The sequence below is a fragment of the Notamacropus eugenii genome, chromosome X, assembly GCF_028372415.1.
Source record: "Notamacropus eugenii isolate mMacEug1 chromosome X, mMacEug1.pri_v2, whole genome shotgun sequence".
Lineage (NCBI taxonomy): Eukaryota > Metazoa > Chordata > Mammalia > Diprotodontia > Macropodidae > Notamacropus > Notamacropus eugenii.
The window spans coordinates 29,605,938-29,678,026 of record NC_092879.1 but is presented as its reverse complement, the minus strand read 5'-3'; the positions used below and the strand labels follow the sequence as shown (position 1 = coordinate 29,678,026).

At 40.6% G+C, this 72,089-nt stretch overlaps 1 protein-coding gene across 1 annotated transcript; it reads left to right on the top strand.

Moving 5' to 3' along the window:
• The first annotated feature begins 38,707 nt into the window (after window positions 1–38,707).
• Window positions 38,708–71,828, top strand: IRS4 (insulin receptor substrate 4). The gene is made up of 2 exons (XM_072626877.1): window positions 38,708–42,466; window positions 71,145–71,828. The coding sequence occupies exons 1-2, from the start codon at window positions 38,815–38,817 to the stop codon at window positions 71,147–71,149; spliced, it is 3,657 nt and encodes a 1,218-aa protein (XP_072482978.1). The 5' UTR covers window positions 38,708–38,814; the 3' UTR covers window positions 71,150–71,828.
• Window positions 71,829–72,089: the final 261 nt, after the last annotated feature.

The window sequence follows — 72,089 nt, the reverse complement described above, 5'->3', positions numbered from 1 at the left end:
ATGGTAAACATTTGGCATAGTGGCAAAGTTAGTGAGGAAGACAATGAGTTCTGCCTCATATGGCCTGAATTTGAAGCTCTTCACAGTTGTTAATGGCTTTCATGAAATGTGACTTCCAGAACAAATTTAACTCAAGCAAATTTTGCTATGTGTCTACTAAGTGCAAAAGGAAATTATTCTGGAAGCTGCATGAATGGATGGATGGATGGATGGCTATTCATTACCATTCCCTAGGCTAGCCTGTGATAGCCCTGGGGATACACATATAAAAATAAAATTAATCTTTGCCCTTAAGGAGCCAACATTCTGCTAGAGCTTATGATACAAATCAGAGAATGGTGGCCAAGGTAGAAAACTCTGGTCTAGGTAGTCAGGAGACTTTGTGCAGAGCCATAGGACAGTTGACTGTCCGACTCTTTCCAGTAGTTGTGGTAGTACAGTTTTTCCCTTCCACATCAAGGTGAAGTATGACAGCTCATGATCCAGAAAATCCTCTTAACATCTTTTGCCTCCCCTTTATACCAGAGAAGATTGATTTTTTAAATTTTTATGGGGTATTTACAGTACCTTATTGTAAAATTTCTGTTAATTATTTGGTCATAGGCTCTGTGTCATCTGCTGGACTACATGTGTCATCTGTGGCTTCTGCAAAACTCCCTAAAAATTCCCATTTAATTTCTTATGCCCACCCACAATATATAGAATCTGTGATGGAGAAAGTAGCAATGTGGAAGTGATAACTGTATTGTTTTTATATTGCTTGTTACCAGAGCAAAAGCAAGGGGAGGAGAGGGATGGGGATGAGGTAAGGACAAGAAGACAAGATACCTGTGCTGCCTAGACCCTCAGCATCCTGGTGGATAACTGGAGAGTATGTCAAGGTAGATATGACACTTTAGATGAGTTTTCACTCAAACACACACACACACACACACACACACACACTCACTCACTCACACCATCAGGTGAGAGGAAGAAGACAAGTTTAGAAACACTGGAGGCAGGAATATCAGCCAGAAGAATGTTGCAATGATCCAGCTCAGGGGTTTTGAACTTGGTGTCTGTGACCTTGTTTTTTATTTTCCTTTTTTATATTTTGATAACTGCATTGCAATAGAATTGATTTCCTTTATAATCTTATGTTATTTTATTTGATACATTTAAAAACACGATTCTGAGAAGGGGCTCATAAGCTTCAGCAGACTTCCAAAGAGTCCATCAAACTCCTCCCCCAAAAAGTTAAGAACCCCTGCTCTAGATGGAGGTGATGGGAGTGTTTGAGCCATGGGCTACGCTAGAGGCTGCCGGGATGGAATACAGAGTCCAGTTAGAGAGACGCTGCCAGTTTTAATGACTGATAGGCTGGGAAAGGTAGAGGAGAGACATTTTCCTATACATCCTAAATGATAATGGCAAAAATGCATGCAATCTAGAATCATTTACTTTTTTTTAAATAGCAAGTTTAACAATGTATGTTACAATTGCATTTAGGTTATAAATTGGAATTCTAAATTTCAGTGACAGGGCAGTTCACAGAGAATTATTAACCTTTCCTGACCGCTGAAGAACAATGCTACCCTATGCCTCTTGAACAGATGCTGCAGCTTTATGGTGAGTACTTTAAGCTAAATTATTTACAGATAATATGTACTTGTCTGGAAAATATACTGAGTGGACTTGCCAAAATTGATTGCAAGACTTACCTGATTTAGTTGCTCCATTGTTTTGTTATTAAAATTTAACATTTACAAAGAAAAGTATTTTCAAATGAAATTTCATCTTTGAAAATGACAGGCTACGTCTAATGTTTAGCTGAGCTGGTCCCACTAATATAATATTAAAACCTTAAAAGCATAAATGAAGCAAGTATTTTATCTCGTGACTTTAGTCATAGACTCCTGGGAAACAGAAGCAGCAAGCAGACTTTCTTGCCTTTTGTTCAGGAATCAGGAATAAGATCTTTTGGGGGGGGGGAATCCAAGGCTTTGACCAGTCTCAAGGCAAGGAGCAAAGAATCCCGAGCTGGGCAAACAGTGGCCACAGCCACCAATCCAAGGCCAGACTCCAAATGTGCCAAGTGATGAAAGAACTATTTGTTTGTCTTTTCATTTCCACACGAGCAGAGATAGCAAGTACCATTGCCTCTGACTAGGAGGGCTATTAGTACATTTTTATGAACATAATTGAGCAATGTAATCCTGGAAGGATAATTGAGGGTTAAGTCTAGGAAGTTTAAAGGTTGGGCAAAATGGAGAAGTCTCTTACAAAGTATTTTTTTCCTTTAAATTTCTTGAACAAATTAATTCATATATCACACTTTACATTATTCACTGAGACTGTCATAATAGCTCACTTTAAAGTAGCATTGTACAACTTACAGTGGCCTTTCCTCTTTACAGCCCTGGGAGGGGACACTGACATCTCCAGACAGGTTAAGTTTCAAATATTGATCCACATGGATGCAAGAAAAGAAGCCAGTTCAGACAAACAGCGATTTTCTTAAATCCATATATCTAGGAAAGTCCCCTGAGCCTGAGTCCCATTTCAGGTCCATTTGTTTACCTTAAAGGCATTATGGTATCTTGGTTTCAGAGGCCTAATAATAAAACCTTCCTCCCTCCACTTCAGAGGGATGTGGAGTGAAGCACAAGCTCTAAGAAGAAAGGCAGCAGGCTGCTACAAGTGGGAAAAGGACTGGTCCTGGAGTCACAGGATCTGGGTTCAAATCTTGCTTATGAAATTTTCTATGTGTATGACCTTGGACAAGTCCTTTCCTCTCTCTGGTCCTCAGTTTCCTCCTCTGTAAAAGGAGGGGGTTGAACCAGATTAGCTCTGAGATCCTTTCCAGATCCAGAATTTGTTGAGTAGGGAAGGGAGAAGCAAAAGCCAGAGGGATCTGGAAGCATATTCTTGAGTATATCTTGGGTTCTGGGGGAGTGCCATAGAGACCATTCTTTCTTTTCTTTTTTTAAATTTATTTTAAGTTTTCAACATTCATTTCCATAAAATTTTGAGTTCCAAATTTTCTCCCCATATCTCCCCTCCCCCACCCCAAAACACCTTGCATTCTGATTGCCCCTTCCACCAATCTGCCCTTCCTTCTAATACCCCTCCCTTCCCTTATCCTCATCTTCTCTTTTGCCCCATAGGGCAAGATAAATTTCTATACCCAATTACCTGTATTTCTTATTTCCCAGTTGTATGCAAAAACAATTCTCAACATTTGTTCCTAAAATTTTGACTTCCAACTTCTCTCCCTTCCTCCCTCCCCACTGAGAAGAAAAGTAATTCAATATAGGCTATAAACGTGTAGTTTTGCAAATGACTTCCATAGTAGTCATGTTGTACAAGACTAATTATATTTCCCTCCATCCTATCCTGCCCCCAATTTCTTTTATTCTCTCTTTTGACCTTGTCCCTCCCCAAAGGTGTTTACTTCTAATTGCTCCCTCCTCTCATTTGCCCTACCTTCCATCATCCCCCCCCCATCCTGCTTATCCCCTTCTCCCACACTTTCCTGTAGTGTAAGATAGATTTTCATACCAAATTGAGTATGCATGTTATTCCTTCCTTGAGCCAAATGTGATGAGAGTAAGCTTCACTTTTTCCCTCTCACCTCTCCCCTTTTCCCTTCCATTGAAAAAGCTTTTTCTTGCCTCTTTTATGAGATAATTTGTCCCATTCCATTTCTCCCTTTCTCCTCCCAATATATTCCTCTCTCATCCCTTAATTTTGTTTTTTAGATGTGATCCTTTCCTATTCAACTCACCTCATTCTCTCTCTCTCCATATATATCTCTGTGTGTGTATGTGTGTGTGTGTGCATGTATGTGTGTGTGTGTGTGTGTATAATCCCACCAAGTACCCAGATATTGAGAAAAGTTTCAAGAGTTACAAATATTATTTTTCCATGTAGGAATGTAAACAGTTCAACTTTAGAAAGTCCTTTATGATTTCTCTTTCCTGTTTACCTTTTCATGCTTCTCTTCATTCTTGTGTTTGAAAGTCAAATTTTCTTTTCAACTCTGGTCTTTCCATCAAGAATGCTTGAAAGTCCTCTATTTCATTGAATGACCATTTTTCCCCTGAAGTATTATACTCAGTATTGCTGGGTAGGTGATTCTTGGTTTTAATCCCAGTTCCTTTGACTTCTGGAATATCATATTCCATGCCCTTAGATTCCTTAATGTGGTAGATGCTAGATCTTCTGATATCCTGATTGTATTTCCACAATACTTGAATTGTTTCTTTCTAGCTGCCTGCAATATTTTTTCCTTACCCTGGGAACTCTGGAATTTGGCTACAATGTTCCCAGGAGTTTCTCTTTTTGGATCTCTTTCAGGAGATGATTGGTGGATTCTTTCAATATTTATTTTGCCCTCTGGTTCTAGAATATCAGGGCAGTTTTCCTTGATAATTTCATGAAAGATGATGTCTAGGCTCTTTTTTGATCATGGCTTTCAGGCAGTCCCATAATTTTTAAATTGTCTCTCCTGGATCTATTTTCCAGGTCAGTTGTTCTTCCAATGAGATATTTTACATATTTTCTATTTCTTCATTCTTTTGGTTTTGTTTCATTATTTCTTGGTTTCTTATAAAATCATCTTCTCTATTCTAATTTTTAAAGAACTATTTTCTTCAGTTGGCTTATGAACCTCCTTTTCCATTTAGCTAATTCTGCTTTTTAAAGCATTCTTCTCCTCACTGACTTTTTGGACCTCTTTTTCCAATTGAGTTAGCCTATTTTTAAAGGTATTATTTTCTTCAGTATTTTTTGGATCTCCATTAGCAAGCTGTTCACTCACTTTTCATGATTTTCTTGCATCACTCTCATTTCTCTTCCCAATTATTCCTCCACCTCTCTTACTTGATTTTTCAAAATCCTTTTCGAGCTTTTCCATGGCCTTAGACCATTGCATATTTATTTTGGATGTTTGGGATACAGAAGCCTTTATTTTTATGTCTTCCCCTGATGGTAAGCACTGTTCTTCCTCACTCAAAAGGATGGGCAAAAATATCTGTTCACCAAGAAAGTAACCTTCTATAGTCTTATTTTTTCCCCATTTTAGGCATTTTCCCAACCAGTTACTTTACTTTTGGGTCCTTTGTCAAGAATAGGGTATACTCAGGTGGAGCCAAGATGGCGGAGTAGAAACACACAAATACGCTAGCTCTGAACCCACAGCCCATGAAATATCTGTAGTAAAGAGCTGCCAATAAATTCAAGAACAGGAGAAGCCACATAACAGCAGAGCGGATAAGATTGCTGTTCCAGAGGGACCTGCAAACCTCTCGCAAAAGGTCCATCGTGCTGTGGACACGGAGCCCAGCCCAGCCCTGCCCCGGCCCCGGCACCGAGAGGAGATGATGGGAGCGGACTTCAGGGATGGGATCTCCAGCGGCCGTGCGGGTCCCTCCACCCACAGGTGATGGGGGTCAGTGAGAAGGTCTCTTTGGTGGGTAGAGAGGGGAGTGGGGTGCCCCCATACTCAGACGTCCTCGGGAGGCAACAGCGGAGGTGGAAGCAGACCAGGGCTCTCCAAGCAGGCAGGAGCCCGGATCCATTGTTGAAGGTCTCAGCATAAACCCCCTGAGGGAACTGAGCCCGTGAGGTGGCCCTGCCCCCACCTGAGCAACTGAACATAATCTCACACTGAATAGCAGCCCTGCCCCCACCCAAAGCCCTGAGGCTGGGAAGCAGCATTTGAGCCTCAGACCCCAAGCGCTGGGAGGATCCGTAGGTGAGGTGGGTGTAAGGAGAATATTCAGAGCTCAAGTCACTGGCTGGGAAAACGCCCAGAAAAGGGAAAAAAACCAAGACTATAGAGGGTTACTTTCTTGGTGAGCAGGTTTCTCCTCCCCTCCCTTCTGATGAGGAAGAGTGGTGCTCACCATCAGGGGAAGACACAGAAGTCAGTGCTTCTACATCCCAGCCCACTCAATGGGATCAGTTCTGGGAAAAGGTCATAAAGAGCTCAAAAATTTTTCAAAATTATGTTAGAGAGGTGGAGGAAAAACTGGGAAGAGCAATAAAAGACTTGCAAGCAAAGTATGAACAACAGATCAGCTCCCTGCTAAAGGAGACCCAAATAAATGCTGAAGAAAATACCACCTTGAAAAATAGGCTAACTCGATTGGCAAAGGAGATTCAAGAAGCCAATGAGGAGAAGAATGCTTTCAAATGCAGAATTAGCCAAATGGAAGAGGAGATTCAAAAGCTCACTGAAGAAAATAGTTCTTTCAAAATTAGAATGGAGCAGATGGAGGCTAATGACTTTATGAGAAACCAAGAAATCACAAAAGAAAACCAAAAGAATGAAAAAATGGAAGATAATGTGAAATATCTCATTGGAAAAACAACTGACCTGGAAAATAGATCCAGGAGAGACAATTTAAAAATTATGGGCCTACCTGAAAGCCATGATCAGAAAAAGAGCCTGGACATCATCTTTCATGAAATTATCAAGGAAAACTGCCTTGATATTCTAGAACCAGAGGGCAAAATAAATATTGAAAGAATCCACCAATCATCTCCTGAAAGAGATCCAAAAAGAGAAACTCCTAGGAACATTGTAGCCAAATTCCAGAGTTCCCAGGGTAAGGAAAAAATATTGCAGGCAGCTAGAAAGAAACAATTCAAGTACTGTGGAAATACAATCAGGATAACACAAGATCTAGCAGCTTCTACATTAAGGGATTGAAGGGCATGGAATATGATATTCCAGAAGTCAAAGGAACTAGGACTAAAACCAAGAATCACCTACCCAGCAAAACTGAGTATAATACTTCAGGGGAAAAATTGGTCTTTCAATGAAATAGAGGACTTTCAAGCATTCTTGATGAAAAGACCAGAGCTAAAAAGAAAATTTGACTTTCAAACACAAGAATGAAGAGAAGCATGAAAAGGTAAATAGCAAAGAGAAGTCATAAGGGACTTATAAAAGTTGAACTGTTTACATCCCTACATGGAAAGACAATATTAGTAACTCTTGAAACTATTCAGTATCTGGGTACTTGGTGGGATTACACACACATACATGCACACGCACACACTCATAGAGACAGAGTGCGCAGAGTGAATTGAATAGGATGGGATCATATCTTTAAAAAAATGAAATCAAGCAGTGAGAGAGAAATAAATGGGAGGAGAAAGGGAGAAATGGAATGGGGCAAATTATCTCTCATAAAAGAGGCAAGCAAAAAATTTTTTTAGTTTGGGGAAAAAGAGGGGAGGTGAGAGAAAAACATGAAGTTTACTCTCATCACATTCCACTAAAGGAAGGAATAAAATGCACACTCATTTTGGTATGAAAACTTATCTTACAATACAAGAAGGTGGGGGACAAGGGGATAAACAGGGTGGGGGGGATGATGGAAGGGAGGGCATGAGGAGGAGGGTACAATTTGAGGTCAACACTCATAGGGAGGGACAGGATCAAAAGAGAGAATAGAAGTAATTGGAAGCAGGATAGGATGGAGGGAAATATAGTTAGTCTTATACAACATGACTATTATGGAAGTCATTTGCAAAACTACACAGATTTGGCCTATATTGAATTGCTTACCTTCCAAAGGGAGGGGAAGGGGAGGGAGGGAGGAAAAGAAGTTGGAACTCAAAGTTTTAGGAATAACTGTCAAATACTGTTCTTGCTGCTAGGAAATAAGAAATACAGGTAAAGGGGTATAGAAAGTTATTTGGCACAACAGGACAGAGGAGAGGATGGAGACAAGGGCAGAGAGGAATGATGGAGGAGAGAGCGGAGTGGTGATGGGGGCAATTGGAATGCTCAGTGTTTTGGGGTGGGGGGAGGGGACAAGGGGGGAGAAAATTTGGAGCCCCAAAATTCTGTGAAAATGAATGTTAAAAGTGAAATAAATAAATTAATTAAAAAAAAGAATAGGGTATACTCTGGGGACCTGTAAGAACTCAAGAATAGGGTATACTCTGGGGACCTGTAAGATCTCAGTTCCTCCAAGGTGGCATAATCAAGCCTGCACACTGGTCTGGGAGCAACAAGAAACTTTTCTGCCCAGAATCTGTGAATAGTAGAATTCTCTCTCCACAACTATCTCCAGTTCTGCCATGCCAGCACTCAGGGCTGAAATTAAGATCAGCTGTTCAATTCTCCCAGGGGCTTTAAGGTGAGGGCACCAACAATGGACGCTGGCTGCTGCTGCCTCTGCCACCACCGCCTGGGGCCAGAGCTGGGGGGGACCCTGCTCCCTTCTCACCCAGCTGACCTTTGAAGCTGCCTTTGTCACCTGTGGGTTGAGGGATCTGAAAACCTCTGCTGCTGCTGGGGATTCTGCCCCTGAGACCTGCTCTGGTCCTGCTCCTCCCAATGCCACAGAGCCAAGGCTGGGTCCTACTCCATGTCTGGAGGAATAGATCTTTTCCATTGGCCTTCCAGGTCACCCTGGACTGGAAATCTCCTTCACTCTATCATTCTGTGGTTTCTGCTGCTCTAGAATTTGTTGAGAGTCATTCTTTACAGATATTTTATGTGCTGTGGGGGAAGAACTAGAGTATTTGTGTCTTTCTGCTTCACCATCTTGGCTCTGACCCCTGAGAACATTCTTTCTTATCAAGTGTTGGGAGCCTGGACATGAGTGAGAAGGCAAGGGATAGCAATCTCTTCACTCTTTTGATGAACAAAGGGAAAGGCCAATGGAATAGTAAGGTAAAAGAGAGGGGAGAACAGGTACTTGGGGGAATGAAAAGTTTGGACCTTGCCTAGAAGAAAGGAATGAGATCAGCATTTAGTAAATACCTACTATTCACCAGGCACTGTGCTAAATGCTTTACTTGATCCTCCTAATAGCCCTGAGAAGTAGATTCTATTGTTATCCTCATTTTACAGTTGAAGAAACTGAGGCAAACAAAGGTTAAGCAGCTTGCCCAGGATCACATAACTGTTAAGTGTCTAAGGCCAGATCTGAACTTAGACCCAGACCCAGAGCTCTATCCACCGTGCCACCTCTGCTACCTTAAATGCAACCATTAAAAAGCAATCTATACCAGTGGAGGGATTATCCACATTGAGGAGCTCACAGATCAATCAAAAAATCAAATGACCAATCAACAAAAGTATTATTTGCCTACTGAGGAGGCATAGTTCCAGAGGGAGGATATGCAGACCTTAGTGGGGAGGACACGGTGAGTGGCAAAGTAAAGACAAGGGGCAGAATTGGGCCTCATGCCTTGGGATTCAGAGCAACTTCCATTATACCATATTACCTCCTTCAGAAATCAATTGGCAATTCTAGGATTGAGGCACAGCAGAAAGGCCCACAAAATCAACAAGGACAACTAAAGAAACAATAACGGGAACGAAAGATTGGGTAAGGTCTCCAAATGCACCAACAGAGGAAGAGAGAACTCATCTTGTATATTCTATGAGCATTTGCTTTCATGAAGGACACAGAAAGAATCAGTACAACCCATGTTTGAAACAGCTCGAGCTTTCTCTGAATTTCCTTTTCAAATCTCCTGCATTGTCACCATCCTGAAGGCACCAAAGAATGTGTAGCCTGTATACCCTCAGGGAAATGTTGTTTGCCCTTCATTTTCAAAGTGGACCAATGCCTCATGGGGTATTGTCTTGACTTGCAGGAGTTGGAGTTCAATGAGGCAGAGTTGCACAAAGTCATCAGCCTCACTCTCTTCCAGAGTCATCAAAGTCCAGTGAGAAGATAAAAGTCAAGATGACCTTGATGGCCTGGGATGCAGCAGGTAACCTGGTCATCTTTGATGTCAGACCAAACTCTGAGCATTCCTCAGTGCCTACTTTGGCTACTTTCACGTCCACTGGAACAAATTGTTCTCAACCACCCATTCTGCTGGGGCAAGTCTTCATATACTTGGTGTAGAGATCTCCCTAACTTACCAACAGGTTTGAGGCCTATCAGTTATCCTCAACCTGCTTTAGCCAGTCTGCTGAGACAATTTCACTCTGGTGTGGTCTCTGTGAATGCATGTTTTTCTTGGAGCCACAGCTGAGAGTCGGATGAAGATGAACACCTAAAGGTGGATGAGCATCCCTGAAAAAGCCTAGCAAGCTCTCAGACCAGAGGTGCTAGTCCTCCCTGAACACCCTATACACCTCAGGGAATTATTGTTAACAAATGCGCCCAAATTCTTGGAATGTTATGCTATGGAAGATCATTTAAACTGAAGGCAGCTACTTGCTTTATGGGAAGTGTAACAGGAGAAACCTAGAGGGGAACACGAAGGAAGCAAACCTGAAACATGGCATGAGCAGTAAGATTGCAGCATGGTGCTATATTTGTAATGGGGTCCTGGGGCCTGGCAGCAGCACTGACAGATCTTTGGGTCATCAGAGACACCCTTCCAGCGACCAAGAGACTCTAAGTGTCATTTGGTAATGGATTGGGGATCGAGAGTTGAGCCTACAAGAGTCAGGATAGGTGGCAGTATCCACCATACTACAAAGACTCTGCACTCTACCCACTTTATGACTGATTTGGGGGTATGCTTTATAGTCTTCCAAGGGAAATGGACTCCGAGCAGAAGTGACAACAAGAACTTAAGACCTTTGCTGGGTAGCTGTATTCAGTCATGCAAAATTTTCAAGAGTGTATCTTTTATCTTCATTTTGATTCAGGATAAGTACTCCATTCTGTAATGTGAGTGTATAGTCTTTCTGGTCATGTCAAGGTGGGAAAGAAATAAGAAATGTAAAAGGAGAAGGGTTGAACTATTTAGATAAAGTTAAGAAATGTTATAATAATCTCTTACATCTTCAGTCCTAAACTAAATGAGATAAGATAGAACATGGGCTAATTTCTAAGGCATGAAAAGGAGGCTGAGAACAGGGGGAAACCAGCTTGGGTCCTAGCATGCCTATGCAAGAATCACTGAAGGTGACCTGGAATCTGGAGCAGCTCAAGCACAGAGCATCTTGTGGAGGCTTATGTGGGGACTGAGCTCAGAGGACAGATCTCTATCTTTATGCCATGCTGTCAATCGTATGAGACTATAAATAAAATAAATGATTACTGACAAAAATATAAAACACAAATCAGCAAAACAAAAAATCAAGATCTTAACCCAGTCTCAGAAAGTAAAAGTGAGCAAGTCATAAATGAACTACTCCATCCCCCATCCAGACAGGCATATCAATTCTATCAAATGTTAAAAGAACAATTAAAAACTATACTATAGACTATAGATAATTGAGGTTCACAGTTTTATTTGAAAACTTCTCTATTGGGGCAGCTGGGTGGCACAGTGGTTAGCATGCTTAGACTTTCTGCGTCTCAGTTTTCTCATTTGTAAAATGAAGCTTGGCTCTAAGTACTATGATACCATCTGGGCAGCTGGGTGGCACTGCAATAGATAGAGCATCAGGCCTAGAGTCAGGAAGACCTGAGTTCAAATGCAGCCTCAGACACTTACTAGCTGTGTGACGCTGGACAAGTCACTTTACCTTGTTTGCCTCAGTTTCCACCTCTGTCAAGCGAGTTGGAGAAGGAAATAGCAAACCGCTCCATTATCTTTGCCAAGCAAACCCCCAATGGGGTCATGAAGAGTCAGACACAATTGAAATGACTGAACAACAACTTTGTATTCTACTGTGTACACGAAAGAATTCATTTTAGTTTATGTTTGTTAGATTCAGAATTTTTAAAGTAGAGGATAAGAAAAATATGAAAACCATGCTATAAAATTACTCCCAAAATTAAGGAAGTACTTTATAACACTTTTTAATAACTCAAATGTGGCCCAACACCTAACCTTTGGAAGAATAAAACAGATCAAGACCTATACTCCTAACAAATAGTGATATAAAAATGTTAAATAAAATTCTAGCAAAAAGACTGCAGAAATATAAGCAAAAAGTCATTCATTGGAACCAAGCTGGATTTATATAAGGTATACAGAAAAGTCTTTGACAAAATACAGCACTCATTTATCCTAAAAACTTTAAAAAGCAAAGTCATGGAAGGGTCATTTTAATATGATAAAAAGTCTATGTGGAAAACCAAAAGCTGGCATCATTTGTAATGGAGAAACACTAGAAGCTTTCCCAATAAATACAGAGGTTGAGGAAGGATGCCCCCTCTCCCCACTATTATTTGACATGCTCCTAGAAACATTAACAATAGCAATATTCCAAAACGAAATTAAAGACATAAATATTGGCAAACAAGCAAAATTCTCTCTGTTTGCAGGTGATATGGTGGTTAATAAACCCCGTAGAATCAGGAAAGAAATAGAGACAAGAGCTTTAGTAAAGTAGCAAGGTACAAAAATCAATCCAAAAATCATTTTGCTATCAACAAAATCATAAATGTTATCAACATTTCTATGTAGCAATAACAAAAAGCAAGAGGGAATGATAGAAAGAGAAATTACACTCTCCATAAAAAAATACATAGAATATCTATGTCAATCTACCAAGACACATTGAACACATGTAAATACAATTACAAAAAATCCTTAAGAAATAAAGGAAGACAAATAATTGAAATGATATCCATTGCTTATGATTGGACAGTGAACGTATAATAAAATGACAATATGGTCTAAATTAATTTATAGACAGTGCTCAAAGAGGCACACTACCAAATGAATATTCTATAGAGTTAGAAAAAAATTAAAAAAATTCTTTGGAAGAAGAAAAGTTCTAGAATCTTAAGGAAAATAGTCATAAAAGTAGGAATGAAGGGGGATTAACACTCTCACACCTTAAATTATGCTATAAAGCAATAATCATCAAAATTATTTGATAGTCTTTATAACTAGGGACTGCGTCTATGATTTCATTGGTATAGGGAATTCCTGAGTGAGGAAACTCCCACTACCAGTTCAGGTCAGCACTTTCTCTGCAATTTATAATCTCAGGTATCTAGATCACTGAAATTAAATGACTTGGCTAGGATCACGAAGTCACTATATGTCAGAAGTGGGACTTGAACTGAAGTCTTCCTGGCTTCAAGGTCAACTTGCTATCTACTATGCAACATTGTCTCTCCTTGGTAATCATTTAAAAAAATAGAGGTAGATCAGTGGAATAGGTTAGATAAGCAAGTATCAGAAACAACTGACCTCAGTAGTATAGCATTTGGTAAATCTCCAAATATAAATTACATGGTGAAGGACTCTTGCTTGAAAAAAAAAACAAAGGAAAACTGTAAAGTAGTTTGACTAAAACTGGATACCACCCTAAGTTCAAAAGGGATACATGACTCAAAAATAAAAAGTCATATCATTAAAAAAAACTAGAGAAAAATAAAATAGAAGCACTTTTCACAACTATAGTTTAGGGGAGAATTTTAAACCGAAGAAAAAGGAACAGAGGCAATTGTTAAATATAAAATAACTCTGAACTGATGCAAAGTGACATGAGGAGAACCAAGAGAGTAATTTATATAGTAATGGCAATATTGTCAAGATAATCAACTCTGAAAGACCTAGTGACTCTAATCAAAACAGTGACCAATCACAATTGCAAAGGACTCATAAGAAAAGGTGTTATCCACCTCCTTATAGAGAGCTAATTGACTGAGGGTGTAGAATGAAGCACTTTTTCCCCTTCCTTTTTTTAATGGTATGTGACCAATGCCGAAATTTATTTTACATGACTATCCATATTTGTGATGGGTTTTTGTTTTGCTGCCTTCTCAATGGATGCGGGAAGGGGAAGGGGAGGAAGAGAATTTGTAACTGAATTTTTTAAAAAATTGAATTTTAAAAAGAAATCTTAATGTGCTATATAAAAATATGAAATAAGCATCTTTGATTACATAAAACTTAAAAACTTCTGTAGGAATGAAATCGATGCAAGTAGATAAGGGAAATTGCCAATGGGAGGAACATCTTTTCACGCAATATCTTTGCTTAAAATCTGATATCCAAGACATATAGGGTGTTAGTGCAAATATATAAAGACCAAGAGCCATTCTCCAAGAGTTAAGTAGTCAAAGGTAATGAACATAGAGTTCCAGTTCCCAAAAGAATTGCAAACTTTTAATAACTGTATGAAAAATTGCGCCAGGTCACTAATACTAAGACAAATTAAAACTGAAGTTTTACCTCACGTCCATCAAATTGGCAAAAATGAGAAAAGATGGAAAGAACCAATGCTGGAAGGGTTGTGGAAAGGCAGATGTAATTCTTCACTTTTGGTGGTGCTGTGAATTGACCCAATCATCCTGGAAAACAATATGGAATAATGTGAGAAAAGTCACTAAATTCGAATTCACATGTCCAAAACAGAACTATAAATACTTCCTCCCAAGTCCTCACCTCTTCACAGCTTCCTTATTACCCCTAGCCTCACAGTCACTCAGTGTCACTAGCTCAGTGTTCTCCTGGATGTCTCATTTGCACTCACCCCACATATCCAATCTGTTGCCAAGTCTTTTCACTGCTACCTTCACATCTCTCATAAATGTATCCCCCTTTGGTGCCATCGCCCTCACTTCACCAATAACCTTGTGGCTGGTCTCCCTGCTTCAAGTCCCTCCCCATATGATTCCATCTTCCATTCAGTTGTCAAAATGATCTTCCTAAAGTGCAGGTCTGAACATGTCATTCCTCTACACTCAATAACCTCCAGGGTTCCTTATTACCTCCAGAATCAAATAGAAAATCCTGGTTAGCATTTAAAGCCCTTCACAAGCTGGACTCCTCCTACCTTTCCAGTATTCATATCCTTTACTCTCGCCCACTGATTCCATCCCGAACACTTTATGATTCAGTAAAACTGGCCTCCTGGTTATTTCTCACATCAGACACTATGTCCCACGACTCCACCTTTGCACTGCCCATCCTCCAACCCTGGAATGTTCTCCCTCCTCACCTCTGCCCTCTAGTTTCCCTGGTTTCCTTCGCAAATCTAACTTTCTGCAAAAAGCCTTTCCTGGTCTTCCTCCACCCCCATCTCCCAGAATTGCTAGTGTCCTCCCTCTGATTTACCTCCCATCTATATTGTATATATCTTTCATGTACATAATCGTTGGCATGTGGTCTTTCCCCCCCATCAGAATATGAACTTATCGAGGACAAAGATGATAAGTTTTTGCCTTTCTTTGTATCCCTCAGTGCTTACACAGTGCCCAGCACATTGTAAGTGCTTTACCAAAAGCCTGTTGACTGAGCACCTAAATTGTTCATACCCTTTTGATCCAAATATACCACTGATAGGCATATGTTCCCAGGATATCAAAGACAGGAAGAAAGGCCAAACAGCAAAGCACTTATAGTAGCATTTTTATAGTAGAAAAAAACTGGAAATAAATGGGTATCCATCATGTGAGGAATGGCTGAATAAATTGGGCTATATGAATTAATAGAATATTATTGTTCCACGAGAAATGATGATGATAAGGAACTTGGAAAAATATGGGAAGACATTCCAGGAAACAGAACTGGGAAAACAAAATACATGTTACCTATAGAAGCATAAACAAAAAGAAGACTATGGCAAAACTGAACACTGAGTAACCATAAGCACCCTTGTCCTTTGGTTGGAGAAATGAGGTGGGGTAACTATGGGTATGGAATGCTATATACACCGTTAAACATGGTTGCTGAGTCATGTAGCTTTCCTTAAGTGTTTTTCTTTATTAGATAGGAAGGTTCACTATAACTGAAGAGAAAGGGGATGTCAGCATCCTTCAGAGTCATCTGTGCAACTGAATTGAGTAGACTGAACAAAAGTTAAAATCAACACTAAATAAGAAGGCAAAATACAAGATACTGTATGTAATTACAACAGCTCTGATCGAATGTATTTTCACAAACCTTTGATGCTCAAAATTTGGAGATAACTAAAGAAAAAGCTATTAATTCTTATCACCGTCATTTCCTGCAGAAGGTTAACTGATGTAAAGTCATCATCAAAATAAGGTCAAGAGCATCCAAAAGGTGCCTTAGTCAGCAAATGCTTGGTCTTCTCATGAAGCATGGAGATGTGGTAGCCAAGGACAACACTGCTTTAGAATGTAAACTCACAAACATTTACAAATGAAGATGGTGGAAATTGATAGGCACTGGGCTTTCACAAAAGAGCAAAAAAGGAGCAGAGGAAAATGAAGTCTCTAGAAAGTATGGCAAGGTCTAACTGAGGTAGATCAACACAATGACACTTATAGATAGCTTTTCTACAGATGGAACAAGAATAACAAACAGAAAAATGGAATCGATTTGCCAGTCTTTTGATAACAAATTCTTTTCATCACCGGTGACACCATGTTTGTACTCTAACACTTCTGTCCTCAAAGTGTTTTGCTAATGGTAATGTGGGAGTGACACCAAAGTAGATGAAGACAGGAAAAGTAACTAGACCAAACCAAGTACACATAGAAAAAAAAACCCATGTATTCAAAACACAATTTTGAAAATATTGATGGATACATTTTTATGATTCCTGGGAAAAAGGATGATAGCAAACACTTGGACAAAATGCAGAATTATTATTCATTGCCCCCCCCCAAAAAAAGTGTAATCAAGAAGACATCAACAACGATTCATATTCCAACCTTCTCATCTTTATAAAAATATTTACAAGAATGCCCTACATACATATTGAGGGTGTCCTTGATAAGAATATGAGAAAGGAATATACAGGCTTTCACAAATAATTTTTGCAACAGACTACGTTTTCTAAGCCACACAATTGACTGAAAGGTAGAGAGAATATAACATCCTGTTAGGATTATTATTTGTTGATTTTTTTAAAAGCATTTGATTTGGTAGAAGAAAATGCAGGGGGGAGGAGCCAAGATGGCGGAGTAGAAAGACACACATATGCTAGCTCTGAAACCCACAGCCCATAAAATATCTGTAAAGAAGAACTCCCAACAAATTCCAGAGCAGCAGAAGCTACAGAACAACAGAGTGGATGACATTTCTGTTCCAGAGAGCCCTGAAAACATACACCAAAGTTCCATCATGCCCCGGACCTGAAGCGGAGCCCAGCCCTGCCTTGGCCATGCGACACCAGGAGGAGAAGATCCAAGCAGGCTTCGGGGATGGAATCTCCAGCAGCCGTGCAGGTCCCTCCACCCACAGGTGCTGAAGGTCAGTGAGAGGGTCTCTTTGGCTGGTCAAGAGGGGAGTGAGGTGTCTCCATAACTCAGGCCCCCTCGGGAGGCAGCAGTGGAGGTGGGAGCAGACCGGGGCTCCCAAAGCAGGCAGGAGCTCGGATCCATTGTTGAAGGTCTCCTCATAAACCCCCTGAGGGAACTGAGCCCCGAGTGGTGGCCCTGCCCTGACCTGAGCACCTGAACTTAATCTCACACTGAATAGTAGCCCTGCCCCTGCCCAAAGCTCTGAGGCTGAGAAGTAGCATTTGAATCTCAGACCCAAAGCGCTGGCTGGGCAGATCTGGAGGTGAGGTGGGGGTAGACAGGACACTTAGAAGTCAAGTCACTTGCTGGGAAAATGCCCAGAAAAGAGAAAAAAAATAAGACCATAGAAGGCTACTTTCTTGGTGAACAGGTATCTCCTCCCTTCCTTTCAGAGGAGGAAGAACAAGGCTTACCATCAGGGAAAGACACAGAAGTCAAGGCTTCTGTATCCCAAACATCCATAATAAATATTCCATGGGCTCAGGCCATGGAAGAGCTCAAAAAGGATTTTGAAAATCAAGTGAGAGAGGTGGAGGAAAAACTGGGAAGAGAAACGAGAGAGATGCAAGAAAAGCATAAAAAACAGATCAACACCTTGCTAAAGGAGACACAAAAAATGCTGAAGAAAATAACACCTTGAAAAATAGGCTAACTCAATTGGCAAAAGAGGTTCAAAAAGCCAATGAGGAGAAGAATGCTTTCAAAAGCAGAATTAGCCAAATGGAAAAGGAGCTTCAAAAGCTCACTGAAGAAAATAGTTCTTTCAAAATTAGAATGGAGCAGATGGAGGCTAATGACTTTGATAGAAACCAAGAAATCACAAAACAAAACCAAAAGAATGAAAAAATGGAAGATAATGTGAAATATCTCATTGGAAAAACAACTGACCTGGAAAATAGATCCAGGAGAGACAATTTAAAAATTATGGGACTGCCTGAAAGCCATGATCGAAAAAAGAGCCTAGACATCATCTTTCATGAAATTATCAAGGAAAACTGCCCTGAGATTCTAGAACCGGAGGGCAAAATAAGTATTCAAGGAATCCACAGATCACCGCCTGAAAGAGATCCAAAAAGAGAAACTCCTAGGAACACTGTGGCCAAATTCCAGAGTTCCCTGGTCAAGGAGAAAATATTGCAAGCAACTAGAAAGAAACAATTCAAGTACTGTGGAAACACAATCAGGATAACACAAGATCTAGCAGCTTCTACATTAAGGGATCGAAAGGCATGGAATATGATATTCCAGAAGTCAAAGGAGCTAGGACTAAAACCAAGAATCACCTACCCAGCAAAACTGAGTATAATACTTCAGGGGAAAAAATGGTCTTTCAATTGAAACTGGGGACTTTCAAGCATTCTTGATGAAAAGACCAGAGCTGAAAAGAAAATTTGACTTTCAAACACAAGAATGAAGAGAAGCATGAAAAGGTAAACAGCAAAGAGAAGTCATAAGGGACTTCACTAAAGTTGAACTGTTTACATTCCTAAATGGAAAGACAATATTTGTAACTCTTGAAACTTTTCACTATCTGGGTAGTTGGTGGGATTACATACACACACACACACACACACACACACACATACATGTGCGCGCATGCACACACAGAGACAGAGAGCACAGAGTGAATGGAATAGGATGGGATCATATCTTAAAAAAAATGAAATTAAGCGGTGAGAGAGAAATATATTGGGAGGAGAAAGGGAGAAATGGAATGGGGCAAATTATCTCTCATAAAAGAGGCAGGCAAAAGACTTTTTAGTGGAGGGAAAAAGAGGGGAGGTGAGAGAAAAACATGAAGTTTACTCTCATCACACTTGACTCAAGGAAGGAACAAAATACACACTCATTTTGGTATGAAAACCTATCTTACAATACAGGAAAGTGGGGGAGAAGGGGATAAGCAGGGTGGGGGGGATGATGGAAGGGAGGACAAATGGGAGGAAGGAGCAATCTGAAGTCAACACTCTTGGGGAAGGACAGGATCAAAAGAGAGAATAGAAGCAATGGAGGGCAGGATAGGATGGAGGGAAATATAGTTAGTCTTACACAACACGACTATTATGCAAGTCATTTGCAAAACTGCACAGATATGGCCTATATTGAATTGCTTGCCTTCCCAAAGGGAATGGGTGGGGAGGGAGGGAGGAAGAGAAGTTGGAACTCAAAGTTATAGGAACAGTTGTCGAGTACTGTTCTTGCTACTAGGAAATAAGAAATACAGGTAATGGGGTACAGAAAGTTATCTGGCCCTACAGGACAAAAGAGAAGATGGGGACAAGGGAAGGGAGGGATGATAGAAGAGAGGGCAGATTGGTGATAGGAGCAATCAGAATGCTCGGTGTTTGGGGGTGGGGGGAGGGGACAAATGGGAAGAAAATTTGGAACCCAAAATTTTGTGAAAATGAATGTTAAAAGTTAAATAAATTAATTAAAAAAATAAGAAAATAAGAAAAGAATAAAATGTAGCTTGAAAAAAAGTTTTATAGATGTTCCTCAAAAAATACTGTCACATCCCAAAGTTTCTCCCTCCCCAATAAAATCTTCTCTTCTAACAAAAAAAAAAATACAGTTAAGCAAAATCAATCAACACATTGGCCATGTATTCCTCATTCCTTACCTGTAGTTTACCACCTGTCTAGTAAGAGGTAGGAGGCATACTTACTTCTGAAGTCATGATTGGTCACTGATATGATCAGAATTCCGAAGTCTTTCACTATTATTTTCCTTCACATTATTGCAGTCTTCATGTAAATTGTCCTCCTGGCTCTATTTAACTAATTCCACATCAGTTCATACAGGTCTTCCCAAGTTTCTCTGAATGCTTGATATTTTAATTTCTTATGGGGAAATAATATTCAATTACATGAATATACCACAATTTGTTAAACCACTTTTCCATGCACACAACAGAACACAAAAGAGGATTCTATATTAAAGCAAAAATATTATTTCATATATATATATGTACATAAAAAATTCTACAGGTTATATTCCTGCTTCTGAGATGTTTTCAGTAAAACCTGGGAAGGCTTATATGAACTAGGGCAGAGTTGAGTAAGAAGAACCAAGAGGACATTGTACACAGCAATAGTAATTTTGTACAACAATCAACCATGAGTGACTTGGCTATTCTGATCAATGCAATGATCCAAGATAATTCCAAAGGACCCATGATGAAAAATGCTTCCCACCTCCAGAGAGAGAACTGATAGAGTCTGGGTGCAGACTGAAGGATATTTTTTTCACTCTTTTTCTTGCTTTGTTGGGGTTTTTTTGCAACATGACTAATATAGAAATATGTTTTGTTTGATTTCACACACATAACTGATATTACATCTCTTGCCTTCTCAATGGGTTGGGGAGGGATAGAATGGAGAGAATTCAGAATTTAAATTTTTTAAAAATGATAAAGATAAATATTTTTTTAAAAAAAGAAAGAAAATCCTATCCTTTCTGCTTTCTATACAGAATATTCTTTTGTTCTTTTATGTTCTCTCTGAAAAAAAATTTTTTTACAATGATCTTTTTTTGGCATCGCTATCACTAATTTCCCTTCCTTCCAAAATCCCCTCCTTTCAGAAAGAAGGAAGGAAGGAAGGAAGGAAGGAAGGAAGGAAGGAAGGAAGGAAGGAAGGAAGGAAGGAAGGAAGGAAGGAAAGAAAATACCTTGTAATAAGTGTAGTCAAGAAAAATAAATTCACATAGTGGTCATATATGTCTTTTTTCCTTATGCCTATTCCGTCAGAAAGTGGTTACCATGCTTCATAGGTCTTCTGGAGACATGATTGGTCATTGCATTGATCAGAGTTCTTAAGTTTTTCAAAGTTATTTTTCTTGATAATGTTATTGTCCTTGAACAAATTATTCCCCTGGTTCCGTTCACTTCATTCTACATCAGTCCCCTCTTCTGAGGATTCTATAAAATCATCTCTTTCATCATTTCTTAAGGGGCAATCATATGGTATTATATTCCTATATCACAATTTGTTCAGCCATTCTCCAATTGTCTAAGGCAACCGCTTAGATTCTAGTTCATTTCTTTTCCTCTCTTTCCACCCCCTCTCTCAGGATAATAAAGTTTGTTTTGCTTGTAATAATACCCTACCAAGTATTATCCTCCTTCTTACCTACCCTCTTGTTTCCCTAGTATATTTCTACACCACACTAAATGTGTTCAATCATTCTTTATGCATTTTGGATTAGAACAAAGTGCTCCTGATGCCCACTCCCCTTACACCTTCCTTCATGTTTGTATAGTCTTCTATTCATTCACACTACTATGAGAAAAAGAGATCTACTCCTTTCCTCCTCATTTCTACACTAGTGTATTCTTTCTTTTATCCTCCCTTCTCTTTCTTTTCCTCCTCTTCAAAACTTCAAAATAGAACCATATCCACCCTTCCTTTTCTTACTTAACTCTCTCAATATCCTTTGAAGGCATTAAGGCTCTCAAGAGAAACTTGTTTCTTTTCCACCACTCCTTCCTCCCACCATTAGAATGTTAGCACTGCATCATCATTCCACTCCTTCCAATTGCTCAAATAAATTTCCCTTTCCAAATTTCTCTGGACTCTTGTGTTTGTCTAAGTTCCAAAGTTCGTATGCAGCTCTGGTCTTTTCATCAGAAATGCTTGAAAGTCCTTTATTCCAGGGCTTCTTAAACTTTTTCCACTCACAACTCCTTCAGTGCATCTTAAACCCCATATGGGGTTGTGACCCACAGTTTAAGAAGTACTGGGGGGGGGGGTCTATTCCAACAGTGGTACATTTTTTTCCTTGGAGGATTTTATTCAGGGCTGTAAAGCAAATTATTCTTGGTTGTAAGTCTATCTCTTAGCTTTTGGATTATGATATTACAAAATGTTCTCATATATAGTAGATGCTGTCAGTCTTGTCCTGACTGTGATTCCTTGGTACTTGAAATGATTCTTTCTAAATGCTTGCATTATTTTTTCTTTGACCTGTGAGCTCTTGATTTTGGCTGTAACATTCCTAGGACTCTTCATTTGGGAATTCCGTTAAGGAGGGGATCTGTGGACTCTTTCTATCTCTACTTTGCTCTCCGGTTTGAATATATCTGGGAAATTTTCATTTATGATTTCTTGAAATACAGCATCCAGGCTTTTAAAAAGTATTGCCATGATTTTCAGGGAGTCCACTGATTCTTAAATTATCTCCCTTTGACCTGTTTTCCAGGTCAATTGTTTTTGATAGTCATATATGTTATTTTTTCTTTTATTTTTTTGATCTTTTGATATTGTTCTAATATGCCTTGCTGTCTCGTAGATTCATTGATTTCAGTTTGGTCAATTCTAGTTTGCAGGGAGTCCATTTTTAAGGTAAGGTTTACCACTTTGTTTTCTAAGCTATTTATTCTCCTTCCAATTCTCCTGTCCTCAGGAACTTGTATTTCATATTTTTTTTTAAATCTCTTGTGTCATTTCTTCTAGGTATTCATGTAATCTGACCTATATTAGAGTTTCTTGCATTTGCTTTTGGGGGGATTTGTAATATTTTGTTTGTAGAAATTACGGTTTTCTTTTATTTTCTTATCTCTCCAGCTTTACTTCCTGAACTGGGGTTTTGAACAAGGGCCAGCCTCTGTTCCTTGCTGATCTTTGGTGGGAGGTAGCGGGATTATGACTTTGTTTAGGCTTACCCTGTGTTCCCAAAATTCCTGTGCTGACCTCCACCTCCTGGATATGAGATTTAGAGAGATGCATCTTCAGGATCCTCTCTGATGTCTCAGGACAGAGTATTAGGGACCTCAGGGCCCTTGGGATTGCATTAATCCAGTTTGAGTACAGTGGAACCAGACTGGTAACTGTCTACCATAGTTTTTGCTTTCTCAAGGGAGCCCTCACCTCCTGATGCCTCTGAACACAGATCCTATTAAGTTGCAAGTCCTATCTCTGGTCATGATGGTTGGTCAGTGTTAATGCTGGCTTTGCTGGAGATGCCTCTTTCCTACTGCCCTCAGGCTTCTGACTGACTTTAATGAAGTTTTGGAGTAGAAGTCATTGTAACTTCTCATTGGATTTCTTGAGCATTACTTGACCTGGTGAAAAGTTCAACAATTTGCTGGAGCAGGTATGTGGGAACTGAGAAGTCTACCTCCTGTTCAAGCAGCTGCTTTGATCAGAAGTCCTTTTCACCATTCCCCCATTGAATGGTGCCCACTTTCCTTCAAATTCTCTGCTACTATAGAAAGTATTTCTATAAATAAACATATGAATATAAATACATAGGGCATTTCCCTCTGCCTTTGACCTCATTGGGGCAAATACCTAGTAGTGCTATTATTTGGTCAAAGTGTATTTATAGTGCAGTGATTTTGTTCAATATAAACAGATTTTTTTCCCAGAATTATTAAACCAATCTGAAGCTCTACCACTAAGTGTAACTGTCTTCCTACAGCCTCTCCAACATTTGCCACTTTTGCCTTTTGTCATCTTTGCCAATCTGATGGGTGTAAGATAAAATCAGAGTTTTGTTTTGTTTTCAAATTTGTACTTAATATTGATGTTTGGAAGCATTCTTTCACATAGTTGTTGATAGTATGTTTTTTCCTTCTGAAAACCATCTGTTCATCTCTTTGGCCACTTCAGTCACATAGTTTCACAAAGCAGAACATGCCCAAATTTCATTGGCAGATCTACAGGGAACTCTGTCATCGCAAGTTCATTATGAGAGCCTCAGACCACAGGTCCCCATCCTACCCCAGTATGAAATCTTGGGAGTGTCCTTCCCCTCTCTGCCTTGTAAAATCCCATTCCTTTTTCTCTCTGGACTCCATGCCTCCCTCACACACCTGTTGGTTTTTCATATTTCAGTTTTTCTATTCCTTTCTTTTTTGGGGCGATGGAGGAGCTGAGTTGTTATTCTTATATATTTGTTTCAGTTCCTTATATATATAGGATATCAAACGTCTCAGTCAAAAATATTTATCAAGAAGATTGTTTTCTCAATTAACTTCTTTTTTTTTCTTATTCTCACTACATTGATCTTTGATTATGCACATGCCTTTCAATTTCACATAACTGAAATCATCTGTTTTATCTTTTACGGTCACTTTTATCCTCTGTTTAGTTAAAAATTGTAGGAGGGGCATGGAAAGATTGGTTCACTAATATTGGTCAAATTCTGAATTGGTCCAAACACTTTGTAAAGCAATTTGGAATTATGTAAAGAAAGTGACTGGAATGTTCATAAGGAAATAAAAGACAGAAAGAAAAAGTCTCACATACAACAAAATATGGGTAACTCTTCTCAGTATGTGAAAGGCCTTGATTGTTGGTTAACTCCCTCAAGTTGTTCATCATTGTTTATCTTTTTAGGTTTATCCTATCTGTTACATTTGTATTTCTAAGAATCTATGTAGCATGGATTTTGAAAACAGAAATACTTGGAGGTCACTGAATCTATTAAAGTTCACTACACATAGAAGGTAACTTCATTTTCTACATGTGAAGGAAATACATGTAAAGATACTAAATAGCACACACACACAAATCTTTTTGCAACCTGGGGTATCTTGACCTTTATTGAATAGTAATTTTTAAAATGTATTTAAAAAGTCTTAAAGACATGACCTCTAGTAGCTACCATAGCTCCACAAGCCCTTTAAACTCATAACAGCACAGGCTTATAGAGATAGCCTAGAAGTTCTTAACCTCTGTTGTGTCCTGGACCCCTTTCCTTTGGCAGTTGAACAGGTAAAACCTGTGGATTTCTTCTCAAAATAATGATTTTAAATGCATGAAGTAAAATACATGGGATAGTAAAGGAAAACAATGCTATTGGGGAAAAAGTCTTTTTGGACTCCCTAAAATCTATTGATGTATCTGTGGACCCCAATTTCCTCTGGCATACCTGGTAGTAATTCTAGACTCCTCTTGAGGGTTTTAGGGTTGAAATGACTTTCAGGATTGAGGAGATAAGGTTAACATATTGAGTTGGTCAGATAGTCTAATGTGCCAAAGGCATTGATGTTGGCTGGTTTCACCCCCATTGTGGGAAAGACATAAGGGGAAACACCATCATAAAATGCTTCCCTACACCACTGATTCCATTTGCACTTCGACCAAATCACATCTCTTGTGTACATGGTGATCATTAGAGTTGATCTTTAAACATAGCTCAGGAAGTCTATAATGTGTATGATTGCTATCTCCTGACACCAGGGTTAGAATGAGGATCTCCTATGTTTATTTTAGCACTGAGTTATTTAATAGCCTAGTTCTCTCCCCCTAGCTTTTGGTTTCTTTGAGTTTAGGACAATGACTTCTTCTGTGTCAATATATGAGATTTTTACATAAAATTAAATGTGAGTGTTAATTATACCTATTTGAAGACACTGCTGTGGCTCATCTAAATGGTAAAAAAATGAACATCTCAGCTGTCTCATACTTTGAAGGGCAAATAAGTTCAGGTTTATGAAGTTATGTGGAACAAGGATATTAGAAATGAAAATGATGATCTTCGTGTCTGTTCATTACTTCTTTGCCCCATCATCCAACACTTAGCACAAAGCCTTGTACATAATAGGCACTGAATACATGTTTGTTAAAGTGGATTTGTTGAGTGAGACAAATCTGTGCATCTTTCAAACAAGAAGAGACTGAAGTTTACTATATAGTACCTTTCTTCAGAACACTTTCACATATTCATCATCACAGTTATCCTTATGTAGAGAGAACCTGAAATGGTAACATGGTAGACTCAATACACACTGGTTTTAAAACCAGAGGACTAGAGTTCCATTCCAAAAACCTGTGTGGCATGGTCACCTCCCTGGACCTCAGTTTTCTCTTCTGTAAAATGAGAGAGTTGAACTAGTTGGCCTCTGAGGTCCCTTCCAGTTCTAATTCCCTGATCCTCTGATCATTTTCCACCCAGCCTTTTCCATCTTGCTCTTGTACTGGTACTTTCCTTCCCCCTCCCTCAACACACACCTTTTCAATTTCCTTTTGCATGTTGTGTTTCCCACATATGATTGTAAGAGGGCAGGAACAGTCTTTTTTTGTATTTGTATCTCCATGACTGACACATAGTAGGTGTTAAATTAATGTTTGCTGACTGACCGAACATATGGATCATAGTATTAAGATTTGAGCAAGGAAGACATGGGTTCAAATTCTTATAAAGGCCACTTATTTTCTATAGGACCCTGCACAAGTCAATGAACTCTGTGTGCATCAGGCAAGTCACTAGGACTTAGCTACTAAGTCAGAAACTAATTGTGATCCTCCTTGATGGAAGCATGTTTTCTATAAATTAAATCAGAAGAGATAAGGATATATAGGAGGTATATTTTGCTCCCATTTTCTCTACCAAGGAAAGCTCTTTGAACTGTAAAGGAGGGAACAAATAGGGCCAATAGGGAATTGGTAACCAAGTAAGGAGACAGTAAGGGCATGTAGATGACCTTAGTGAACTCAAGTCAACTGTTTTGGATGAACTACCTCCTGTGGCATTGCTAGAACTGACATATGGGATTGATGTCACTAATAACATTGCCAGTAATATTCAAAAGAGAGAAGAATGGAAGAGGAACAGGACTGAAGTAGGGTAAATGTCCCAATTCTCAAAATGGGGAGAGAACGGATTCTGCAAATTATAGGCCAATGAGCTTGGATCCAATTTCTGGAGAAATTTCAGAATGTATCATTAAAGAGATGGACAGTGAATATCTAGTAAGGGAAATAGTGGTTTTTAAAAGAAAATCAGCATGGCTTCGTTAAGGTCATTGCAGGTGAACTTTATTGCCTTATTTCCACAGGGTTATTAAATGTTTGATAACATCCCTTGTGCTATTGTTATGGAAAAGATGGAGAGATGAAGGGTAGAAAATAGTACTGGTATACAGATTTAGAACTGGTTCAATGGCTCAACTCAAAGAGAAGTTATTAACGATCAATGCCAACTTTGAATGAAGTCTCCAGTGGAGTGCTTCAGAGATCTGTCTAGGTCAAATGTTGTTCACTCTTTTTATCAGTGATTTGAATGAAGCCATGGAAGACCTACTTATATACATATAATCATATGAATACGTAGATCACACAAATGTTGGAAGGAGAGCCAAAAAACGTTAGCATCCAAAATGGTCTTGACAGGCTTAAGCATTGAGAATGAATCTAAGATTAAATTTAATAGGGATAAATATGGAGTTGTATATTTTGACTGAAAAGGCTTTACAAGGGAGAGACCTAGTCAGATAGCAGTGGGTCGGGAAAAAGATCTGGGGGTTTGAATTTGCTTCGAGCTAAACGTGAGTCAGCAGGGGGATGTGCCAGCCAAGAAAACCAATGTGATCTTGAAGGCCATTAGGAGAGTCAGAGCATCCTTGAGTAATGAACTGATAACCCTGCCATACCCTGCCCTAGTTAGACTGTAATATTATATTCCATTAGGATGATGCTGTTTGTGGATGACGTTGTGCTCACTTTCACTGACATCTGGACCCATGCTTCTTCCATTTCTCCCTTCCCTTCTACTTCCACAAGCACCCTGCCAGGTTACATCCTTATCAGATCCCCCCTGGACTACTGGCCTTCCTGCCTCCAGTCTGCTTTCTCCAACCCATCCTCCACACGGATGACAAGTCAATATTCCTAAAACACAGACCTGACCACATCCTTGTCCTTCTTGAGAAGTTTCAGGAAGCAGTCCTGCTCATTCTCCTGCTCCTGAAAGAAAAGGAAAAACATCATTCCATCAGTCACACTTCTCCTGCCTCTGTGTAGAGGGGAGAAAACATCATTTCATTATGCTAGTCTCCTGCCTAGTTTCCAGCCTCCCTCAGGAGGAGGACCAGAACAGGAACAATTATTCCATCGGGTGTCCAGCCTAGTTTCCTGCCTTGAAGGAAGAGGGATAACACCATTCCTTCATTTCCAGGCACATATTCCTTCACCTGAATTGTCTAAGGTCCTGAGAAGACTCCACTCTGAGGTCAAATCCTTATGGGCAAGAAAAATCTAACTCAATTGATTCCTCACCATTAACAAACTCCCTCGTGGTCATATCCTTCCCATCTCAATGGTTCTGAATCCCCAGAAGTCATCATTCAAGCCCCATTCCCTACTGCCTGATTAATTATTAATTATTCTTATTTCTCTCAACCCCTCCTCCTGTCTCCTAAATGTCCCCCTCTAATGATACCCAGGCCTTCCACTGGGGTCTCCGGAATACCTGCTCCATAAGCAACAAACTTACTTTCATCTTGGATCTTTTCCTTTCCCACTCCTTCCATATATTGGCTATCACTGAAAGCTAGCTCCCTCCTGATGACCCGACCTCCCTGGACTCCCTTCCCAACACTGGCCCACTATTCACTAATGGGGAAGGGGGTTTGGAGTACTCTTTACTCCCTTCTAGTCTCTCCCTCTACCACTGTCACTCAATAACCTCTCCTCCTTGGAGGTTCATTCAAGCCATGTAGACATGTCTACTACCCAATCAAAATTCTGGTAGCTACCGTCTACTGAAGGCCAGGACCCTCCACTTTCTTTCCTCATTTGATCCTTCCATCCCTGCTACTTTTATGTCATTTCTGTCCTTTATAGCTAAACTCTTCACCAAGGCCCTCTACTACAGCTACCACCATTCTTGCTCTTCTTTGGAACTCCTGACAATTTAGCTTCAGACCTTATCATTCCACCCAAACTTCTCTCTCCAAAGTTACCATTGATCTCTTAGTTGCCAAATCTAATGGTCTTTTTCTTTTTTTGTAAATAGTATTTTATTTTTTCCAATTACATGTACAGATATTTTTCAACATTCATTTTTTATAAGATTGTGAGTTTCAAATTTTATCTCCCTTCCCCCCATACTCCCTTCCTAAGATAGTGAGCAATCTGATCTAGGTTCTACATGTGCAGTCATGTTAAACATATTTCCACATTAGTCATGTTGTGAAAGAAGAAACAGAACAAAAGGGAAAAGCCACTCAGACACACACAAAAACGACCAAAAAAATTGAAAATAGTATGCTTTAATTTGCATTCAGACTTCTTAGTTCTTTCTCTGGCTGTGGATAGCATATTCCATCAAGAATCTTTTGGAATTGTCTTGGATCATTGTATCGGTGAGAAAAGCTGTCAGTCATAGTAGATCATCACACAGTGTTAATGTTAACTGTGTATAATATTCTCCTGCTTCTGTTCACTTCACTCAACATCAGGTCATGTAAGTCTTTCCAGGTTTTTCTGAAATCTGCCTCCTCATCATTTCTTATAGCACAGTAGTATTCCCCAATGGCCTTTTTTCAATCCACATTTCTCCTTGACCTCTCTACAACATTTGACACTGTTGATCATGCTCTCTTCCTTGATACCATCTTCTCCCTAGGTTTTTGGGACATCCACTCTCTTCTGGTTCTTCTCCTACCAATCTTAGTCTTCCTTCTCAATCTCCTTTTGCTGGATCCTCATCCATTGTCATGCCCTTTAACCACAGGCATCCCTCAGGACTTTGTCCTGGGTCCTCTTCTCCTCTCCTTCTATACTTCACTGGGTGATCTTATGAGCCACTGATAAAATAAACCATCTCTATGTTGACAATTCTCAAATCTACCTATCCTTCCCCAATCTCTTTGCTGACCACCAATCTTGCATCTCCAACTGCCTTTCAGATACCTAGAATGGTATGTCCAACAGAAATCTTAAAATCAACATGTTCAAAACAGAACTAATCCTCCTAAACTCTCAGGATTTCAAATTGAGTCATCCTCATCTCTTTACTATCTCTCACCCTCCCAAATCCAATCTATTGCTAAAGCCTGTTGATTTCATCTTTTTGACTTCTCTCCAATGCACCCCTTTTCTCTTCTGACACTGTCCCCACTCTGATGCAGGCTCTAATCACCTGACACCTGGACTTCTGCAATAGCCTGCTGGTTGATCTGCCTACCACAAGTTTTTCCCCTCTCCAGTACTTCCTCTATTTAGTTATCAAAGTGGTCTTTCTAAAAGAGAGGTCTAACCATGTCACTCCTCTACTCAACAGACTCCAATGGCTCCCTATCACCTCCAGGATCAAATATAAAATAATTTGGCATTCAAAGCCTTTTATAACCTGCCCCCCACAAACATACTTTCTATCTTCTTATACCACCCCCCCCCCACACACACACGTCACACAGAGATCCAGTGGCACTGACCTCCTCATGTTCTCTAAACAAGATACTTCATCTTTCAACTTTGTGGAACCAGGAGAACAATGTACACATTAACAGCAATGCTGTGTGATGATCAACTATGACTTAGCTCTCCTCAGCAATACAACGATCCAAGGTAATTCTAAAAGACTCATGATGGAAATGGTATCCACATCCAGAGAAAGAACCAACTTTCCTTGGTGTCTGTCCCCCCAATTCTGGAATACTCTCTCCTCTCATCTCTGTCCCCCTCCCTGATTTCCTTCAAGTCTTAGTTAAAATCCCACCTTCTGCAAGAAGCCTTTTCCAATCCTCCTTAACATTAGTGTCTTCCCTCTTCTGATTCTTTTCAATTTCTCCTGTCTATAGCTTGTCTGTACATCTTTGTTTGTATGACTGGGAGTTCTTTGACAGCAGGGACTCTTTGGTGATTTGTTTTTGCCTTTCGTTGGGTCCTCAGCCCTTAACAGGGCCCCAGGCACATTATTAGGTGCTTAGTAAATGTTTATTGACTTACTGGTTCACCAGTTCCCTCTTGCCAATAGGCTAACATAGAAACTTCTCTGTTGGGCTTTTAAAGCCCTTAACAATTTAACTCTCCAGACTGATTCACTTTAGCTATACAGTGTATACATCTCCTGGTTTCAAAAGGAACACTTTGTATTTCACCAGACACCATGCTGTCTGCACCAGAATTCAAGTCCTGTGGAGCCTAACTCTTCTCCGTGCAGAGCACCTGCCCTGGGGCTCCACTGGGTTGACTGAGGGCTGCTTCACTGTTCCTATTCCACCTGGGACCAGCTCCAGCTGGGCTTCCCTTTATAAACCATCTCAGCAGCAGCCCTTCTGCCAAATGTGTACCCCTTTCTGTCCCCTCAACTACTTTCTAGTTCTGGCACCATAATGAAAACAACTCTGTCATTGTTCCTGGACAGGTCTTGTCAATCTACTCCCACTATGGCTCTGTTCACCATCACAGTAACTTTCTAATATCACTCCTCTTTGTACTGTCACTCATTGTTAAAATGTAAGCTCTTTGAGGGTGGGAACTGTCTTTCCTTTTGCATTTGTATCCTGGGCAGTGTGCAGAACAGTTGACACAAAATATTTATGAGATACTTTTTTCCTTTATTCATTAAGGAAGGAGTGTGGAATTACGGATAAAGAGCTGATCTTGGAGGCAGAAAGTCCTGGGTTCAAGTTCTGACTGTGGAATCCTGGCTTTGTGACCCTGGACATGTCACTTCACTCACAGTACCCCAGGCAGCCCTTTAAGACTAGAAGTTGCAGAGCTGCTGAGATCTTCATAGGTAGGAGTTATTCCACTGAGAGTTCCTTATGCTGGTGAAATCATAGGTCTAGAGAATCTACAAAATGATGGGGTAGTTATTTTTCACAAACTTTCCAATAAAACAACCTTAGAAAAGGAATTATGTGCCAGATATGGAGTAGTTAATGTTGAACCCACAGATAAGATTTAAATGCCACATGGGGTGAAAACCTTATAAAATTATATTGGACAAATGTAATACATAGACCCCACATGCCAGGTGTAGCTAGTACAAGCAGCTTGTGCTCCAGGGTCTGATTGACTCTGACTAGGCTCCCCACAATAAGAATTCTGCCCAAGTCCCCTGATGCTCCATAAGAGGTGGCAGACATTGATTTTGCCCAGCCATGCAAAGGAAAGAGAACAACTGGAGGAAGGGGATAGAAACATGAATAATGCAGAGGCAGCTAGAAGAGAAAGGGCTTCCATGCCCAAGGAAAAAAGGAAACTAGACCCTGAGGTGGGGGAAAATCTGTACTGGATTTCACCCTGGGCAGGGACTCACACTTAGTCCCTCCAAATCAAGGTAGCTGAGGATGCCCACTCCTGGGAGGAATCTGGGAAACACTGGAAGCTTTTAAAGAGTAAAGAAGTTGTCCAGAGATAAAAGCACTGGGAACACAAGAGAAAAACCGAAAAACCAAAAGTCCAAGGGATAAATCTTGAGTACAAATCTATCTCACAAGCATATAAACCAACAGCAACTCAAAAAGATAGATGATATGAGTGAAAATAATATTGAGAGGCCAGAAAAGAAATGAGCAAGTATTATATTATACAGGGAAATGATCCAAAAATCCCTGATCAAAATGAGACTCTAAAGACTCTCCAAAGATCATGGAACAAAAGCACAAAACTCCAGAACAGTTCAAAAGAGTAATATAACTTTAAAGAAAAAATATTGATTGTCTTTTGTTTTTATAATGCCTTCATTTTCCAATATATTTCTTCCTCCTTCTCCACCCAGAGAGTTATCCTTTATGACAAAGAAGAAAAAAGAAATAGAAGAAAAACCAACCAAAACATCAACTGAGCATAATAGTATATAAAGAGTTACATATTTACAGTCAGTTACCAGCTCTGCAAAGCTGGGAGGGAGGTGTGTTTTCATATGCCTTCTTTGGGGCCAAGCATTCAGGTTAGTTGTGTCATTGTTCCTTAACCCTATTATGGTCATTGTGTATATTGTTTTCCTGAGTCTGATTGCTTTGGTTTACATCAATTCACATAAGTCCTCCCATACTTTCCAGTGTTCTTCATATTGGGTATTTTTTAATGGAATGATAAAAAGAAATATATTTTTAAATGATAGGAATATAAGGTTTGAAAAGAAAAGCTCTTAATATAGAATTAAAGAAATCAAATAACAAGATAGAAAAAAATGAAAATCTGGGTATTACATTCATAGAAATAGAACCTCTAGAAGACAGAAAAGTTACAGATGTGAAACAGAAAAGTGCAGAGGAAAATTTGGCAAAAGACAACAAAGAATACATGAATTCTATACAAGCTGAAATAACTGACCTGCAAGATGAGATGTGCCATCCAGTGATAAGTTAAGAATCAAAGCTCCCCCAGGGGAACATACCTCAAAAACTTCCAAATACTGTACTGCAGAAAATAATATAAGAAAACTGCCCAGATCTTTCAACTATATCCCACAAAGTACCGACTGACCAAATCCAAAGATCATCACCCAAGAAAGACCTCACCCTTACATTCCAAGGCACATAGTGGTTACATTTCACAATTTCAAAATGAAACAACATATTTCTAAGTAGCCATGAGAGAGACTATGAGCTATAAAGGAATTCCAGCCTGTTTACTCTACAGTCATGAGAAATAATAGAATAGAATTGTGTATTCCAAAAAGCAAAGGTGGTTAAGCTGTAACCCAAAATGAACAAAAAATCCCCCCAAACTGCACTTTCAACTAAAGAGAGGCATTTAAGGCATTCCTATGTGGGAGAGGGGAAGGAGAACTAGAATATTCAAGTTGCTAGCACCTTAAACAACTTGTGAATACACAAGAAAGTATGGGGACCTACACTATCTGAGGAAATCCTTCTTAGCTCATTGATATCTAGACTCTAAATGTTGCATGTGTTAAAGCTAGAGCCTCATATCCCCTCCTCAGTGGTATGATGACTCCAGTCTGGTTGGTTTGCTTGACACAAACGTCAGCTGTTAACTAACAACTGTGCATTCTCTGTTGTGCTGAGTGAAAAACACTGTCACATCCAAGCAATAAGTCTCCATAGCTTCGTCTACAACCACAAGGACTTAGCTGGCCACAATGAACTGATGAACCCACCACTATATCATGTGAGACTGGGTACATTTACACAGTACATGAAATTTAATTTACTGCTAAAACCTGTATGAAAACTTATTATAAATTATTAGGTGCCAAGTTGTTATTTTGTTAGTATTAAATTTTTAACAGGTTTTGATTTACATCAAAGGGTTCAGAAGGTCCTCCCCTCCTTCTTCCTTTCTTCCATTCTCAGCTTCTTTTTTTCTGTGTTATCTTCCCCCAATATATTGTAAGCTCCTGGAGGGCAGGGATAATCTTTTACCTTTCTCTGTATCCCCAGAATTTAGCAGTGCAGTGCCTGGAACATGGTAGGCACAATAAATATTTATTGACTTACAGATAGATAGATAGATAGATAGATAGATAGATAGATAGATAGATAGATAGATAGATAGATAGATAGACAGACTGAAAAAAACCTGAACATTTTTTTGGATATAAAACTAAGATATACTACATTCTGTTGTAAACAGACAAAAATGAGAAAAATAAAAGTATTCCACTTTATATATTGCAGAAAGAAAAAAAATATGGGTAATCTTTTCAAATCAAACCTTGCCTTGGAATGAACAATGTGGGTGTAAATTCTGTATATCTCTTTCTATGTGTAATAAACTAGATTCTGTGAAAGGAGAGGAGAGAAGTGGAAAGGAATGGAGAGGAGTGAGCAGAAAGAAAAGCATAAGTATAGACTCTTTGTACATACCCCGTGGGATTTTATGAACTGACGTTTCATTCTTTTGAAAGGCAATACCCCCTTTTATAAATCTGGTCACCCTTTTGATATTTCAGTTTCAAACTAGACTAGATGACTGACTGTGCGACCTTAATAGAAGAAAAAAAATGTGTTGCAACCCTCATTTTAGATCTTTAGGGGCTGCATTAACTCTGGCAACTGAAAGAATTTGTAAGTTTTCTCCAAAAGAAAGAGAGACAGTGGTCCTTAATTTTAATTGTCTTAAGTTGTATTCTTCTGATGACTTATCATGGTAAGGAAGTAACCCTAATTTTTCAAAGGCTCCTTCTATGGAGCACAAGTTCTGTCAGGTTCTACCAAGATGGAAAGACTTTGATATGGATGCTGTTATTAAGTATCATAGAATTATAAATTTAGAGCTGGGAGGGACCTCGGAGGCCACTTAGTCCAACCCCTTCATTTTACAGAAGAGGAAACCGAGGCTCAGAGAGGTGAAGAGACTTGCCCAAGGTCACACAGAGGATCCTCAATCTAGAGCCAAAAGCTTGGTGTCCATCTAATCCAATGCCTTCACTTTGGAAGAAACCAAAGCACAGAGGTGTCTGAGTGTGCAGTTTTCCATGATACCATCACCACCTCAGTCTAGGTAAGTGTAGAAAGGAACATCACCAAAAGTTTGGCTCTCAGGTAAGGTTGTTCATTTGGTTTTGCCAAAGCAACTCATCAAGGCCACTTGCTAAATTAGAACACCTGTAATTTGCACAGGAGGAAAAGGTGCCCACTCCAATGAAGGAAGATCTGGTATTGAGATGTCAGCTTGAAGTTCCCCAAATATCTCCATATTTTTGTCGTCACTAATATCCTCATCTATCTGAAGGGCTGTCACGTGAAAGAGTAAGGATCATACTTGCTCTGCTTGATCCCAGAGGATATACTAGAAGAGAATGGTAGAGTTTGCAGGATAGGAAGTAGAGGGGTATGCTTAGATCCTTCAAATAGTTGAAGAAATTAGTAAAGACAAAAAGACTGATAGCTTTGGGGAACCTCAAGTTGACATTTAAGTGGTGATTGGTGACTTCATCAGAATAGTCACTTCCCTCTTTACAACTGTAGCACATGGTAGCCACTTTCTAGTGATGCTCCTCTTTGAGCTCATTATTAGGCTGAAGCAACTGTGATGGAGAGAGGACAAAGGCTCTGGAATTCCAGGAGCTAGGCTCAAATCTTAGCAAGTGCCCTTTAGGTACTGAAGCTCCTCCCCTTCCTTCCCCCTCCTACCTACCCCAGTCATTCAGTCACTGAGTCTTGTTTATTCTACAAGACATCTCTCCCCCTCACTCGCCTTTCCTCCATGTATTTCAACCACCACCCTGTTCAGGTCCTCATCATCTGTCACCTGAAATGTAGCCACCTAGTACTCAGTCTCTCTCTTTCCCAGTCCATCGTCCACACAAATGCCAGAGTGATCTTCCTAAAGGACAGATCTGAACATGTCACATCCCTGGAATTTCAGTGGTTCTCTATTACCTCTAGGACAAAGTACAAAACTCCACTGGCATTTAAAAGCTTCTATAATCTGGCTCCAATTTATGTTTCTAGACTGATTTCATAGTGTTCCCTCCTCTCTGACACACTCAAAATTCCAGCCAAACTGGGCTATTTGCTATTTCCTATACATGACATTCTTCTACCTCCATGACTTTTACACAAGATGTTTCCCCACAGAGCCTAGCTCCCTCCAGGGCTCAGTTCAGGTGCTACCTCCTACAAGGTCTTTCTGATCCTCTTCCCCTAGTTAGTACTCTCCTCTGTTCCAGAAAATGGCTTCACTTTGTCTAGATTTCGTATCAATTCACCCATGAACATGCTGTTTCTACTCAGTAAAATGTAGACTACTGGACATCAGGGACTTTGAATTTTCAATTTTGTTCTTTTTTTTTATTGTTATCTTAATCATTGACAGACACAAACATTCTAGCATACATACCAATAAAAAAAAAGAGGACTATATATGAAACAGTGACCTGTCACATACAGTTTTGTTTTTAAGTGTATCTTAGCATTAACATCAGAGTAAAAAAAAAAATTGCTCCATGCTCCCTTCTGAGTTTTCTTTTTATTTTTTGTGTGTCTCTTCTCCCTTATTCATTCCCTCCACAAAGCAGTCCCCTCTTTTAATAAGTAAATATATGAACCATTTTAATGTCTACATTGTATTTATAGCACCTAGTACAGTGCCCGGCACATAGACATTTAACAAATACACATTCTAACAATTAACAATTGCGGCTGACCAAAAGTAGAATGAGTTTGCCTGGAGAGGCAGAGGATTTGTCTTCACTGGAGATTTTCAAGTGGATGCTAAATGACCACTTCTTGGCATCTTCGAAAAGGAATTCTTTTTTAGGTATAGTTTGGACTACACGGCCTCTGAGGGCCCTTTCAAGTCCGAGCTTTAGATTTTCTTGATATCGGGAATGTCTTAAACATTCTAAGTACTCCCATTTGTTCTTGTTACTAGTCTCTTTTTTAAAAGACAAATGCCTCAGTTTCACTCAAGGGAAGGGGACTGTCTCATTTAGGGATTCTTTCAAAGGTAATTTCCCCAGCATTCATCATCTTCCCACTGGCAGATGTGATGGCTTAAGCCAGCTGAAGATCACAGCCCCATTTTTCAACATGGCTGTAGGATTTGGGGACTCCCTCATATGTGCCCTCACACAGCGATCCTGAATCCATGCACCCAGAGCTCAGTCCCTCCGCTAACCTGTGTCTCCCTCTATATGCAGGCATGCATCCATACTGGAAAAGTTCCCTTTGCTTCGATGTAAACAACTTCGTGTCTGCTTCCTCCAGCAGAGATCTCGTATCCAGCGTGTTTCTGGGGTTTGGGTGGATCTCAGGTTGGGGTACAGAGGATCAAAGATATCGTTACCGTTCCCTCTTTGGGGTTGCTTTCCGTGCAGCGAGCGGTATATCGAATCTTACGCCCAATCCTACAGAGGGGCGGGGCAGGGAGGGTGGTAAAAGACGGAGACCGGGCGATGCATCCACCCTTCGAGGTACGTGAGGGGCTGTGTGTGTGTGTGTGTGTGTGTGTGTGTGTGTGTGTGTGTGTGTGTGTGTGTCTCGGGGTGGGGGGACTAGGACAGGCTTGCCTATGTGTATGAATGCATACAGCTGTAAAAGGGTCGTTCGCGCTAAGAACCTGCCTGGGAGGATCCCACTCTCTCCCGGGTTCGGGCCCTCCCTTCCCTCTGGCCACACCCTTTCTCTCCTCCAGCGGGCCCGCTTGCCACCTCCCCAGCGAAAGCTGCCATTGGTCCCTTGGCCGGCCTATCGGAGGCGGCAGGGGCTTCACCTGGCTTCGCCTCGCCTAACAAACAAACCAACGGAGGCGAGCCAGAGACCATTCGGGCCGCTTCCCGCCGCCCCCCTCACCCCGCCACTCTTCCCTCCCTACACACACACACACACACACACACACACACATACACACACACACACACACACACACACACACACACACACACACACACCCCGCCCCTCATACATATACACACGCCCACTCCACTCTGCAGCCCCCGTCTCGCCCCCCAACTCGACGCCCCGCCCCTCCCCGCCCACTTCAGCCAATAGGAGAGCAGGGTCCCGCTCTCCCCCTTCTTTCCCCTCCCCGACCCGGGACAGCTCCCGCCCCTTCGAGCCCTTTGCAGCAACCAGCTCGGGCCGGCGTGACTGGGGAGCCCCACCTCCTTCCGCCGTTTCCCGGGCCTCGGTTGGCCAGGATAGCTAGTACTGGGCGGGGGGAGGGGGGGGCCGGGGACCGGGGCCCGCCCCTCCGTCACTCGCTTTACTTTCACACACTTACACACTTGCACACTCACACACACACTTGAACACACGCCCTGACACCGACACACATATACACATATACATACATACATACATACATATACGCCTCCGCGGGAGGCGGCAGCGGTGGCAGCAGCGGCGCTCGAGCTCCTCTGCCTGAGTGGCTGGAGCCGCCGCCGCCACCGCCGCGTGAGTCCGCGGTCACGTGTTGTTTTGCCTGCTGCCTAGCTCTGTGTGTAGTGGGCGGGGGAGGGGGTGAGACGTGCGGCGGGAGCGACCCTTCTCCCCTCGTCCTCCTCCCCCCCCCCCGCCCCCTCCGCCCCGCCGGGCCCCTTAAAAGGAGCCCGCAGCCCCATGGCGAGTTACTCCGCCGCTGGGGAGCGAGGGGTACGGAGGTGGCGGCTGGAGCCCGAGACTGAGGCTGAGAAGGAGACGTCAGCCCTAGTGCCCGGTGGCAGTGGGAGCGGGAGCGGCAACAGCAGCAGCAGCACCATCACCATCACTAGCAGGAGAAGCAGAAGCAGCGGCGGCGGCTCCGGCTCGAGCTTCGGCGGCTCCAGTTCGGGCTCCGGCTCGGGCTCCGGTTCGGGCTCCGGCTCGGGCTCCGGTTCGGGCTCCGGTTCGGGCTCCGGCTCGGGCTCCGGCTCGGGCTCCGGTTCGGGCTCCGGCTCGGGCTCCGATTCCGTTTTGGGCTCCGGCTCCTCTTCAGGCAGCGGCATCGGCAGCGGGGGCAGCAGAGGCATTGGCGGGATGTGGAGGGGCGCAGAGGACGGCGCCCGCTGCTGCTCCCCGGATCGCGGGGACCCGGGCCTAATGCAACTCTTGCAGGCGGCTGGAGACGATGTCCGCAAATGCGGCTACCTGCGGAAGCAGAAGCACGGCCACAAGCGCTACTTCGTGCTGCGATCGGCCAGCCGCCTGGCCCCGGCGCGCCTCGAGTACTACGAGAGCGAGAAGAAGTTCCGCAGCAGCCTCCGCGCCGCTGCCGCCGCCGCCGCCGCCGCCGCCGCCGCCGCGGCTGGCCCCTCCGCGGGCGCCTCCGCGGGCGCGCCCCCCGCCGTGCCGCCCAAGCGCGTTATCCCCCTGTACCAATGCTTCACGGTGAGCCGCCGCGCCGATGCCAAGCACCGCCACCTCATCGCCCTTTACACTAAGGACGACTACTTCGCCATGGTGGCCGAGAGTGAGCAGGAGCAGGAGAGCTGGTACCAAGCGCTGAGTCTTCTGATGGGGCAGAGCAAGACACGCAGCTCTGGCACCGGGGACGGTGAAGACGGCACCAGCGGCGGAGACGGCGCGGCCACAGACGAGGGGGGTGCGGTCGGCGGCGGCGGTGCCCGACCCGCGGTAGGTGAGGAGGTAGACGACGAGGGAACCTTCAAGGAGGTGTGGCAGGTGCAGGTGAAACCCAAGGGGCTGGGCCAGAGCAAGAACCTGAGCGGCATCTATCGCCTGTGCCTGTCCAGCAAGGAGGTACACCTGGTGCGCCTGAACGCAGAGGTGCCCACCGTGCAGCTGCAGCTGCTCAGCATCCGCCGATGTGGCCACTCCGAGCACTTCTTCTTTCTCGAGGTGGGCAGGTCGTCATCCATCGGACCCGGGGAGATCTGGATGCAGGTGGACGACTCAGTGGTGGCTCAACATATGCATGAGACCTTTCTGGAAACCATGAAAGCCCTCAAGGCCTTTGCTGATTTCAGGCCCCGGAGCAAGAGTCAGTCGTCCTGCACCAACCCCATCTCTTTCCTCTCCACCAGGAGGCACCTGGGCTACCTGCAGCCCTGCCTGGGTATGTCCCGCAGGTCCCGCACCGACAGTATGGCCAGCACCCCGTCCTCCTGCAAGAGCAACACCTACCGATTCCGTACCTCCAGCGAAGGTGAAGGCACCATGGACAGACCTTTCAGAACGGTCACTGGAAACCTGATGCAGCTGAACCCTGGCCGAATGAACATGGCCCGACCCGAAGGTGGCAGGTACGTTCGTAAGGCGCTCAATGCTTGCTGTCATGCTCGCTCTGCCTCCCTGCCGGTGTCTCCCTTTCCCTCCGGGACCAGCCCAGCCCCAGATACCTTGGCCAGGCCCTCGACCTCTATGTGTGGGTCCGCGGGTGATGGAAGCTTTGTCTCCTCTGATGAATACGGAGCCAGCCCTGGAGACATGAGGTATTTCCGAGTGAGAAGCAACACCCCGGATTCCCTGGGAAACACACCACCCATCCGAGAAGAGCACTGTTTCAATGAGTACATGTCCATGAATAAACAGCGCGCAAAGGAAAGTGCCAGTGGCGATCATATGGAAGCTGAAAAGTACTTTAAGAAAAAAACTTTTTCCCTGCCTAAGCCAGCAGCTTTAGTAACCATGCAACAAAAAACAACACAAACTACTCCTTTCGATGAGGATTCTGCTGGAAATCCCAGGCTGTTATTTTCTTCTGAGTCGTCACGATCAAGAGAGACCCCCAAATTGGAATACGGTGAGAATGGGTCCAACCGGAACCAAAGGAGAAACAAAGCTGAGGATGAAGGCTACATGCCCATGATGCCAGGAGTTGCTGCTTCTCTCAAAAACAACAGTGATTACTTGCCTATGGCTCCTAAAAGTGCTTCTGCTTCAAAACCCAACAGTTCTTGGTCGTCCTCTCAAAAGGACTCTCGAGGATACATGATGATGTTCCCAAGAGCTAGCCTGTCACCTGGCCGAAATTCTCGTGGAAGGTTCACTTCTAAGGGAGCAAGTAATAAAGATGATGATAATGAATACATGGATATGTCCCCCAGGAATCCTATAGCTCCAAAGCAGTCCCATGAGGCAAATTCTCTTCACCCTCCCTCTTTCTCCAAAAGTCTGAGTTCGCTTTTCTCTCTGCCAAAAAGTTTCAGGACTATTACAGAACAGAGCGACGACAGCGACTATGTCCCGATGGCATCACCTGGAAGACTCTTAAGCACGGTCTCTGAAAATGTGCCAAGGGTTAACACTGAAGCCTTGCCACCTAAGGACATTTCTAAAGCTCCAGCTTTAAAAGGTTCAGACGGGGGATTCCCACAGAGGAAGGCTGCAAGACCTACCAAACTTCTTCTTGGCACAAGAGGAAGCAGTATTCCAAGAATATATGAGCGTGCCATCGAAGGGGACAGCCCTGGTGAGTACATCAACATTGACTTTAGCAGAAAAGCAGGCAATACATCATATTCCCTCTCTGCTGAATGCTCCCCATCTTCATTCGGCTCAAGCAGTGACCACACACAGTCACCTTTTTCTGATTACATGAGTTTTGCTCTTGATGTTAACTCACCAAAAGCTGCAAAGGAGCTAGCCAATTCCTTAACAATTTCAGGTTCCAATCTCCCTCGAAACCAGCTAACTGTGGACTGTGCTAGACGACCACTTGGTGCTGCTGCCCGCGTTAGTACCCCAACTAATGGGGATGATGATTACACTGAAATGACTTTCAACCCAGCAGGAACAACAACTGTGCCTTTTGCTGCCCAAAGCAACGATCCTGTCAAAATTGATAGCCCTTCTTCTGCTGTAAATCGACTTCGTATTGCCGACACATCTCCTGAGGGCAGCACTTTCTCCCTTCCTGATATCAGTCCTGAACCATCAGTTGTTCCGATGGTGGTCAGAGCCGACCCACAAGGCAGAAGACGCCACAGTTCTGAAACTTTCTCTGCTGCGGGAGCTGTGGCCACACCTTCATCTCTCTTTTCTGATAGCAGAAGGCAGAGTTCTGCATCCTTTGACAGCATCTGGTTCAAATCCGGTCAAGGTGCTTCTGATTCTGAGGAGATGAAGATGTCCAGGGTCACTTCAGCTGGCTTTCAGAATGGCCTCAACTACATCGCCCTGAATTTACGTGATGCTGCTGCTAACAGTGAGGCCAGTTCAGCTGCTCCAAATTCTCAGCGGGAGAATGGTGCTTCAGCTCTGGACAGTGGCACTTACGTAAGCATTGACTTCTCCAAAGGTGATATCTTCAAGTGTACTTCTGCAAAAAAAGGTTTGTGACTTTTGAATTATTTTTGTGGGAGTAGTCACAGTAGTATTTGGCAATTTTATTATTATGTTTATATGAGAGTAGAGGTAGTTAGCCTATCTCTGAAATTTTTGGGGTATACGAGCTATACTGGTGATTTTTGCCATTAAGAGGTTGAATTCAGGTTTGATTATTCATTTACCAGCTTGTAATCTATTAAGATTTCTATTTTAACTTAAAATAATATTAGAATATGAAGCTATATGATTGTACCTTATTTTAAGTAGTTAAAACTCAGAGTCACGGTGTTTTCTTGCATTTTCTTACTATTATGTGCAAAAAAAAATCAAAGTTATAGAAACTTCGGTTTTAAAATGCTAAATTCTGTGTTTTTCAATTGATATTCGTGTTTCAAGTATTTGGAAGGATTTAATAAGGCTTAATATTATTGAGCAGTAATCAATTGTGAATTTAGCACAGTGTCTGGGACCTGGTAGGCATTTAAGAAATACTGATTGATTGATTAATTATTGATTTTGGTGGCTAACCTCTCATTTGAAAGATTCATGATGACAAGTGATTGTTCTATTTTCTCCTGTGGCATATAAATACAGTAAAATCCTAATTATTGTCGTTGGGAGAGGAGGAAATGTGGGTAATCAGGTAATCAATTTTATTTTTCTGCTGTGGAATGTGTTTTTTATACAGGACTGGGAGTCAGAAGCCCTGAGGGGCTTTTGTTTTATTTTTTTTATCTTTTACAATTCTTTCTTTGCCAGTATTTAGTGGTGTGATTTTGGGAAAGTGACACAACTACTGTGTTCCTCAGTTGCCTTATCTGTGTAAGTGTTGATTCCCACCCCCCCCCCCAATCTGTCTCAGATATGTGGATCAAATCAGATGTGAATACTATTTGAAAAGTTAAAACAGTATAAACCTTATATGTCAGTGGTCTTATGACCGAATATATAGAGAGGTCATCTGGGAATTAGCTTCAAACAAAATAATGAAGCTGCACTGGAAAGATCTTACTCAGGTTTTCTGGTTTTCCCATCCTGACCTCCTAGCTCAGCACACTCCGTGCTTGCTGGCAATAGATTACTCTTCTCCCAGGCATTAGTCTATGAACTGTTCTCTTTGGCTCATCCTGCAAGAGGAAAGATGGTTAAGGGTTTAGATTTCAAAAGGCTTCCCTGCAGGCTGCATGTAAAGTAAATAGAAGGGAGTAGGAGATGTTGAGACGTCAATAGAGCAGAGAAGGCAGCATCAAACTTGAAAGCCTGACTTGCTAGTGGATCAATGTGGATAATTGGAAAAAGGCTTGTGTTCTCTTCAGTGTTAAAACATCACAATCTGTCACTTAATAGGTGATATGATAGGCATATACGCATATATTCATACACACATTTACAAATACATATATTGCTTTAAAGTTTATAAGGCACCATACATAAATTATCTCACTTATTCCTCACAATAACTCTTGGAGTTAGTTGCTCAAGGTAAGATCACATAGGCTTAAAGGCATCTTAGAGATTATTTAGTCCAACCACTTCACCTGACAGATGGGGCAACCGAGGTCCAGACACGTAATGATTTGCCCAACCCTGAAAGGGTAGTAAATAATAGAGCCACTATTTGAATCCAGGTCCTCTGATCCTAATCTAATGTTCTTTCCACTGGACCACTCTATATTATTTCCCCCATTTTACAGATGAGGAGACAGACTGAGAGACTTTAAGGAGCTTGCCTGTGGTCACTCAGCTAGTAAGTCTCAGGTGGGATTGGAGCCAAAATCTCTCTTGACCCCATCTGGCACTCTTTGTACTATGCCACATTATCAAGATATGATTTTTCAAGTAGCTTTCGTTCTCTTCCTTTCTCTCATTTACAAAATTTTTTAAAGAGGGGGAATGGATGAAATCCAGCAGTTTTTATAACAGAAAGCCCCTTTGCTTATGGTTTTAGCTTTGTTTGACTTGTGGTATGCTCTTGTGATTAGTACTGTTTGGTCAGGTAGAACATGTTAGGTTCTGAAGACACGCACTTCTTTTTTTTTTAGGTACATCTAGCATGGGTGCTTTCCCCCTACGCATATAATTCAAGGAAACTAGTGTGTACAAAGCAGATGTATGAAACCAGATCAATTAAAGGGTGATACTTAGCATGGCAAAATAATCTCTAGTAAATCAAAGGATTTGGGGCAGGGCTTTTCAGGTAGATTTTAAATGGTTTTGATTTGAACAAAATTTCTTGGATATCCAGTTTTTGTAAACAGCAAGAGACTTGTTGTCAAGAGACAGTTTGAAAATCTTTGCAATTCCAGTGGTATACCACTGGATTTCTCACTGAAACACTTGTGGAAGGATTTCATATTTAAGTCTTCCTGTTCCCTACCAGTTCTCTGACATCCCCAGATTCACCTGTTGAAGAAAAGGTCACTGAGCAGAAGTTTGGAGGCAATGTTTACTGACTGTCACCCACAGATTTTTTTTCTTTTTTAATGAAATGCATTTTTCTGACTGAGAAAAATCTGAACTTGGTCATCAGAGGATAAAAATGAGGAGGCTCACAATGGTACTCATGTTGCAGCTTCAACAGATTTCACAGAAGCATAGAATCTGAGTTGGAAGGAACCTCAGAGGCCACCTGGTCTAGCCTGTATTTGAAGTAGTCCTTCTAAATGATACCCACCAAGTGGTCATCTGACCTTGGCTAGAACAAACACCTCTGTTGATGGGAAACCTCCCGTCTCAGGGGAGAATGGAAAAATGAACACAAACTCTGGAGTCAGTGGATATGGGTTCAAACCCCATCTCCGATGTTTAGTAGGTGTGTGATCTTGGGCAGTCATATCACTTCCCTGGGCCTCAGTTTCCTCATCTGTAAAGCAACATGGTGGAGCTAGCTGTCATCTGAGATTCCTTGCAGCCCTAGATTTAGGCTCCTTTAGGCAGGCAGGCCTTTGCATTGGGGTCTAGGTGGTAGGTTGGGGTTTTTTCCCTTCCCCTTCTATCAAGCTTAAATTTGCCTCTTTTAAGTTTCTGTGCATTTTTTTCCTCAGTTCTCCCCTCTAAGGTGAGGCAAAACAAATCTAATTGTCTTCCATATTGAAAACAGCTATCAGTTTCCTCAACTGAGCCTCATATGGCATAGATTTAAAGCCTTTTACTCTTGTGGTTTTCTTCTTATGCACCAGTTCATCAATATCCTTCCTAAAATGTAGTACCCAGAGGTAAACCGTATGTGGTCTAGCCAGGGTGGAGTATAGAATACTCATTTGTCCAGACCTGGACACTATTCTTCTGTAATGCAGTTCAAATTTTCATTAGCTCTCTATGTTGCCATAGCTGGCCACACCTTTTTATACTTTTGAGGTTGTTTGTTTGTTTTTTTTTTTGTAATCTAAATTCATTTATCTAAATTAAATGGCATCTTCTTGTAAATCCACAAGATTTACAAGATATGTGGATTGTGTTTCATGTCAAAGTGATTGGTTTTGATGAAGTGAATGCAAACTCACATTTTCCATAGGTTCCTCATAGCTCAAATCTATAGCATTAATACTCTCTCAGGGTGAAGAGGTGACCCTGGCTGGTGTTTCAGTGGAGAACAAGGTTTTGGCAGGTTCTAGTTCGTTGGAAGGTGACAGATACGGGTTTGGTGACCGACTAAGATGTCTGTCAGAGGATTTACCTAGGCAAGGTCAGAGGTGCATCACTCTAGGTTGGCCTCAGGGTAGTGAAGTTTCAGAGGGGGTCACAATTTGCTTCAGTGGAGGGACCTCTATGCCAACAAAAGCCTGGAGCCATCCAAGTACACAGCACTTTAACAAAGTTTTTCTCCCTGTGAGCTATGAGGCTCAAGGGTTACCCCATTTTATAGAAGAGGAAATTTGACATATAGAAGGGTTAAGTGACTTGCCTAACTAGTAAATCATTACAGCTGAGATTCAGACCCAGGTCTCCTACCTCCTCAAGTCCAGCATTCTGTGCAAAATGCCACAGGATTGGGGGTGAGGGTGGGGAGATTTGATGCATGAAATTACTTTAGATTTTTGTGCAAATGAATGTGATAACAATGTTGATTGTATAAATTGTAAACGTAGTGATATACTGGTTGAAATTGAGCTTTAAGAAGCATTTTTATTATCAGGGAATCCAAATGAAAACATTCTTAATTACCATCCATAGGTGAAGAGTATTAAAGATCTTAGGCAGCAAAAGTACAGAATCACAATTTTCACTCAACTTCTTTTTCTCAGTCTTTCTGGCCATTTACAATGGCACCAGAATCGTGCTCTCACTCTCTGTATAATCTTAGGCCAATCACTTCCCCTCTTCCTGAGCCTCAGGTGCCTCAATGAAAAGATTGAAGTAGCCGGCCTCCCGGTCACTTCCATTTCTAACTAAACCTGTGAGAAGAAGAGAAGAAAAAAACCCCAAACTATAGCCATTAAACCAAGACAAATCTTGGTGTTAAGTTTGTCAAATGTGCATTTTGATTTCTTTTTCTAGGATATTTTAACCTAAACCTGAACTAAAATTCCCTCATAGCCAAAGTCACACTTTCTAATTTGTTTTATTTATGTCAAATGGATACTTAAGCATTTTAAATTGTTTTGCATGATCTGTTTATAATCACAACCTTAAAAGGCAAATTGTGTGTGTGAAGTATTGAGAATGATGTTCTTGGGTAGCTGATGGGAATAAGCCTCGTTGCTTTTGTAGTCAACTGTTAAAAAAATCACTCCTCACAGCCTTTTTAAAATGTTTGAAAAATATTTAAAAAATAAATTGTATGCATATTAAAATTTTCTGCATATTTGGAAGAATCTTCATGGAGGATTTATGGAAGGAAATGGACAACCCTCCTGGATGTGGCTTCACTGGTAGAAGTACTATCCACCTTAGTGAGATCCCGGATCCATCAAAGCCTGAATGAATAATTATCTTTATTTCTTCAAGTCGGCTAAAGAGAGACCTAGAAATATTATCTGGCCTTAATTTTTAAAAACAAAATTTGAGTTAAATGATCCAAAAGCATTTATTATCTTGAGTAGTCTTTTTAACATCTAAAACAAGTAGACTGTAGCTCAAGCACTTGGAAAAATTTCATTTCTGATATGGTTATCTGCACTATTGAACCCACTATTCTTGTGTTTTGAATATTCTGATGTGATATAGAACCAGTAATTTCAAACAATACGGAATAGAAAATTCATCTGCATTTTCCTTCCACATCTGAGGATGATTAAGAGAAGTTATTCCTCTTATGAAGGACAAGAGAACTGACCAGACGAGATGGTAGTGTTTATGATAGGTCTTTGTATATTCCAGAGGATCTCATTAATTTGGGGATTCCTTCCAACTGTGCAGACCATAATCCATCCACACCTACCTGTCCTATACAGTGCCAAAGCCTTCCCTAAATTCACAGTGGATCCACCCAACATGTTGGGGACCTTCTTCATTTTCTCTTGATATTGCAAGGATACTAAAGGAGCACACAGGTTTTCCATTGATTGCCCCTTACTATGTAAAGAGCCCCTCTATTTTTCAGGTCATATATTTCTTTGAAATCCTTGTTTGTAAGATGCTGCAACCTGTTCACATTTACCATCTCAGCTGCCTTTTGGGATCATCTTTCCCCCACTCTTCTTCATGAGATTTACAAACTGCTCTTAGCTGCCGTAGCATTTCCCTTTGCAAAGAAGTCAAATGTTTGCAGACTAAGGCCGCTTTTCAGTTATGTTGGACTCTTCATTACGGCAATGAGTTTTATCAGCTATACCTCTGTCTATAAGCGTAATCAACATCAGTGCCCTTTATTTCATTCCTTTCCCATTTTTCATCAATACCTTGTTTAAATACAAGTTGTTTCAATTGAATGGTGTATCCTTTTCTCATTTTTATTTTTCTAGTTTATTTAAATTTTGATATTTGCTTTAACAAGCCAGTAGTCTGACTTTTCACCGTCAACTGATTCAGTGATGACTCTCACATACGTAACAAGTTACTTCCTGTCTATTAAATATAATCAATTTCTTTTGTGTGTATGTGTGATTCAGTGTCCACTATTTTCTGATTCTTTTTCATAAAAAAAAGCATTTATGAGATACAGGTGTGAAGCTTGTGTCATCTGTGAGCCTTTGACCATTCTTATTACTTCCTCCTGAACCTTATTAACATCATGTTTTTTTTTTTTCCCCCAACCTTACTTACCCCACCCCCAAGTCTTTGTATTGGAGGGGAAAAGTAAGATCTCTAAAATCAACATTTTAGCCAATAAAATGTCAGATATAAAGTGGCATTATTTAGTATTTGATTTAAAAAGTGGTTCATTACATTAGCCTGGCTAATGAAATTTTGTACAGGTCAAATCCTGTTATAGCAGAGTATAATGGCAGTGTCAAACTGCTTTCTCCATGCTAGATTTATTCACTAGAAATATCAATACGACAAAGTCTCAATGTAGCAAAGATTCTAAGCTTCAGATTGATGGCCTATTAATTTCAGACTATAGTCCATAAAACAAAATAATTTTGACAGGCTCTTTATTGTGAGGTATTTGAGTTTCAGCCATTTTAAAAGAGTACTTCACCTTTTTAAGAATACTTGTGGTAAAACCCAGTTGTTCACAATTGTTCCAGGGGAAAGATTTGAGCTAGTTCCCCCTGCCCCTCCCAAAAAAACATTTACTTTGTAGTAAAAAAATATAGTTCCTGACAAGTGTTTGAAAATTTTTATGGTCAGCCATTGTAAAACATTCACTTCAACCTCAGGATCGGGTACTAGTCAGACTCTCCTGAATGCCAGGTATTGGAGCATTGACACTCCCTGCCTGGTCCATGCACACCTTGTTGCCTGAAGCAACAGTTTTCTTTGAGGAAGCTTCTTCAGGAAAATCCAGACTGTGTGCCCTTACCCAAGGCATCTGTCAAGGTGCTTTTTACCAAATTAAGAGGATTCTGAGGAAGGCTGGCATAAGATGGATGTTCCCCAGTTTGTGGGGGCAGTGGGAGACCCACAGTCTCTCATGTATCAGAAGATACCAGCTACGGGGAAAGAGAGGTTCATTAACCTAAATCCCCTTCCTTTTTTTTTTTTTTTTTTTTGAGGATGTGTAAATAAAGGAATCATACACTGCTCCTAGAAACTGGGAGTCACTCTCATTTGCCCAGGGATCTTTGTCTAGTTGGACTTCCCTGTGTTGCTATAGTGATAAGAGCAGACATTTAGTGCTTTAACGTTTGCAGAATGCTTTACATTTTTTATTTGATCTTCACAACAGTGCCGTGAGGTAGGCACTACAAGGTATCACCACTATTTCTCAAATGAAGAAATGGAGCCTTGGGCAAGTTAAATGATTTTTCCATGGTCATGTAGCTAGTACCAAAATCAGCATTTGAACCCAGGATCTGACTCAGGGCCTAGCACTCTTTCCACTACTACACAGGTTAAGATTTGGCAGTGAGGTACAGAGGCTTTCACAGCCTTCCTAAAGTATCCTAAGGACAGACCCAAAAGCTGTGTCTTCTTGCAGGAGCTAGCTGTATAAAATTTCCTTTTCTACTTCCATGAAGCAACCAACATTTATTTTTTAACAGAAATACTCTAGAACTGTTGGCCTAGATGGGCAGAGATTCTCCCACCAGGGTCCATTGGGGTGGGGAAGAGGGTCAAGAAAAGCCCTCAGCAAAGCTCATTATAGTAACTATAGTTGCTATGCTATGCTATGCTATACTACACTAGTGAGTAGGAAGAGAATTAAGATGTAGCAAGAAGCACATGTAGACCAAGACTTAGTGATTGCTGTTACATTGCTGACTTCAATCCTGCAATCCAGGCCACTGGAAATGTTTTTGTTATAATGGAAAAGGACCTGGTGGAGGGGGCAAAGGAAGCCCAATACTGTACTTCCTTCACAGCAACATGTTTCACTCTAAAGGGATCACCTGAGAACCATTACCAGTTAGGCTTTTAATGTAGCAAAGGTATTTGACCTATAGTGGAGCTGAGAGCTTTAATGTTAGCTTGTGAAAGAGGACTTTCTTTTTCCTCTCTGCTGAGTGTGGCTAATTGGGTCCGTCTAGAGACTTTCAAGAGGAAAGTAAGTAAAATGGAAGTCAGTAGACTATAGTAAACAAGGATGTCCATAACTCAAGTCACTTTGTTCCCAATTATTGTAACCAAGTTTTCAAGGCTTATTATCACAAATGCTTGGTTAGCTAATAATATTCCTTGTTGGGTTTTGAGATGTCACACTGCACAATGCAGCTAATGTGAAGGGAACATGCCTGTCTCCTCCCTTTCAGGTTTATCTAATCTGAGGTCAGAGGATGACAGGTAGAAGGAATAAAGGGGTAGAAATATGGAGTCATCAGTGTTTTGAAAAACAAATTTGCTTTTGATGGGCAGGCAAGTAGATTTTGAAAATTAAAACTTGCCCTCTTTGGACAGAATAACTTAGCTTGAAACGGTAGTTTGATGCTTTTATATATCATAAGACCATATAAAAAGAACTCATCAATTATGTTGGCAGTTTTGGAAAACATTTTGTGCAGGACTTGAAACTCACAGTAAGAATTATTCAAATATATGTTGCTATACTCCTTGGTGATTAGGGTCACTTCAAAACTAGACTTGAGCGAAAAGTGTAATTTTTCTTACCCTTTCTGTAGCATTGAAATAAGTAAGTTAGAGAAAATTCAGTTTTGACCAGTAACATTCTATTAGGCTGTCAAAATATATTTGATCAAATTATCAGGATAATGTATGTTCCCTAGGAACTTAAGTGTTCTCCAATAATTCTGCATAGGTTGTGTATGATTCAATTATTTATCTTTCTTTTGAAACATAAAAGAAGCACTTCAGCAATTAGGACTTTAGAAGTTCTTTTATGTGTAGAAAGACGTAAAATTAAGCTAGATCATAAACTCCAGTTTTAGATCCATGGTCTCTTTACAGGCTATGGTTCAACTTCTGGCTTCTAAGTTTGTAAAACTTACAGAAAAATGGGTTAGAAGCTGTAGATTTGGATCCGATAGGAAGAAACACTTCCAATTAAAAACTGTCCAGACGTGGCTTGAGCTGCCTCAAAATGTCCAGCTTGATCCTATTGTGGAAATCTTTAAGCAGGGACTAGATGTCATAGGGGGTAGCTCGGTGGCACTGTAATGGATAGAGCACTGGACCTGCAGTCAGGGAGACCTGAGTTCAAATCCATCCCCAGACACACTACCTGTGTGACCCTGAGAAAGTCACTTAACTCATTTTCCTCATCTGTAAAATAAACTAGAGAAAGAAATGGCAAACCACTCCAGTAACTTTGCCAAGAAATCCCAAAATGGGGTCATGAAGAGTTGAACATAACTGAAAAACAACAATAAAAGATGCTGTGAAGGTAATTCCTGCCTAGGTGTGACTTGATCTATATTACCTCTGGTGTCTCTTCCATCTTCAGGATCCTTTATAGGAATATGCTAATAAGTTGTTTTGGTTATCTTTTGCTGGACAAAGATGTCTGGAAAGGGACCAGTAGTTTCTTAACTTACCTTAGATAGAAAGGCAGACATGTTAGGATAGGTCTCCTCCATTTTCCCCAGACATGGCATAGTGGTTCCTATTTCTCAGTCTTTTACTTTTCCAGAACATGATTTCCATTCTTCTCTCTATAGCCTCCCTGTCCGAGTCATAGCTCAAATCCTGTCTCTTCCGTGAAACATTTTCTAATTGCTCCTGCCAAAACTCATCTCCCCCTTCTCTGAAGTCCTATAATGCTTATTTTCTGTACCTTGTAGTTTAGGGCATAATTATATTCTGCTTGGTGGCAATAGTGTTATTCACAGATGTTGATTTTTTCCTGTTTATTTTTCCAATTAGATTTGTAATTGTGTAGACAGTAGGTAGTCAAATGATAATTGTTTATATTCTTCATAGCTTCGTATAACACAATACAATAATTGTGATCATGATGATTATAATAATGGTAGCTAACATTTCAGGTTTGCCAAGTGCTTTTACATGTGTTATCTCGTTTGATTCTCATAGTTCTTCATGAGGTAAGTGCTATTATTATCCCCATTTTACAGAGGAGAAAACTGTTGCATGGAGATGTTGATTGACTTGCCTAGGGCCACATAACTAGTAAGTCTCTGAGGAAAGATTCGAACTTGGGTAGTTGTGCGCTCACACATAACATTCCATCCACTAGACCATCTAGGTGATGATACCGTACTATTATATAGTGCTTTGCCCTTGTAAAATATTTTCCTTGCAACAACTATGTGAAATAGGAGCATTTGTTTTCCTCATTTTTCCAAATGAGGAAACTGAGGCTTGTAGACTTTAAATGTGTTGTCCAAGATTCTGTGTAAGTAAGCTGAAGTTCAAACCTAGATCTTCTGACTTCGTACACAGTGTTATTTCTGTTGTGCTGTGATGCTGCTACACGGTAGGTGTTCATTAATTATTTGTTGAATGGATGAACAAACAATGACTGACGGCAGTTGAGACTAGCCAAGTTGATAATTACTACGTCTAAGATGGGAACAGTGCATGAGGTGGCCGGGGTTTAAGCACATTACAACTATTTTGGGTATTGGATTATTTCCATTTTGAGTTGGGTTTTTAAATTGACTTTGAATATATCACTGTTATTCATATTCTTAGAATTATTCCTTGTTATTTTTCCTGATGTTTTAAAAATATCATTTTACAAGGTGTGCCAAATTCATGTTATATCCAAGGGCCAATTTTGTATACTGGAAGTTGGGGCAGAAAATTCAGATTCTTTCATGAGATGAGAGAGTCTGACTCTAGGAAGCCCCAAGGTCCAGTGGGAAGAGGAGGGAATTTGAAACCAGAGGATCTGAGTTCCATTTCTGGCTCTGCAACACACTTACTACCTGTGTGACTCTGGTACTCAGTATCCTCAGCTTCAAAATGAGGGACGTGAACTAAGTGAACTTTAAGGTCCCTCCTAGCTCTTGATCTGCGATCCTAGAATACTTGGAGAGCAACACAGATTAAAGATCTGCTTTTTGAAATGTGAGAGCAGAAATGACAAGGGTAAGCTGACACTGCTCTAGCTGTACAGATACGATAAGGTAGAGACTGTGCCCATTTCATCGTTTATGAGAATTACCCCTTGCTAATGCCCAGAAGAATCTTTTCCACCAAAAGAGTTACCTAAAACAGTAGTGTCAGTCAGAGTTAGAAACAGGGGTCATTAATCCATACATAAGGATCCCCTCAGGTCCCATATTGACTTAGTTTTTAAATGTAGGGTTATCTATGTGTTATCATATTTTGATTTATTTTGTTACACCATCCCCAGTGACATTTTCATCTGGTTCTGGCCTGGTGGGCAGTGTCTGTGTGGCAGCTGTATTTGACACCTCTGGCTTAAAGCACTGAAGAGCTAAGTGACTTTCCCAGGGTCATGTAGCCATTATATATCAGGGGCAGGACTTGAACCCAGGTCTGCATGACTTTAAGGCCAGCTTTCTAGACATTATGCCACACTACCTCTGGCATTATTGCTAGAAACGTATTGACACACATCTTATGGTCTCCATACCTTTGGAGAAAGGAGACTTTTAAGTCCTCAGTAACTTTGTCTGTACTTGCTGGAGGAGTAACACTAGTGTTCCTCTTTGAATCCTCAGGGTCCCCAGAATCCTCCAGTGGCTCCTTCCTGCTTCTAGGATAAAATATAAACCTCTCTGTTGTGATATTTAAAGTTCTTCACAGTCTGGTCCCAGACTCGCTTTCCCATCACTCCCTTTCACAGTACTCCCCTTTATATACTTCTCGGCTTTTTAGCCAAGCTCTCTGACATGTCACATTCTACCAACATGCCTTGATACAGGCTGTCCTCCGTTTGCAGAGTTCCCTCTCCTCACCTCCATCTCCATTCATTTCTCTACATTTTATATTAACTTCTCTATGTATATTTCTCCCTCCCTCCACGTGCCAGAATTTATATGCCAGTGCCTGGCACATAGTAGCCACTTAATACATGTCTGTTGAATTTAATAGAAATAGCTTCTTGGCTATTTGTCCAAATGTGTGGAGAGCCCTCGTTATTCCTGATAAAACTGTGGTTAATCCAGAGGTCATTCATTCCAAAGTCTAATACCAATCTATTATTTTTTTCAGCAAATTTATATTTCCCATACACTAAGGCAGGGTTTTAACTTGTGGTCTCCCCTGCTACTCATTATGGCCTATTTGGAAGCCACAGGACTACCTCACACCACAACTAAATCACCAAATGTGTGCTGAGAGGCAAGGGAAAGTTGACATGGGTTGAAACATTTTCTCTATATGATCAATAAAGCAATCTGTGCACAGATAACCAAGAGTTGACTTGTGTTCATCACAGCTTAAGATTGAATTATAGCTAATGTCTGCAGTGAGTTAAAGTAATGAATTGTTTCCGTTTGCTTTCTCATCTTAAAGCTAATTATTTAAGTAATGGCTTCTATCATCTTCAGAGCTCTTATTCTGGGAAAGTATATTTCCTGGCCTTGGATAGCCAGTGGAAATGCATGCTTTGTTCAATGCAAGCATACTTATTTACTATGAACAACGAATTCTCTTGTTGATCCACCTTCATTATAGATGGTATCCAGAATTCATTATTAGTGCCCTACATATCCTTAGCTGTCTTTTTGTTTCCATTTTCAAAATTACATAAAAGCCAACCCTTTCCAACCACGAGGAAAAATAGAGTAGGTTGTTAATATATGAGATCAAAAAGGATCATTGTTATATATCTCTGGTTCTGGTTATATATCCCTGCTTGCTAGGGGCTAGATGTTCAGGGAGTAGACAGGACCTCTGAGAACATTGAGGGTTGCAAACCTCATCCATGTTTTGTTTTTTTTTAGCTAGTCACAAAAATGCTTTCCAACTTCTCCCCTCCCTCCACTAGCTGGCTACCCCAGATCACATCTGGGAGTACCCAAAGGGACCTAAGCTCCACTTCCCTTTCCCAGCTAGATATGGAATCCCCTCTGTACTGTGACTCTGAGATCCACCACCCCATTCCTAATGGTTGTGGGGTGCCCCTGTGGATCACATACCTTGATGTATCCGAAGGACTTTCAGGTCATACCATCAGCCCTACAGTTACATCCTGATGACCTTTGGGCCTTTCTATCAGCCCTGCTACCAAACTACTTCCTCAATCAGAGAGCAAACTCCTTGAGAACAGGGAATGTCTTCTTTTTCTATTTGTATCCCCAGTAGTCCCCAGAGAATCATCAAACAAACTAATTAGGATAATCGATTGCCTCAGCAGAGTAGCAGAATACAAAAGAAGTCCATAAAATTGTCAGCATTTGTATATGACAGTAATACCCAAGAGAAAATAAAAGAAAGAGAAATTCCATATTAACTATAAAATGCACAAAATATCTAGGACTCAGTCTACCAATATATGCAATTACAAAGCCCCCTTTATCAAAGTAAAGGGAAGATATAATTGGAACAATAATTAAACACTAAGTAAGCACTCAATAAATCATTATGATTCATTCTTAAGTAAAGTTAATACTTTGGCAGGGGGAAGAGGTCAGAGCAGGAGGAAACCATACCTGTAATTTCTTTCATATGAGGAACCCCTTCTGTCACTACAGGTTGGCATTTGTTCTGCAAATTATAATTCTAGAGAGTTGTCTGTGGCATTTATAGAATCACATGGCAAGTGTGTGTCAGAGGTGAGACTCCAACCCAGGTCTTTGTGACTCTGAGGATATTATCTCTATCCATTCTGCCATACTTCCTTCCATGTTAGCTTTCAATACATCTGGAATGTCAGACTTTTAGCAGAGATTTGATGTCAAGACTTTTCTCAATTGAGTTTCTCTTTTTGCCCTATCTGCATTGACTTTTGTTCACACAAAACATTTTTAATTTTGTGCAAGCCAAATTATCTGGGTTTTTTTTTCCTTTTAGAGTTGTTTCCATCTCTTGTTTGGTTAGGAACTATCCTCCTTGAACTTTTGGTCTTCCAAATGAATTTTGTTATTTTGTCTAATTCTATATAGTTCTATAAAGTAAACCAATGGTAATGTGATTGGTAGAGCACTAAATGGGTGAAGTAAGTCAGAAAATGTCATTTTTATTATATTGGTGTGGCCCATGCATGAGCAATAAATATTGTTCCAATTATATCTTCCTTTATTTTGGTAAAGGGGGTTTTGTAATTGCATATATATGTTGAGTTTGTCTTGGTAGACTGACTCCTAGATATTTTATGCATTTTATAGTTAGAGTGGAATTTTTCTTTCTATTATTTTCTCTTGGGTATTATTGTCCTATACAAATGCTGATAAATTTTGTAGATTAATTTTGTATCCTGCTATTCTACTGAAGCAATTAATTATCTTAATTAGTTTATTTGATGATTCTCTGGGGTTTTCTAGGTAAACCATCATGTCATTAGCAAATAAGGATAATTTCATCATTTTTCCAACAGTCATAAATTATATCACTTAATGTAGCTTTGTTTCTGACATATATGATTTAACAGAACTTTGTATTCTCTCTGTCCAGTAATTCATTGTAATTTTTTCAGAGTATTAATAAGATGCTACTATATATTTCTAGTTCCCAAACAGCTTTGGGTATCAGTATCTTCCCTGGAAAGGCATATGGGCCTTGGATAAGGAAATTGGCAGGCCCTGAATTCTAATCCTGTTTTGTTTTTTAGGAGATGATACTTTTGACTCCAAGATATATGCTTCTGTTTCTCAGTATAGCTTTTTACTGATGATTATTTATTTCACTTGATTTTGAGTTAATCCTGTTGCATTATTGACAATAAGTTGTGCTGATAACAGACTGATTTCTGAACAAAATCAATAAGCTCAGTACAGAGGCTCATCACCCATAGGTAGACCAGCCACTTGGTGATAGCTCACATTTATAACACACATTCAGATTTTCAAAGAGCTTTGTATCTGTATCTTGTCTGGTCCCAACAGCCCTGTGAAGGTAGGTATTTCTGGCAATAGCAATCCACGAAACAAAGAACAATATGCAAAGCAATTTTTTAAAAAAAGATATAGGGGGAATAAAGTACATTATTTCATTTGAAGATTTCTTAGTAGAAGTGCGCCTCAAAATTTAATAGAAGCATTTTATGATTCAAGCTAAAGTGGCCTGGTGGAACTGTCTTCTTGGCTCATCCTACAAATTGCTAGGGGTACTTTAGTCATATGTAGCTTTATTAAAAACATATTAAAAATTAATGTCCAGGTTTATAGCATAATACAAATGGAAATAGAAAAGTTAACTTCATTTGTTTTTTTGAGAAGTACATTTAGCAGAGAGGAATAAGGAGGGTTCAGATACAGAATTCATTGAGAAACTATCCAAAAAGTTGTTTTCCCCTTAGAAAGAGTGGGACTGTTGTTTAAGGAACCTTTGATTAATTGGAAAAATTCAGTTACAGAGTAATGAGAAAACTCAGGAAGGCAACAAGTTTTAACATATCAATAGCCAATGGAAATTATAAACTGAAAATATATATGTTTTCTAATCCATGCTGGCCACATGTACACAAGCCACTCTCCTGTAGTTTTGGTAACCTTTCTCCCTCTTTATTTTAGGGGAAAAACATCCTACTTCTTTTTTGGCCTAATTAAGATTTGATAATAGCACAGTGGTACCTCCTACAAATTTCCCTGTAACATAGTAGTTCGTAATACAAATTGCCTGATAAAAATTTTCCATATGATTTTTTAAAATTATTCATTTTTCTCTCATTGCTTGACTTTTAAATTGATGTACTCAATGCCAGACTCACTGGAAAACAAGTTGGATGTTGATTTTTAAATGATAAGATCATAAAAATTCAAATATTTAAAGTATTATAAGTGTTTTGAGCACATATTTACAATATCTCCCCAAGGTCAAGATTCACTAGTAATTGAATGAGGTTCTTACATGACTGCTTCCTGACCTGTGCCTCATACCCAGTTAATATGTGTCCAGAGTCAAGTATATTCAGGTCATGCTAACATTTCAGAGCCAGACACTCGATTGACCAAAGGCTTGGATATTGGCCTTCCCCAACATGTAAATTAGGTGTTGTCTTGCTCATGGTCCAATAACAGCTTAATACGTGTGTGTGTGTGTGTGTATGTGTGTGTGTGTATATATATATGCAGATATATCTATTTTTATAAATTTTAAATGATGCCCTCTAAGAGACATTTGCTATGGGTAAATCAAGACTGATAAAGAAACTGCTACCAAGCCTAGGCCCACTTCTACCTGCCTCCGATTCTACTGCTAATACTCAGAGAATCACTGCCATCATAGAGGTAAGTCATGCTCCCCATTTTGTGAGTCTCAGCTTTCTTCCTAGTATGGAAAAAGTTACATATTAATATATACACTACATATATTCTAGCCTTAATCATGGGTTTTACACACACACACACACACACACACACACACACACATACACACACACACACACACCACACACACATACATACATACACACACACGAAAAGCCTCAGTTGTATTTCATTGGGGAAAAAATTGGCCATCCAGATGTAAGCTTATCTTATAAAATCATATACAAAATATATGTAACTTCTTTGTGGGATATTCACTACGAAGTTGTGATCTTAGGCTGGCTTCTCTTCCAACCCCCACCCCCAACCCACCCTCCAAAAGCAGCAAAGCAGCCTCTCCTTCACTGTGTCTTGGAGTATGCTCAAGGAATGCAAGCTCATTTTAATATTGGCCAAAGCAAAGCAGATTAGAAAGGGAAACATGCTGCCAAAAAACCTGTACTGCATTTCAAAAGCAAATTGAAATTATTTTTGGATTATCCCATTTTAAATTATCTGTACCATTGCTCCCCTCTATTAGCATGGCCAATCAAGAGTCAACTAGTGTATTTTATAATATAAATTTGAAATCACAGTATAATTTGATATTTGAGTCAGTTAATAAGCATTCGCCTAGGGCCTAGTTTGTGTACAGTGCCATACTAGGTGATATCAGAAAGAGGAGGTACAAAAGGTCAGGCGTGTACCTCTGGAGGATCACAGCAATTCTGAGCTGAAAGGGAGCTCTGGAACCAAAGAGGCCAATCCACTCCTGACTCCCTCCCCCAAATCCCCCCTACATTCTACCTCATCCAGTCTCTGTTTGAAGATCTCCAAGAAGGAGGAACTCACTCCTCACCTCCCATTCCACTCTAATGGCCAAGAACAGTGGTTCTCAAAGTGTAATCCAGAGACCTCCAGGGACCCTTGAGACCCTTTCAGAGGGTCTACAAGGTCAAAACTTTTAATAATAATACTTAGGGGTTTTAATTTCTAATACAGTAAATGTCACATAAACAATAGCTCTTCAGGGGGTTCTCACTAATTATTTTAAGAGTGTAAAAGGGGTCTTGAGACCAAAAACTTGAGAACTGCTGATTAATAAGGTTTTTCTCCTAACATCAAGCCCAGATTTGTCTCTTCGAAATTTTCACCAGTTAGTCTGGGTTCTTCCTTCCGGGGTCAAACGACAAGGTGAATCCCTCTTGAACACAAAATCCCTTCAAATACTTAATAGACATTATGTTCCCCATGAACCTTTTATTGTTCCCCATGCTAAATATTCCCAGTTTTTTCCCCCAGTCCTTGTGTGGTGTGGGCTCAAGCCCCTTCACCATTCTGGTCCTCGAGGTATTGTCCACTTTGTCACTATTCTTCTTAAAACATGGCATGCAGAATGAATGCAGATATAAGCTGACCAGGATGAAAGGAGAGAGGAATGATCTCCATAGTCATGGATGCTATGCATATCTTAATTCAACTCAAGGATCCCACTAACTTTTTTAAGCTGCTATATTACATTGTTGATTTATTGTTGAGTTTGCAGTCCAGTAAGACCCCTTAGATCTTTTTCAGACAAACTGCTGTCTATCTAACCATGCCTCTGGCTGTTAAACGTAAGGCAGTAACATCTTTCATGTTGTATAAGTTATTCCATAAAGACCTGAACTTGGAAAAGCCACATTTCAACATGCATCTTCCAGTTAGCATCATCCACTGAACAACTGAAAACATCATATCCAGCATGGTTGCTAAGCCATTAAAGCTTCACCAATCAGTGGGCTAAGCATAGAGCCCCAGAGCATTCCATTAGAGACTTCCTATCAAGTTCCAGCTGCTAAAATCTTTGGCCCACCTCCCCTCCCCCCCCCCAAATGACTTTATATTTCTTTACGGATATAGGCCGACAGTTTGAAGAAAGGAATTCTTTACATGTTAACACTTGTCTTTGTCCTTGTAATACAGATGACCAAGAATGTCCTGTCTAATTACAAATTAAAGAAATTTAGTAGCATACTATGTCACTTAAAAATGTCCTCTAATCAATCTCCATGGGAGAAGCAGGATGCTACAGGAGAAAGCACTGATTTGGCAGCTGTGAGATTAGATTCTCGTTCCGGTGCTGCTCTGGCACCTCAGGGTAGCTACCTCCTCCCACCTCACCCCCCCCCGGAGGCCCCATTTTCCTTGTCTGTCAAATGAGGGTGTTGGGCTAGTGGACCCCTTCAGACCCCTTCCAGCTTTAGCATCCCATGTTGAAAAATTCCTCTGTGCTCTTTAAGGAACATCTTGCCTTTGTTGGTTCACAGTCCATGGACATTCAATTCCCATCTCAGAGACAGAGGTTAGTCAAGTGAGCAGTCAATCCATGGAATCTTTGCATACTGATGAAAACCATGCTTCCATTGTACTAATTCCAACTGAAGAGTTCTCTCTGCCACATGAAGCTTCATTATTTAAGCAGCTACCCTGGTTACCATTTCATCAGTTCAGTAGAATGTCCCGATTGGAAGAATCACATGGAGATGTGGCTATTCCATCTGACTTATTTATGAAATAACCTATTCAGTGCAAAAGAAAGTCCTGCCTCTTTTAAAGACATGTACTTAACACTCAGAACAGAACACAATAAGAGGTCAATATGATGGATTCACTTCAACTAACGGAATGGGCATCGGGAGGTTTTGACTGAATTTTGCTCCCATCCCAGTAGAAACAGGGATGTAGGGACTTTTACTGGTTTGGGAATTTGGGGAGGGGGATTTCTTTTTCTAGTTTCTTCCTTTCTTTCTCTTCCTTTCTTTCTCTTTCTTCCCTTTTCTCTCTTTCTTTCACTCTCTCTTATCTTTTTCTTTTCTTCCTTTTCTTTTGGCTCAACTAGTAAGGAAGCCAAGAAGGCCACAACAGCAGCTGAAGTATATGTAGTATGAGACCTCCCATGTGTAAGTCTGGCATTCATTAAATTGGTTAATGTCAATTAGCATTGTCAATAAGCATTCACAAAATGAAGTTGACTTGTATGGTGAAAAGGGTATTAATTGAAAGTTTATACATTGGGTTGAGGTAGAAAAATCCCCTGGAGAATCTTTGTTTAGAGTTCTACCAACGAGTCACTGGCTAGCAACAAAATCACAAATAACTCACTTTGTGTAGGATTCCCATGATTTAAAACTAAAAACCCAAACACACATTAAGAGTAGTAAATGTCAGGCCTGGTGTTACAGTGATAGAGTAAAACCTACAGCTTCATTTTGTCAATGTATGAGCCATACCTAAACAATGCTATCTAGGGTGCCATGCTGCCTTCAAATGAGCTTTACCTCATGGTCAGGACTCTCCCTTTGATTCTGCAGAGTCCTTTCCCTCTGATCCAGGCTGAGAAGTTTATCCTATTTCATTTAAGAGTCTTAAACCATGTTGAAATTCATATTTTTCCTGAACTCTTAAGCAGCTCAATTGAAAACAGAGATACTCTGGTATTTTTTTAAGCTGTCTGTTAAATGAACTTGAAGAGGAAAGACAGCTTTCCTAGTTCCATTTGAACTTTCTTGTTTTATCATTTTATTATTTGTGCTGTTTTGCAAAAAAAAAAGCAGGCTGCAGTCTATTTACTGTTAGGGCACAAAGGTGAAATGCTAGTTGGAGCAAATAGGGTTGCATTTGTGTAGCTCTAAGAAGCTACATTCCCTAGAACTCAAATATTTGATATATACACAAAATATGTATATATTTGATTTATGTATAAATACATATTTAATAACATAAAAACATTTGCCAGATCTTTGCCAAAAGTCCTTTTATAATTTATCTTCCCCTATATACTAACTTAGTGTTTTGTTCTATCATCCTTCTGTTCATTTGTTAAGGGACTACTATGTGTAAGGTACCATGTTCTGAATCATTAAAGTAGTTGCTCCCGCAGCAGCTTTCACCCCTGTTCCAGTCCTAGCTAACCTTAGGTCAGAAGAAGGTCAGCCAGTGAGAGAAAGATGTGGAAATATGTATTCTGTGTTTGCTTTAAAAATAAACATGCCTTTGGCTGGCAGTCAAATGGATTTTAGAAACTTTAAAAATCAAAACCTATCTTTTTGACATTAAAAACCTAGTTAAAATTAAATTGATGAAGTTTGGTACATTTTTTAAGCTGTAACACTATGTAAAAATTACTTGGATATTTTATTGGCAGTACTCAAAATCTTTTTGTACAGGGCTGGAAACCTGTGCTGATCACTGAAGGATGATAGAATGTCTTGCGCTAAGGTAGTCAGGATCACTTAGAAGTGAAACTCACTGGGACTGAAGTGAAACTCACTGGGACTGAAGTGAAATTCGCTGGGACTGAAGTGAAATGCACGAAATTTGTATTCTTTTTATAATGATGAAACTGCATTCTATAGCGCTCAAATTTGATCAAAATTATCTTTAATAGACTACCCTTCTTATTGATGAAATTGCCCAGATAACGTCTTCCATAGAAACTTAAGTGCTCTCGAGTAATTTTTCGTTGATTGTGAAGCTTCGTGTTATTTCTGTCCCTCATTCATCTCCCTTTTCAAAACTAGGATGAGCACTTCAATAAGAATTCTAGCAATTCTTTTCTATATAGATAACACAAACTAGATTATAAACTCCTATTTTTAGTGAACCCCCTTTTGTGTGCTCTGAGAAGGAAGTAACTACTTGTTCTCCAAGGAGCCACAGGATCCTTCAGGAAGGGTCAGAGGGAGACTCATGGTGGTTGGGGAACTCCCTACTCTGCAGGGTTGAGGCACCTAGTCATTGTCTGTAAAATAGCAAGAGAGGTCTGTTGTCTTCCTGGAACATATAAGACATAACAGAGACCCTCCCAAAACCGATTTTAAAAATATGATTATTACCTACTTCTGGTGATTTTGTGGGCACATAATCCTGCCAGAAGGAACTTAGAAGGAATTGCTAAATATTATAAAGTTTGAGGCAAGAAACTGAAGACTGCCGAGACATAGGTTGTATCTTCTTCCTTTTTACCTATTGGAGGTAAGGGATGAAAAAGAGGAAAAATTGACTTGGGAAGGGACCAACCAACTAGAAAGATCATGTCTAGGAAAGCAACTTGTTTTGTTGAGCCATTTATTTAAATATAGAGATGACAGGCTCCCAAACAGAGACCTTACCATGGTCTTACCTTATCAGTATAAGAATGGTTTTTCCCAAGTGTCTTGTAAATCTAATCAAAACACTTTAAAAAAGACTAGGGAGGGAGAAACCTGCCCCTGCTCTCCATATATAAGGAGAGCAGTTGACCACAGAAGTACATGAGAGACAAAATCCATGAAAGGAGCCAGTAGGAAAAGCTATAACTTTAAATGTCTGTGTGCAGATGCCCTAGTTTGGGTAACAAACAAGGGGAATTGGATCCTAATGCAAGGAGGCATATTTGACCACATAGGCATCGTTGAGAATTGGTGGGATGCAATCCATGACTAGACTTTTACTCTGAATAGGTAGATTTAATTCAAAAGAAGCAGGAGAGGTTAAAAAAAAGAGTGGGGTAGCCTTGTATATTCAGTGAGGAAATTCAAAACCAGAGCAGGGGAAACAGTGAAGAGCATTTGGGGAAAGATCAGTGAAGAGAGAAACAAAAACAGCATATGATAGATGACCTGAATAAAAAGGAAAAAATAAAGGAAAAGTGCAGGAAATGGATCACAAGCCTGGCACAGAGGCATGATGGCAGTTGTGATGGGGGCTTCTGTTTCTGTGCCTCCCCCCCTTCTTCCCTCCTCTTCCCTCCTCTTCCCTCCTCTTCCCTCCTCTTCCCTTCCCACCCCTTCCCTTCCCTTCTCTTCTTTCTTCTCCTTCTCCTTCTTCTTCTTCTTCTTCTTCTTCTTCTTCTTCTTCTTCTTCTTCTTCTTCTTCTCCTTCTCCTTCTCCTTCTCCTTCTCCTTCTCCTTCTCCTTCTCCTTCTCCTTCTCCTCCTCCTCCTCCTCCTCCTCCTCCTCCTCCTCCTCCTCCTCCTCCTCCTCCTCCTCCTCCTCCTCCTCCTCCTCCTCCTCCTTCTCCTCCTCCTCCTTCTTCTCCTCCTTCTCCTTCTTCTACTCCTTCTCCTTCTTCTACTCCTTCTCCTTCTTCTTCTCCTTCTTCTCCTTCTTCTTCTTCTCCTTCTTCTCCTCCTCCTCCTTCTCCTCCTCCTCCTCCTTTTTCTCCTCCCCTCCTCCTCCCTCTCTCTCTCTCTCTCTCTCTCTCTCTCTCTCTCTCTCTCTCTCTCTCTCTCTTCCCTCTTTTCTAGTTTTTTCTCCCCTTCCCCCATTTTTGGGTGACTGTGGGAGTGTTTCCACTTCTGCCTTCTAACTCAAACACCATCTCCTTTAGGAATCCTTCCCTGAATTGGTAGCCATTGTCTTTTCTACCATTATACTGAATATGGTACTTTTTCCTTTTCTTTCACACTTGTGTATTATTCTGTAATAACCCTCTAGGTATCATCTCCCACACTAGACTGAACTCTGTGAGGGCTGGAGCTTTCTTAGTTAAATTTTATACTTTGCCCAACACATTGCCCTCCATAAAATAGGTCTTAAAAAATAAATGTTTCTTGAATTCTGACCTCAATACATACTGTCTTGTATTTTAGTTATTGCTTATTCTCCACTACTGCCCCCAAACTAGATTCTAAATTCTAGGGCAGGTCTTATGATATTACCTTCTGAAGGGCATCCATAGTGCCTTGCATATAGTAGCCATCATTGTTTATTGAATGAATAAATGGCACTGTGAATTCTTGGAACTTTGAATCAGAATAAAAATGAAAAGTGTTTTGAACCACAGTGATTATGGCATCTTGTTAACATGTCCAGCTGTTAGGATTTTTTCATTCTTTGGCACTACTTTTTATGGTAGCAGAGGAAACCAAGTGGATGCCCATTAGTTGGGAAATAGCTGAATAAACTGAAGCATATAAATATAATGGGACATCATTGTACAGTAAAAAATAAAAATAAAAATATGCACAAGAGAAACCTGGGAAGCTTTGTGTGAACTGATACAAAGTGAAGAAAGCAGGACCAAAACAATGGACACATTGACTTCAGTAATCTAAAGGGAAAGACCATTTGAAGCTGGACTTTGGGTAATTATAATAACCAACCTTGAGCCTAGAGAACATATATGATACCCACTTCTCTTCCATCAGCAGAGGCAGGCAAGAGGCTATAGGAGTAGATGGACCTGTCAGTTGTTTGTGATTCACCATTAACCTTGGTTATCAGGGAGAGATCAAGTCAGAGGTGGTGTCTAAATATAATAGATATAAAAACAAGCATCAGGAAATAAAAAAAAAAACCTGGAAATTAGGCTAACTCTAACAAATGCCATGGAGATAGGTCCGTATTATACCAAACCAGCCTATGGAATTCTCCAGGTACCCAGCATCCTAGGGAATATACAGACATGAAGAAACAATAGAGTAGGACATTGATTTTTTGATTTTCATTGGAAATCTTGAACATAAGGGGTTCCTTACACCCATCATCACTTACGTAAAGACACCAACTTCAAAATAGCCCAGCTCTATTAAACCCATAAATAACTGAATAAGCAGAATAAAGGGACTCTTAGTTCTCAGATGTAGGCTCCCTAGGCATGAGAAAAATAGGTTAGGTCACAAGGAGAGTGATCAAGGTGATTCCAGAGGTCAGAAAAGGACAGTTTACCCTTCTTTTGATATAACAACGACGTAAGGACTCATACTGGTATGCTATGTTGATTAGCATTCTAAAGGACAGCCACAATTTTAATCTCTTTTCACCTTTTTTCAGTGGTTTGGTGTGTGGCGATGGTATTTCCAATTTTAGAAGAGAAGTCAGAGGGAAAATAGGATTAACTATGCTAGAATGTATAGGCCGACCTAAGAGATGCCTATATGATACCACATGAAAGTCCTTGACTTACAATTTGGGTATCTTAATTCTAGGGCTACTTGGATTTGTATTTTATGCTCAAATGTAAAGAAATAAACATTTCCCACAGATCATGACTAATAGCCCCAAGTAGGTGGGAGGGGATGGTGACCTTTGATGCTCCATCCACCTGTAAGTTAGTGTTTTTAAATCTTTTATGAAATAATGACTAGTTAAAAGTGTCCACTTGAAGTGCACTGGGACTTGCTTTCTCCTATTCTTTTAGATTCATTCAGCAAACTAAATATAGTGCCTAGGACTTTGTGCTTGATGTTAATCTTATAATAATACTAGTATCTCTGGGGCAAATTGCTGACCACTGACCCATTGTCTTCTACCATTCTCCTTCCTTCTCATTTTACAAAATTCCATTGGACCGATTTCTGCTCACCTCATCGGAGTGGATCTCTATCTCTTAGGTATTTCTCAGTCAGGAAACTTGGTTTCAAAACCTGCCACAGACCTTTCCTAGCTATGTGAGAATGGGCAAGTCATTTTCACCTCTCAGGGTCTTAGTTTTTCCCATCAGTTAAACTGAGATTATCATAATTATACTGCTTACTTCATCAAGCTGTTGTGAGGAAAAAGCTTTACATACCTCAAATCTGAGTTGTAGGCATGATGAATGCCGCAGATAAATGAATGAAAAAATAAGCATTCATGAAGAACTTTACAATGTGCCAACATGTATCTTCAAGGATTCTAATGGAAAAGACAATAAATATGGAGGTTAGGCAACAAAGAGAGGGATCCTTGTTAGCCACAGGAAACTGTTTTGGTTTGGGAAGTCACAGGAAGTCGATCTTTCCAATAGCAATGGTAATTGACTTCCCAGAGGAAGAGAAGGAAAGTTGGGGTAGGGGGTAGGACATGCAGCAGCAGAGTAGAAGGCTGTGTTAGAATATGCCTGGAGCCAACAAGGTAGCAATCCCACAGTATGAGGGCTGGTTCCTCCAAACTGTTCCCATGATTTGTTTCCCTTTCTTCCCCCTCACACCTCTTGGCCTATTGCTATCAAGTGATTTAAACGTTTCTCAGAGCCACTGAAAATCTGAAAAAAAAGGTTGCCCTGAATCAAGAAATGAGCAGCCAACAGCTGGTTATTCTTTGCCCTGGTCTACAGAGTCAAACAGGCCACTTAACGTATGTGAGCACATGTTGGGGTAAGTATTTGGTTAGCATGGAGCAAGCTGGCTATGACTTGAAGTGCTCAGTGTTTGTCTGCAGACTGCTTTAAGTTCTGCTTTTTTTCATACCCTTTTCTCTGAATCTATTTCCTATGTAAGAGTAGCCCTTTCTCGAGAGCTTTAGTCCTGGGATTTTTCTCTCGTCATTTTTAGGCATTCCCCCCACCCCCCAAATTCCTATTTCTCTTTGTACATAAATGCTTGTGTGAGTGCTGACAGTTGCTGCAAATGTTGTTTCTGCTATCTATCACCTTAGGTTTTCTATAAAGTTGTATACTAAAGATACTTCTACATAGGTTCTCATTTGCATTATCACCACCTCTGTCTATGGCTCAGCAGGAATTGGAAAGATAGGAAGTTGATGGTTCCTTCCTTTTTAAGCCTGAGCACTTAATTAGCACTCCCCCACCCCCACTTCCAGAGGCATTAGATGTAGGAGGGAGGGCAGTTCGAGTTGAATATAGCAGTACCTTTTAAACAGGCTCTCTAATATAACAGGCAAGAGTTGAACTTAGGAATGGGAGTAGAGTTTTCTCACTTAAGTTGGAGTTCCATTATTTAAGGTGCCCATTTGTTAGTGTGCCATTTTAGATCATAGTTACTTGTGCATCACAGTGACACAAGTAAAATTCTGAGTGCTGTCTGAAGTTTAAAGAAGGCATTACTTTAAAGGCTGAATAGGAATTTGGCATGGTGGGGGAGTGGTTGAATGGGGAGACTAGAGGAGAGAATGGTTGAAGGAACTGGGAGTGTTTAGCCTGGAGAATAGAAAACTTTGGTTAGGGGACATAATAAATGTCTTTAGGTATTTGAGGGGTTTTCACGTAGAAGAGATTTGGGCTTGTTCTGCTTACTGTACTCTAGAAGGTGGAATTAGGTAGAGCAGGTAGCAGGAGTTGTGGAGAGACAGGTTTTTGACTAGGTGTTCATGGTATTTTCCTAACAATGACAACTGTCCAGCTGTGGAATGAATGGCAGAAGTAGTGGGCTCCCCTTCCCTGGAGCTCTTTGGGCAGAGGTTGGCCGGGTATTTATTTCATGAGGCTATGATAGAAGGGCTTTCTGTTCAAATACTCACTGTAGTCAATAACTTCTCAAAACTATTCCAACTCTGGTTCTGTAAAGGGAAAAGATACTCTAGGTACAGAATAGACAGAGCTATGACCCCTGGGGGACAGTGAGTAGTCGAGTGTGGCTAGAGTGCATGTGCATACACAGCATATGGAAAATAGTTAGTTGGTAAGTACTAGGTGGCCATTTTAGAATCTAAGCAGAATAACATGACCAAATCCATGCATGGAGAAGATGAAGTTGGAAGGGTCCATTAAGTGGGGAGACAGTTGAGGCAGGAAGCCCCTTTAGAAGGTTATTGTGGGTGGTATGAGGGTTTATAGGACTGGCCATAGGAATGTATGGGAGGAGACAAATGTGACAAAGATTGCAAAGGTAGAATTAAGAGGAATTAATGACTTACTAAATCCAAGGAGGGCAGAGAGTCAGCCATAAAAGCAAGTTTGTTTTTTTCAAACAGAAGACTGGTTAAATGATGGTATTAGTGACAGAAATAGCAAATCAAGGAACAAATTTTGTGGAAAACAAGGTCAGCTTGAGGCACCACTGGGACATCTGAGTAGATTTTGGAATCATCTGAGTGGAAGTGAGTGAGAGACCAAGGGAGCTGATGTTGAGAGAGGGAAGAAACTGAGACCAAGACCTTGGGGAGTACCCTAAAGGAGAAGATCAAGACACCAAGTGCTCAGCAGCCTTTAGAAAGATGTGGAGGGAACTAAAAGAGGGTAGAGTCTCTAAAGTGAGGAGACGGTGCCCAGACATTGGTTGCCACTGTCAAATGCTGCAGAGAGGTCAAGGAAGATGAAGATTATTTTAAAGCCCATTGCATTTGGTGATTAGGTTAGTGGTGGGGCAGAAGCCAGGCTGTAAAGAGTTGAGGAGAGAATAAATACTGGGAAAGTGGAGGCTTTTCTACATGAAAGATGTAGAAATTTCAGAAGTGAAGGGGAGGGATGGTAAGGAGCCAGTAGATGGGTCAAGAGAAGACTTTGGGAGAGTGAAAGAATGGAAATAGATGAAAAAGAAGAGATGATTGCTAAAGTACAGTCCCAAAGGAGTCTGAAGGTAATGGGATCTTTGGTGCATGTAGAGTTTAGTCATGGGGAGGAGTAGGGATATCTCTTCCTCTATAGCACATTCAATTGAATGTAAAGGTGATGATGTTGAGAATTTAGATGGCCTCAATCTCAGTGAAGTTGGGGAGTGGGGTCACAGGGAATCATCTTAAATTAGGGAGGTGGGAGTGTGATTAAAAGGAAAGGAGAAAAGGTCTAGGATATTCTGTGAGAAATGTGTGTATATGAGAGACAAAGACAAAGAGACACAGAGACAGAAAGACAATGACAGAGAGAGATAGTCATATGTAAAGACATTCTAAAGCCATTTTTTATTATTATCCATGCTACTGACTTTCTTTATCCATGTGAATAATTGAGAGTTGACTGTAGTGTACGCAAATACAAAAAGAATTGGATGTTTAAATTTTCACTTCTAAGAGAAAGGAAAATAAGATAGCATTTTTAAGATAGTGTCCTCTCAACTATCTAGGTTAAGATGGTTTCATGAAAATAACATAATGCAGGGGGTTAGAAAATTGAGTTCAAGTCTCTATTTTGTTTCTTTGAACAGATCAACTTTTGTGGACCTCAATACCCTCATCTGTAAAATGGGAACAATAGTACCATAGTTTGGGAGAGGGCAATTTGGGATAAATTGAATCATCTGTGTTTGCTTTTAATTTGGACTTACAAGAATTTTGGAATGCTTGGGTTGCTATATAAGAATTGTGTTTAATTGACAAATCAACAGTGGAAGGGAAGGGGAAGAAAGATCCCCTTTATATACCTCTCCTCTGGGCTGGGAGGAAGTAGAGCAATGCATACACATGCCAGGCCATGCGGTGCTGTGGCTGCCCTTCCTTAACTGCAGAATCCCAGCCCAAAGACAGAAGGGGTTGGGGGGGATTGGGGGAGCTATTGTAGAAGAAACCGCCATGGAGAGCCAGTAGAGGGTTTTCTGCATATCTATTAGAAAGAGGTTTTGTTTTTTTTTTTTTAATGGAATAAAAAAGAACTAGCAATAATTGCAAAAAGAAAATGCTCTTCACACTTGAATTCTGAAAGTAACTTTGTTGTTATTCTTCCTAGACTGATTGCATTACCATGGAAATTGTTATTAGAAGAAAGTGTTGGTTGTGGAATTTCAGCTGGTATCCTCAAGACCTGCTTTTGGAGAGGCCAGAGGTTTCTGAATAGAAAGCAACTTTGGTTTCTGCAAGCACAGAAATGGACACCAACGGTGTAATGGCTTTGTTCACACACAACTTGGCCAGCTGCCTTTGATCTAGTTATTTGGAATTACTGATGTTGACAACCGTGCTTTGGATTGTTGTTAATGTTGTATATGTAGCTGTAGTTATTGTTTTCTTCAGCTTGCCTCTTTAGGAGGAAACAAATGTTTAATGAGAGATTCCGAGCCCCCTTCTGCTCTTGAAAAGGTTTTTCCCTTCTCACACTAAGCTACACTAAGATGGTGGCCCATATTGTGTTTAATAAACGAGCTCACTTATCTAGTAAGTAGTAATTCTCATAGCCTGTAAATTTTGCTCACTTTCCATTCCATTTTTGAAGTTGGAAAAACCTTTTTGAAGGGGACAGAGAAAGAGAGAGCACACTAAGAACACTGGTCTATGATCCAGACCCTTTTTGCTCAGTGCTATGAGAGGCATTTCTTGATCATAGATCTTGCATTTATGAATTAAATATCAACTAAATTGATGTCTTGATTGAGAATTTCTAATACTTAAAAAATACAAGTGAAGGGCAGACTAATTTGTTTTGTTTTGGTTTTTGCTACTTGCTTAATATTTAAAAACAACATTAAGTTGGGGGTTTCTGTGCATTCAAATTGGACATTTCCAAACATTTTTTTATTGCAGATGATATTTTTGTTCAATAAGTCCCCCTCTCCCCCACTTAGCAAGTAGTCTTATTATTACTGAGTTATACCATTCCCCTTCCCCACCCCACCCCAATTTTGGACCAAGCTTTCATCTGGAAAAAAAAAATTAGACTTGATCCTCAATTTATCAT

Bases quoted from the DNA above. Each gene is read 5' to 3' on its own strand.
- IRS4 (XM_072626877.1), top strand. From the start codon at position 38,815: ATGGCGAGTTACTCCGCCGCTGGGGAGCGAGGGGTACGGAGGTGGCGG.